The sequence below is a fragment of the Lemur catta genome, chromosome 1 (assembly GCF_020740605.2).
Source record: "Lemur catta isolate mLemCat1 chromosome 1, mLemCat1.pri, whole genome shotgun sequence".
Classification (NCBI taxonomy): Eukaryota; Metazoa; Chordata; class Mammalia; order Primates; family Lemuridae; genus Lemur; species Lemur catta.
Window position 1 is genome coordinate 115,232,819 of NC_059128.1, and position 69,533 is coordinate 115,302,351.

Genomic DNA, 69,533 nt, shown 5'->3' on the forward strand with positions numbered 1-69,533 from the left:
GTGGAAGGGCGGCTTCCCAGTGGCTGGTGAGTCTGAGAATTCCTGGGGGCCCCAGAGGAGGCTCCTTGGGGGGGGATCTCTGGGGCCCCCGGGTGATAGTTTAGGGCCCTCTGTCCAAGCTTGTGAGCAAGCTCTGAGCTGGGAGGCACGGGGGGTGCTGATGTGGTTCCAAGGGGGAACTGGACGCTGATGAGGCCAGACAGTCGCAGGGGGCGGGAAGCCTAATGGTTTGGGGCTTCTAGGTGTCCAGGTTTGACTACACCTCTCCACCTGTCACTTTCTCCCTCTCAGTCTCCACCTCTGTCCTTTTCTGTCTCTCTCCACCCTTCCACGCCTCTTTCTCATCCTCCCATCTCTGGGGGCCGCGCTCGCGTCCCCGCCCAGAGGCGGGCGGGGCCCAGGGCGAGGTGGCCGGGGGCGTGTCCGGGCGGGGCGGACCTCTGCGCTCCGCGGGGCGCGGTTAAAGGTTCGGGCCGCCGGACGGCGCTGGCAGAGTCCGGCTCTTGGCGCCGGCGGATCCCGATTGCGCGCTGGAGGCCGAGACCCGCGGTGAGTGCGCGCGGGGCGGCGGTAACCCGAGCGCGGCCGGTAACCCGAGGCTCCTTGGGCTCGGGGCCGGCGGGGCGGGCGCGCGGGCGCCGCAGCGGGCGGGGTGCAGCCGGCCTCGGGGACCCCGCAGGACCCCAAACGGGGCTGCAGGTCCGGGACACTTGGCGGGTGGGTGTGCGGGGAGGATGTGGGGGTGTCTCCGAGGGTTGCTGCACTTAATGCGCATTTTTTTCTTGTGTGCACCTTGGAGTCCTGGATGTATTCTGTCTGGGTGTCTGTCATGGGGACCCCAGGTGGGTCGAAACCCTGCCCTGTGATACCTCCTTGAAGTTGACTGGGATCCCTGGGATTTCACCACCGCACATTGTCTTGAAGGGGAGACCATGCTTTCAACCCATGGGGTTTATGTTCGTGGTCCAGCTGCCATCCAGGACCCTCCGCCTGTCCATGTCAGACGCAGAGCTTCCAAGTGATCCTCTGTGAAAAGAGGATGTTCTTCCAGCCTCCAGAGCCGGCCGTGAGGGTTATGTGAGGTCCTGCAGTTGGTCCCTGGTGTGGTTTGTCCTGTAGATGCTGGGAGGACGATGCTTTCTGGGGCCACCCCCGGGGTCTTGGGCCAGGGGGTGGCTGGCCAGCCGGGGCCGTGCAAGGTGGCTGAGGCTCACTGCTGAGGGAGTCTCGGGCTGGAGACAGGGAGGAAGGGGTCAAGAGTAAAACCAGGCTGCCCCTGGCCTCCGTGAGGACTGGCCGGAGGTGCCCGTGCTCAGGGTACCTCACCTGGTTAATCTGCCCATTCACCCGTCGTGCACGCGTTCACCGCACATCACTCCTCACCCCAGAGGTAAAGGAGATGGCTAGGGCTGGCTGGACTCCTGGAAGTCCTCCTTCTCTGTGCTCCTCCCCGCCCCCCATTTCTGGGTCCTGGAGCTGAGCCCAGCCAGAGCTGGCGGCAGCAAGCTCCTCCCGAAGTACCTTCAAGCTGCTCGCCAGGCCTGAAGAGGTGGAACTCCCCAAATCCTCTCAACCACTCGCATTTTACAGGGCAGGAAACTGAGGCCTAGAGAGGGGAAGCATGTGCTCATGGACACCCCGTGCGGGAGCTGGGATTTGAACAAACAAGCCCTATCTGACCCCAAAATCCTGGGCCACCTTTCCAATGGCCCCAGCATCACCCCAGCTTGGGTTTCTGCGAGGTAATATTAGCTCTGGGCTGCTGTGCAGTAGTGACCCAGGCTGGTATCTGCACAGGGGCTTGGATGACTTGGGAGACATTCAGTGAATGGAACCCCATCTCTCTTCCTTGACAAACCTTGGACCCGATTCTCCAAATCTTACATGGCCAGGAAATAATAATGAATATGATGGTAATGCCAACAGCAGTGAGAGGTTGAGAGGTATCTTTGATCAAGGGCTTACCGTGTGCCTGGCAGCGAGCTGAACGCTTTAAAACTGCTGCGTTGGCCGGGCGCGGTGGCTCACGCCTGTAATCCTAGCACTCTGGGAGGCCGAGGCGGGTGGATCGTTTGAGCTCAGGAGTTCGAAACCAGCCTGAGCAAGAGCGAGACCCCGTCTTTACTAAAAATTAGAAAGAAATTAGCTGGACAACTAAAAATATATAGAAAAAATAGCGGGGCATGATGGCGCATGCCTGTAGTCCCAGCTACTTGGGAGGCTGAGGCAAAAGTATTGCTTGAGCCCAGGAGTTTGAGGTCGCTGTGAGCTAGGCTGAGGCCACGGCACTCTAGCCTGGGGAACAGAGTGAGACTCCGTCTCAAAAAAAAAAAAAGCAAAAAAACTGCATTGTCATCACAACCCAATGGTGTGGGTAAACAGGATTTCTGTCTTATGGATGAAGAAATTGAGGCTCAGAGAGGTGCAGACACTTCCCCAAGGTCACACAGCTAAGAGGTGGAGCTTAATAGAATTCTTTCTGAGGTTAATGTCCAGGCATGGCTACACCAGACAGTAGGCAGACACAATTACAGCCCTGGAATGATCTAGACGACTAGTGGTTTTAATGCCGTTGGGCCAGGGAAATTACAGGTGAAAGGTTAAAATATGATCAAAGCCGCAGTGGGGTTATCTCCCACCCCATTTGCCAACTTGGCGTTGCCGTCCATAGTCATTACTGACCCTGAAGCTCTTTTTCAGATCCTCACAAATTTGGGGAGCTCAGAGTGGATACATCAGATCTAGAACCCCCCAGACCTTCTGGGGTCTGGCACTTTTGGGGAATATGACTGTCTGGAGTGAACCAGCCCTTTAGTGTTGAGCAAGTGCAGGGGACAGCCTGAGTCAGAACAGGAGGTAGGATGCCTTGACTGCAGGCTGAGAGAGGGAGCGGAAGGGAGGATTGGGGTGTGGGTGACGAGACCAGCACTGGAGTGCTCCTCCACCAGGCTCCCGGCTGGCCCCAACCCCTGCCATTCAAGAAGAGGCATGTACCTGGTGCCTGACTTGGGCCCGGGTCCATGTCCCGCATTCCTTCTCAGGAGCCCACACGCCTTGTATAACAAGTCTCCAACTGGCGACTGGCCGGGCCAACCTGACAAACCAGCACTCCCTGGGCGTGGGCCGGGCCGGGGAGCCCGTCACTGGCGCTTCCATGGCCAGATAATGTCGGCCCCAGCAGGGCGGGGCCGCCTCTGCCAGGGTGCCTTGCCCTGCGTCTGGGATGAGATTGAGGGCTGGTTCAGAGAGGGAGTGGGCACGCCAGCCAGCCACGGCATGCTGAAGGTGCCCCTCTGAATTGCTGTCGCTACTACAAAATAGTAACATAGGAATAGTCATACTGGCTAACTTTTTTTTTTTTTTTTGCTACAGAGTCTTGCTCTGTCGCCCTAGGTAGGGTGCAGCGGCGTCATCACAGCTCACTGCAACCTCAGACTCCTGGGCTCAAGAGATCCTCCTGCCTCAGCCTTGACTAGCTGGGACTACAGGCGTGCACCATCATGCCTGGCTATTTTTCTATTTTTAGTAGAGACGGGGTCTTGCTCTCACTCAGGGTGGTCTCGAACTGAGCTCAAGTGATCCTCCCTCTTCAGCCTCCCAGAGTGCTAGGATTACAGACATGAGCCACCGCCCCAGCCCAGCTTGTGTGCAGTTCTTTTAGGCCCCTTCCAGAGGCAGCCAACATGATCAATTTCTCAGGAGTTTTCAAAGTTCTTTTTGTCTCTCTCTCTCTCTCTTTTTTTTGATATTTTTTAAAATTTAGGCAAATTCACCTGATACAAAATTAACCATTTTAAAGCATACAATTCAGCGGCATTTAGTAAATTCATAATCTGTGCAACCACCACCTCTGTCTAGTTCCAGAACATTTTCATCCCCCACAGACAAAACCCCATACCCCTTAGCAGTCACTGCTCATTCCCACTGCCCCAGCCCCTGGCAGCCACACATCTGCTTTCTCTGTCTATGGATTTGCCTATTCTAGATATTTCATATACATGGGATCATACCATATGTGGCCTTTTGTGTTTGCTGTCTGCCTTCCTTCGCTTAGCATGGTGTTTTCTGGGTTCACCCACATTGTCATATATGCCCGTGCTTCGTTCCTTTCTGTGGTGGCTGAGTGATGCTCCGTTGTTTGGATATGCCGTGTTTTATTTATCCATTCATTCACTGATGGGCACTTGGGTTGCTTCCACCTTTTGGCTATTGTGATTAGTGGTGCTATGAGCTTTTGTATGATTATTTGGACACCTGTTTTCCATTCTTTTGGGTACACACCCAGAAGCAGAATTGCTGGGTCATCTGATTATTCTATGTTGAACTTTTTGAGAAACTGCCAAACTGTTTGCCACAGTGGCTGTGCCACCTCAAAACTTTTTGTGACACCTTCTTTTGGGGGTGTTGGCCAAGAGTGGTCTTGTCTGGGGAGGCAGGGGGAACCCAGCCGTGGAAAGTACAGGACTTCCCCAATATACCATTCATGGGGCTCCTTCCACCGGCATCGGATAGATTTCTTGCTATTATTACCATTTTGTAGTTGAGAAAACTGAGGCTCCCAAGGACTGTCCCATCTGGGTACCCACAACATATGCTGCTTCTGCTAGGAGCAGAGCCAGCCTGGGAAGGACTGCAGCGCATGCCTGGATTGGGGGGGAGATGAGGTGGGCACAGGGCTTCAGAACTCCCCACTGTAACCCTCCCATGCATGCACCTCTGCATGCACCCGGACACCCAGAGCAGGGACCCCTCTCTAGGGCTGGCGCATTCTCTTGTCCCAATTCCTCCCCATTTCAACCCTTCAAGAAGACATCTCCTTTTTTGGGATTTCAGCTAGGCTTTTCCTGGGTGGGGGCTCTTCCTGTGACTCCACTCTGAAGTCCTCTGACTCCTTTTGAGGGCTCCTGAGAAGATGAAACAAGCAGCTGTGAAAATCACCATGTGCGGCAGGAGCTCAGCCATTCTTTTGGGAGTGAGGAAGGGGAGGTGGCTGATTGTGCGAAAAGGAATGGACCATCAAGGTAGAGTTGGGCTCGGAGGATGAGGAGCCAGCATGGGCAGAGCTGGAGGAAAGGCATGCAGGTGGAGGGAACAGCATGTGCAAAGGCACTGAGTAAGAATGAGCTTGGTCTGTGGCCAGAGTGGGCTGGGGTGGCCAGAGTTGAGTGAGTGAGGAGGAGGGTGGTGGGAGACAGAGCTAGAGGTATCCACATGGACTGGGCCACACGGGGTGCTGTGGTCTATGACAGAGTCTAAATTTTACTTACAGTGTAGTAGGGAGCCATGGAGGATTTTGAGCAGGGGAAGTTCATGGTCTAATTTAACTTTAGGAGGATCCCTCTGGCTGCTGTGTGGAGAATGGACTTCTTGGGTGGGGGGCAAGGGAGGAACTCGAGACCGGTTGGAAGAGGCTACCACAGTGGGATGACGAGGATGGAGAATAATGGGTGGATGTGAAAGATGTTTAGGCGAGACAACTGGCAGGACCAGGCAACAGTTTGGATGTGGGGAGAAAGGGGGAGGAAGGAGGTGAGGTGAATCTGATGTCTGGGAGATGCCCCCGGGGGACGTCCAGGAGTTGGCTGGACCTGTCGTTGTTGGACATCAGGACATTAGAATCGCCTCTGAGATGGGTTCGCTGAAGTCACGGGAGGGGTGAGATCCCCAGGAGGTGTGCACAGAGGGAAGTGGGGACAAATGCAGCTCTGAGGAACCCCAACATTTACAAACTGGGTGAAGAAAGAAGGGTCCAAAGCAAACCAAAAAGGGGGATCCTTGAGCCTGAAGGGGTTTGGATGCCAGGCTGAGGGGAGTAGGTAGCCATGGAGGGTGTTAGAGCATGGGAGTGGCAGGCCCTTATAAAGGTGACTGTGGTGGCTGGGATGCGAGCCATACTGCAGCCAGGTGGCCTATGGGGGTGGAGGTGATGCATGTGGCCCCACTTGGCTGAAAACGTTGACACCTTCTCAGGCTTCTTGGGCTTGCCAAGATGGTGGCACCCCCCTCACCGCCACTGGGCCACAGGCAGGAATGGTCACATGGGGGTGGGTCCAGAGATCATCTTTTTACAGTCACCCCAGCCAGGTGCAGATGGGGAAACTGAGGCCCATGCCACATAACCAGGCAGTGAAGGAGTCAGAGATAGAACCCAGATGTTTGTGGCGTGTGTGCGCATGTGCATGGGTGTACATGCGTGCATTTAATAAGAAATCCCCCTTCGTGGAAGTTCCTCACTTCACACAAACCTCTGCCCAGATACCCCTCCTTGACCACCTTGTCTAAAAGAATTATCCTCCATTCTCTGCCCCTGTGTGGGAGCTTCCTGTGGCTGCTGTCACAGAAGACCGCAGACTCGCTGGCTTAAAAACAACACGAATTTATTATCCCCCAGTTCTGGAGTCCAGAAGTCTGAAATCCAAGTGCTGGCAGGGCTGCGACCTCTCTGCAGGCTCTCGGGCAGCAGCCGTTCCTGGCCTCTTCCAGCTTCCGGGGGCTCCTTGGCTTGTGGCCGCATCACTCTAATCTCTGTCTCTGTCGTCACATGGCCTTCTCCTGTCTTGCGTGTCCAATCTACCCCTGCTTCTTTCTTGTAAGGACACTTGTGATTACATTTAAGTCCCACCTAGATAACTCAGGCTCATCTCCCCATCTCACAATCCTCGACTTAACTGCATCTGTAAAGACTTTGGGACATAAGGTCACATTCATGGGTTCCAGGGACATTAGGAAGTAGAAGTAGAATTTTCTTTTTTCTCTCTCTCTCTTTTTTTTTTTTTTAGAGACAGGGTCTTGCTCTGTCACCCAGGCTGGAGTGCAGTGACATGATCATAGCTCACTGTAACCTCAAACTCCTGGGCTCAAACAATCCTCCCGTCTCAGCCTCTGAGTAGCTGAGACTACAGGAGAGCACCACCATGCTCTGCTAATTTTTTTAAAAAAATTTCTTTGTAGAGCTGAGGTCTTGCTATGTTGGCCAGGCTGGTCTCGAACTCCTAGCCTTTAGAGATCCTCCTGCCTCGGCCTCCCAATGTGCTGGGATTACATTGTGCCTAGCCGGAGGTAGTATCTTTTGAGGGGCTATTCTTCAGCCCACCACCTCCTGCCTTACCTCTTTCATGACACATGTACTTTATGTTGTGTTATATCAGGTCTTCTTTCTTGATAGCAGGGACTGTGTTTGTCCAGCTCACTGAGGTGTCCCTAATGCCTAGAACTGGATCAGACACATAGCTGGGACTCAAAAGTTATTTGCCAGCTGAATGCCAGAGAAATTCCCGTGGAGTGCTTAGTGACAGGCCTGGCGTGGGGAAGCACCTGGAAAAAGGTGACAATTGGCACTAGTCATCATTAGCTGGCTTGCCTGGCATTGCTAGGGAGAATCGTTACCCATCATTAAATCGGTAAGGAAGTAAATACCCATGGCTGCTTCCTATGGAGGATGTCACCTGGAGCGGCCTGTGTGAGAAGCAGCCCAGGTGCACATTAGTGTCCCCAGTTCAGAGCACCTACGTGGGACTTGGGACTTGGAGCTCCTTGTGCTTTGGTTTCATTTGGGAGGTTGCTTATTCCAGACCCTTTCCTCTACCCTGGGCTTTCCAAAGTAAATATCGCCTACATCAGGTAGTCTGATTTTTTTGTTTGTTTGTTTAAAGACAGGATCTCACTTTGTTGCCCAGGCTGGAGTGCAGTGGCATCATCACAGCTCACTGCAGCCTCCAACTCCTGGGCTCAAGCCATCCTCCTGCCTCAGCCTCCTGAGTAGCTGGGACTACAGGTGTGTGCCACTACAACTGGCTCTTTCATTTTTGAAAAAAATTTTAATGGTGGTAAAATACATATAAAATTGACCATCTTAACCATTTTGAAATGTACGGTTCAGTGGTGTGAAGCACAGTCACAGTGTGGTGCACCCATCGCCACCGTCCATCCCCAGAACTTTCTCATCGTCTCAAACTGAAACTCTGTCCCCATGAAACGCTAACTCCCAATGCCCCTCCCCAGCCCTGGCACCCACCATTCCACTTTATGTTCATGTGGATCTGGCTGCTCTAGGGGACCTCGTCTAAGTGGAATCAGAGAGCATTTGTCCTTTTGTGATTGGCTTATTGCATGTGGCATATAATATCCTCAAGGTTTGTTCCTGTTGTAGCAATGTGTTAGAATTTTATTACCGTTTGAGGCTGTATAACATTCTACTGTATAGATATATATCACATTTTGTTTATCTGTTCATGCATCCATGGACACCCGGGTTGCTTCCACTTTTTGGCTACTATGAATAACACTGCTATAAACGTGGGTGAACAAATATCTCTGAGATCTTTCCTTCACTTCTTTTGGGTATATACCCAGAAGTGGAATTGCTGGATCATGGTAATTGTATGTTTAACTTTTAAGGGAACCGCCATACTGTTTTCCACAGGGGCTGCACCATTTTACATCCCCACCAATAGTGCACAAAGATTCCCATTTCTCCACATCCTCGCCAACACTTGTTTTTTTCTAGTTTTTTTTTTTTTTTTTTTTTTTTTGAGACAGAGTCTCACTCTGTTGCCCTGGGTAAGGTGCACAGCTCACTGCAGCCTCAAACTCCTGGGCTCAAGTGATCCTCCTGCCTCAGCCTCCTGAGTAGCTGGGACTACAGGTGCACCACTGTGCCCGGCTAATTTTTCTATTTTTAGTAGAGACGGGGGTCTCACTCTTGCTCAGGCTGGTCTCGAACTCCTGAGCTGAAGTGATCCTCCCACCTCAGCCTCCCAGAGTGCTGGGCTTACAGGCATGAGTGGCCATGCCTGGCCTGGTTTTTGTTTTTGATAGTAGCCATCCTAAGGAGTGGTCATACAGTCTGTATTTTAAGTCATACCAACTCTCCTACCTAACCGGGCTCTCTAAATTTGGCGACAACCCACCTAGCTGTTTTCCCAGGATGTGGTAACCAATAGAAATTTCACTTCTCCTGCATGGATGATGCGGTTTGCCTGGTAGAAGAGCCAGTGGGTCTGAATCCTTATGGGGTGCACCACTGGCGGGCGGGTAGGGTTTGAGGGCTCGGGGAACAGCTGGAGTGCAGAGACTCCTTTACCTGTGTTGCCCCAGGAGGTGGAAGCACAGAGGGGAAGGAAGGAAGAGAGTTGGACCCAACTTAGGAGTCTTCGTGGGGTTATCTGAGATCTGGGGTCCCCCAAAGCAAGGGTGACAGAGGTTGGCCCTTGGTGCAGGCTCAGGGGACTTCTGTCACCTCCTGTCTCCCTTGCATTGAAGAAACTGAGCTGAGACTCAGCTTCCTCATTTGGAAAATGGACACAGTGGTAGGACCGACCTCTGAGGACTTGTGTGAAATTCCTTGACATGAGGCTTGCACAGCGCTGAGCGTGGCATGCGGCACACAGTATGAACACTCGGTACCTGTTCACTGTTTCATTCTTATTATTGTCCCCCACCCACTTTGTTTTGATTCCTTCAGGACCTGACCCTAAGGCGAGGATTTGAATGCAAGTAATTTATTTGGGAAGTGATTGCAGGAAATACCAGCAAGGAAGACAAAAGTGAGCCCCAAAGAATTGAAAACAGGTACCCAAACAACTAAAGGTACACGCATGTTCAGATTAGCACATTTCATGGAAACCAAAAGATGGAAACAGCCCAAATCGGCAGATGAATGGGTTAAGAGAATAGGATAAATGTATGCAATGAAATATTACTCAGCAGTAGAAGGAATGAAGCATTGATACATGATACAACGTGGGTGAACCCCAAAAACATCATGTTTAGGCTGGGTGCAGTGCCTTGTGCCTTTAATCCCAGCACTTTGGGAGGCTGAGGTGGGAAGATTGCTTGAGGCCAGGAGTTTGAGACCAGACTGGGCAACATAGCAAGACCCTGTCTCTAAAAAAAAAAAATACAAAAATTAACCAGGTGTGGTGGTGTGTGCCTGTAGTTCCAGCTACTCGGGAGGCTGAGGCAGGAGGGTCACTTGAGCCCAGGAGTTCGAGGTTGCTGTGAGCTAGGCCGATGCCACTGCACTCTAGCCCAGGTGACAGAGTGAGACTATCTGTGCCCCCCGCCCCCCAAAAAAAGAAGCATAGGGAAGGGAGACAGCCCATAGAGAAAGTTTCTACTGTGGGCAGTTGGAGTTTAAGCCCACTGGGAAACCTGGAGGGAGTGTGGAACCCATACCTTAGGGTCACCCAGCCTGAGGGGAGAGGGAGCTGGGGCATTTATCCACCAGTGCACATCAGTCGTTGGTTGAGACCTGTTCCTTTATGTGAGGGTCTTAGTTTTCCAGGACTCTGACCAGCTGTGCATGGGCAGCGAGGGTGCCCTGCAAAAGTCAAGGCTGAGGGCACACGGGTGGGGACCCAGGTGTATCTGTCTGGCCGGCTGGCTGGAGGTCATGGCCAGGGGAGGAAGAGGTATTCTTGGTGTCTGGGCTGCACCGTGCTCGACCCTAGGGGTCATTGTGTATGTGCCACACATGTGGCTGGAGAGCGGTCCCCACCAGCACTAACCCCACCCTGCATGTGCCCAGGATGCTACCCATCACAGACCACCTGCTGCACCTCCTGAGGCTGGAGAAGACGACATTCCGCCTGTACGCAGTGTCTGCCCTCCTCCTCCTCCTGCTCTTCTTTGTGTTCCGCCTGCTGCTGCAGTTCCTGCGGCTCTGCTGGAGCTTCTCCGTCACCTGCCGCCGGTTGCGCTGCTTCCCCCAGCCACCCCGGCGCAACTGGCTGCTGGGCCACCTGGGCATGGTGAGTGTGGCCAGGCAGGGCTGGGCTGGCGCAGTTGCAAGGCATTCAGTAAGGACGGTGGGACTGGGGGCTTCCAACGTCCTCCGTCCTCCCAAGAGCCTTGTTGGGGCTGTGAGCAGATTTATTTTATGGTGCTCAGAGAGGGCAAGCAGTTTACCCAATGTCACATGGCCAGGATGAGGCAGAACTGATTTGAAAGATGAGTTCTCTCTACAATTTTGTAGCTATCACTATAGCAACAAGTACCTTCACCTGTGAAGTTTGGAACCCTGGGCCGGGGATGGGGGTGAGGAGGGTCGCTCCTGTAAAAAGACTATAATAATTCTTAGTAACTTGATGGGATTATGTTTTGGATTTCTTGGAGTTATGTTTGCGATGTGCTTGGCACTAGGCCTGGGACACAGCAGGCGCCACGTGGCAGATGCGTGTGCTCAACTGCTGGGTCCTGCTGAGGCTGGCAGTATCAAGTGATTCTAGAAATATTTTAGGTACTGCTTGAACTGAGAGTCTCAGAAGAAGGAACTAGGAGACACATTTCCACTTAATATCTCAAAGAACATTTTATTTTGTTTTTGGAATTATCTCAGCGTGAATGGTGTAGAAGGAAGGAAGCTTCCTAGACCTTCCTGCCTCTTCCCCAACTCCTGCTCAGGCCTTATCCTCCCCTGCTGGACCATGGGTCAGCTGCCTCCCTGGGCTTCTGCCTCACCCCTCCAGTCTACGCTCCTTAAGGGCCCCAGAGGGATTCTTGAATCCAACCATGTCCCTCCCCTGTTCACACACCCTCCACGGCTCCCTATTGCCATTCAGGGAAAGGCTGGTGTTCAAGGCCCTTTAGATACTGAGCCCTGCCCTTCTCCCTGTTCTACCATCGCCCTCTAGTCCCAAGGAATGACTTTGTGCTCCCATAACATGGCTCTGACTTCCCACCTGCATGGCTTCTGCCATAACTGTGCCTTCTGTCCGGCATGCCATTCTCTGTTAGATGAGCTTCTACTCATTTTCCACGCCCCATCTCCAATGCCTGTACTCCAGGGAGCTCCTTTTGGACACAACAGTTGCCCCAGAGGCAGCTGGTGAGGCCCGGCTTTGACCATGTGGGTCCAGTCCACCTTCTAGGCCATTGGGGCCTGGGTGAGGCCACAGTTTCCCTTGGATGTGGACCGGCTCAAGGCTGAACCTGACACAGAGGGAGACCCAGGACCCAGCAAGGAGTCATTTGCTCGTTCATTCCTTTGACAATTGCTGGGCCCTACTGCTGGCCAAACGCTGGGTTAGGCTCCTTCCTACCTGAGCTCTCGCCTAATTCTCACAACCTGTGAAATTGGGATGGATCTGTCCTATTCCTTGGATTTGCTCTTGCATGGATTTGAGCTCGGAGAGGTTATAAGTGACTTGCCCAAGGTCACACAGCGGCTGAAGGTGGGTTTGAACTCAGCTCCATCTGACATTGAGTCTGAAGTGTTTCTGCCTCATAGAGCAGGTTAATGAAGAGCAGTTTCCTACATGGGTGGCCTGTGATCGGATCCTGGCTTTGCCACTGTGGTCAGTGATGTCAGCACCTACCCGTATTCTCTAAGCCCATTTCTGGATGCAATGGTCCCACTTCCCGCTGCTGGTATCTGCATCCTAGGGCTCACTCCGGTGGCTGGAGTCCACTCTGCCTATGTGCACTGCGAGCTTGGGAATTAATCCCCCCTCAGGTGCAGCTCTCGATTATTAATGGATATTGGTGGATAAACACCCCAGCTCCCTTGCCCTCAGGTACAATGTCCTATGCTGTCCTCTGAAACCTCCAAATGCTAGATGAACAACTTCCTATCCAAACATGCTTGACTCTGACTTCCAGGTGAATGGACATTCCCCCAAAGTTCCTGGGACTCTTAGTCATTGTCACATCTTTGTCCACGCTATTCGCATAATTTGTATTGCTATGCCTGTGAACTCCTATTCATCCTTCAAAGCCTTACTCAAATGACCCTTCCCCTGGATAGCCTACCCGCCTAGAATCCCAGGTGGACTCTGTGAGTTAAGGAATACCCCATTGCTGGTGAGGGACTGAGCCCAATTTGCCCATGGTGGTAACTTCCGTAACAACCCCCGCTTTATAGGCTGCCTTCCCTCTCGTCTCACTTCCCCATGACCTTGCCGTGTTTTTTTTTTTTTTATTACTTCCCAAAGAAATTACTTACCCTAGAACTCTTGATTTAGGACCTGCTTCTGGGAAAGCCCAAACCAGAACAGTCACTTACTCGCTTGTAACTTCAGGCAAGCCATTTGACCTTTCTGAGCAAAGTAAAATGGGAAAAATAGTAGCAACGCCCTCATAGGGGTCTTGTGCAGGTTGAATGTGCCAATATGTGAAAAGTTCCCACAACAGCGCCTGACATAGTGCAGGCACATGTATGTGTTAAAGATAACAATAGTAGTAATATTTTATTACTTACATAGCAAGCACTTGATAAATACCAACCATTATCATTACTGTGTTTGCCATTACTATTTTTCTTTCTTTCCTTCCTTCTTTTCTTTCTTTCTTTTTCTTTTTTTTTTAGAGACAGAGTCTTGCTCTCTCATCCTGGCTGGAGTGCAGTCGTGTGATCACAGCTCACTGCAGCCTTGAACTCCTGGGCTCAAGTGATTCTCTCACCCCAGCGTCCTGAGTGGCTGGGACTACAGGCATGCGTTGACATGCCTGGCTAAGTTTTTTATTTTATTTTTATTTTTTGGTAAAGATGGGGTCTTGCTATGTTGCCCAGGCTGATCTTGAACTCTTGGCCTCAAGTGATCCTCCTGCTTTGCCCTCCCAAAGTGCTGGGATTACAGCTGTGAGCCACTACACAATGCCCCTATTTTTATCACATAAACACCAGCCATGTGTTAGGTCCATGCTGGGGCTCTTGCTCTGTAATTTCATGAATACTCTCAACTGCCCTCAGAGGGAGAGATGGTGGGAAAGCTGGGGCTGGGCACCTCCTCACTGTCTCTCCCTTACTCTTGCAGTACCTTCCAAATGAGACGGGCCTTCAAGATGAGAAGAAGGTGCTGGACAACATGCACCATGTGGTTTTGGTGTGGATGGGACCTATCTTGCCACTGGTGGTTCTGGTGCACCCTGATTACATTAAGCCCCTGGTAGGCGCCTCAGGTAGGTGGGCTAGGCCTCTGAATAGTGGGTGAATCCTCAACTCCCAGAGCCCACCTGGGATTCTAGGCAGGTGGGCTATCCAAAAGAAGAGTCATTTGAATAGGGCTTTGAAGGATGAATAGGAGTTCACAGGAATGGCAGTCCAGATTGTGGGAATAGCATGGACAAAGATGTGACAATGACTAAGAGTCCTAGGAACTCTGAGAGGATGTCTACCTATCTGGAAGTCAGATCCAAGCATGTTCAGATAGGCAGTTGCTCACCTAGGGTTTTTTTTTTTTTGAGACAGAGTCTCGCTCTGTTGCCCAGGCTAGAGTGAGTGCCGTGGTGTCCTCCTAGCTCATAGCAACCTCAAACTCCTGGGCTCAAGTAATCCTTCTGCCTCAGCCTCCCGAGTAGCTGGGACTACAGGCATGTGCCACCATGCCCGGCTAATTTTTTCTATATATTTTTAGCTCATATATTTTAGTCCAGATAATTTCTTTCTATTTTTAGTAGAGACGGGGTCTTGCTCTTGCTCAGGCTGGTCTCGAACTCCTGAGCTGAAAGGATCCACCCACCTCGGCCTCCCAAGTGCTAGGATTACAGGCGTGAGCCACCGTGCCCGGCTTCACCTAGGGTTTTGCTAAATTGGTGTTGCTTCATCCCAGGCCATGGCACTCCCATCGTTTGGGTTCTGATACTCCTAGGTTGTCCAGGGCTCTTGGTGGCCTAGCTTGCAGCCTGCTGTCATCATCTGGGCTGGCCCCGACTGTCAGGGAGGGAGAAGTGGGAGGATTACTTTTTCTTTGTGCAGTCCACACCCATCCCTAAGTGTGGGCCTCCCAAGTGTGCTTGGCAAGCTCTTGCTCAGCCCTCAACACCCACTTCCATGGCCTCCTCCTCCAGGAGTCCTTCCCTGACCCCCTAGACAGACTGTAGCTCCCTCTGGTTGTTCCTGTTCTGAGTCCTGACCCTTCAGGGCTGGGTATGTCTGTGTCCGGCGACACCTTCCTTGTAAGTGAGGCTCCGCCGGGGGCATTTGAGGAAGAAAGGATGGGAAAGAAAAAGCTCCAGGAATTTTAGGATCTTTGGCCCCATCTTAGGCCTCCTACAAAAACACACATCTGGAGACCTCCAGCATGGGCTGGCACTTAGTAGATGCTTGGGTCTCTCCTCCCCTGCCCCCCTCCTGCAGGACAGGCAAGGGATCCTCTGCCTCCCCGCTGGAGAAGCCGGGTAGGGAGCTGCAGAGGGTGGGACCGTGAGTCAGCCTGGAGTCAGGCCTCCGGGCCCTTGGGAGCTCCCGACCGGCCTTGCATGCCCAGCCCCAAGTCACAGACTCTGTCCCCTGTTGGGGCCACACCTGGGGGGACTTGCCGCTCTGGGCTTGGACCTGCACAGCCCCTGCTGGAGCCTCTGTTTCCTTGTCATCGCATGGGCCTGTGGAACAGGGAACATTAATGAGAGGAAGTAGGAAAACATGCTTTATAGAGGACGGACCACGATATATAGGCATATAATTATAGCTTGCTTTTATGTAGTCTTTTTCAAATTGCAGTGAAATTTCCATAACATACAATTAGCTGTTTAAGGTGAGCAGTCAGTGGTATCTGGTGTATTTCCAATGTTGTGCAACCACCAGCTCTTCCAGTTTCAAAATTTTTAATCACCCCATAAAAAACCTTTTACCCATTAAGTAATCACTTCTCATTTCTCCCTCCCTCCTACCTTCCAGTAACCTCTAATTCCTGTGCTCTCTTTCTCTTTGATTTGCCTATTCTGGGTATAGCATATAAAAAGGATCATATAAAATGTGGCATTTTGTATCTGGCTTCTTTCAGTCAGCATCATGTTTTTGAGGTTCATTCACTTCATAGCAAGTGTCAGTGCTTCATTTTTTTTTTTTTTTGAGACAAGGTCTCGCTCTGTCACCCAGGCTGGAGTGCAGTGGTGTCATCGTAGCTCACTGCAACCTCAGACTCCTGGGCTCAAGTGATCCTCCCGCCTCAGCCTCCCAAGTAGCTGGGACTACAGGTGTGTGCCACCATGCCTGGCTAGTGTTTCTATTTTTAGTAGAGATGGGGTCTCACTCTTGCTCAGGCTGGTCTCAAACTCCTGGCCTCAAGCCATCCTCCTGCCTCAGCCTCCCAGAGTGCTGGGATTACATGTGTGAGCCAGGGCACCCAGCCTCTATGTTTAACTTTCTAAAGAATCACTGTGTTGTCTTCCACAGTGGCTGTGGATTCATTTTTTACCAATAGGGCACAAAAGCATTCCTCTCACAAGTTCCTGAGGCAGTAAGAGATCATTGTAATTACAGTAATAAAAATAGCCAACAGTTGGTCAGTTATTCATTTATGTCACACATAGTGAGCACCTTGTGTGCCCGGAGCACATCAGCTTGTTGAGTCGTGCAGGGACGCTATGAGGGAGTATTACTTGATTTCCTCCTTTGACAGTAGTAACATGTCCAGACTTACATGTCTGGTTGGGGGCAGGGCTGGATTTGAACCTAGACCTAGCTGACCAGAATCTAAGCTGTCAACCATAGTAATGCACACCTTCCTGGTCAAGAGCTGTTCCGCACTGGGAACCAACCATGTGAAGCTTTTCTTATACAATCTCTCCGAGGTCAGCATTACTGTCTCCTTTTTACTGCAGGGGGAAACGGATGAGAGCGCCAACCTGGACACAGACTATCCTGGCATCACATGGTCAGGGTTGGAGTAGAGGGATGTGAGGATGGGAAAGCAAGGATTCAGGAAGGAAGGGCACTTGGAGGAGGCTTCCTGGAGGAGGTTTCCATGAAGCTGGGCTTTGAAGGATGCATAGGAGTTTGCCAGGTGAAGAGTCCCAGATGGAGAGTGAGAAGGGGGCAGGTGTGTGAAAGTTCCAGGGGAATTCAGGTGACCTGGGGTGACTGGAGTGGAGGTGATGTGTCAGGGGAAGTAGGAAATGAGACCTCACTGGATTGCAAAGAGAATGAGCTTGCACTTCATCCTGGGGGTGACAGGGCACCATGGAAGATGTTTGAGTAGGGCAGCCAGTGACCACACCTGAGTGTCAGAAGGGTCCCTGCAGGGCCCGCCTTCCTTTCCAGGAAGCCCACCCTGACTTCCAACAGCCCTTTCTCCATGCCTTCCTTAGCACCTGGCACATGATCTACCTTCCTGATGATTGCATGGTGTCCCTCCGCTTCCCTTCCCACCCTACCCCGGGCACTCCTCCTTCAGGCAGGGCGTGGAGCTGAGCCATCTCTGGGTCCCCAGCTTCACCTAGCGTAGGTTGGGCACAGGAAGGAGCAGAAGAGGTGTGATGAGTGGGAGAACGAGTAGAGAGATGACTGGGCTAGCAGCTGGCCAATTCCTGGGGAGTGTGTGCGTGTGAGTGTCTGAGTCACACTAAGGGAAAAGTGACATTACTTGAGTTTCAGGTACTTCCTTCATGGGCACCTGCCCATTCAGTCCTAAATTTGTTGAGTTTATAGAAGAAGGATCCATCCATCCATCCATCCATCAATCCAGCTGTTTATTCTATCATTCATCCATTCTTTGATTCATTCACTCATTCACTAAACACTTCTTTAGCACCAATATGGATCGGTGATCAGTAGGGCCCCTCGCCTTGAGCAGGGGCTTGTCACTGGGTGGATAGAACCCAACCCAGAGTGACTGTTGGAGAGAGGTGCATCCAAGTCGGGACTGGAGGATGAGGGAGGAGCGTTTGGGAGCAAGAGGGCAGCTGGTGCAAAGGCTGAGACCAGAGAAAGCACATGGCCTTTTGGGGGAGCTGAGAAAAGTTCTGTGATGTCGATTGGCGGGGGGTGGAGGACAGAGGTGTTCTGAGAGGTCTGGACAAGGGCAGATCATTCAGGGCTTTAGAAATGGGCTGAGCAGCTAGGGCGTGAGGGTGATGGATGTGTGAGCAGGAAGGGGCATCACAGATCCGGCAGTCGGATGAGATCCCTGTGGGGCCAGCATGAGAGACAGAGTGGACAGGGTGAGGCTGGAGGCTGGGAGCACAGGAGGTGTGATTCAGATTGCCTGAGCTAGCAGAAGAGAGGGGGGTGGGAGAGACTCAAGTGAAGAAGGCCATTCTGGATAGAGTACCCAGCCTGGCCAAAGGTTTGGAGGGGAGTGACGGCATGCCATGGGAAAGGGGTTATCTGGTGTATGTTGAAGGATGGAATAGGCAAGGCATACAAGGGCCAGATGGGGCAGGGCCTTCAATGCTAGGCTGAACTTGAACTTTTTTACAAGGGCATTGGGGAGCCATGGGAGGTGTTTGAGCAAGGGAGGCTCATGTTCAGATCAGCGTGTTATAAGGATCTTTCTGGGGTAGGTGTGGAGGATGGATTGGAGGGGTGAGGTGGGAGGTCAGAGCCCTCAGAAAGGAGGGCCCAGGAAGTCAAAAGCAAAGGTCAATGCTCAGAACTCTGTGTTGAGTCATTGTTGCCACCTCCCTCTCCACAGCTGCCATTGCCCCCAAGGATGAGCTTTTCTATGGCTTCCTGAAACCTTGGCTAGGTAAGTGCCAGGTGGGCAGACTGGGGCTTCAGGGAAGAGAGATCTGGGCATGGGGCCTCCTTGGAGGGTTTCAGAGTAACAGGTGAGGCCCCCTAACCTGAGTCTTTGGGGCTCAGGGGATGGGCTCCTGCTTAGCAAAGGTGACAAGTGGAGCCGGCACCGCCGCCTGCTGACGCCTGCATTCCACTTCGACATCCTGAAGCCGTACATGAAGATCTTCAACCAGTGCACCAACGTCATGCACGTGAGTCCCGGCAGTGAGACAGGGGTAGGCTCCAACTCACGGGCAGGTCAAGTGATGTCAGGAGGCCTCGTTTCTTTCTTTATCTATAAAGTGGGTTTGTAGCGAGGACGCAGCCAGATCCTTGTCTGGCTCCCCCCCGTCTGTGGGCTCCCCACCCATTCGCCCTGTGTCTTTCCTCCAGGCTAAATGGCGGCGCCTGGCAGAGGGCTCGGTGATCTCCCTTGACATGTTCGAGCATGTCAGCCTCATGACCCTGGACAGTCTCCAGAAATGTGTCTTCAGCTACAACAGCAACTGCCAAGAGTGAGTGTGACCTTCCTTGGGAAGATGGAGCCGGCTGCTCCACAGGCAAGGTGGTGGCAGGAGAAAGGGAACTCCCAGGTGTCAGGCAACCTGGGCTGCAGGAGCTCCGCCCCGACAGGCTATGTGGCTCTAGGAAACCGACATCACCTCTCTGAGACTCGGTTTCCTTAGTCAAAAAATAGACATCGTAACAGACCCTTTCCCATCGTCATCATGGGAGAATTAAATGAGATCATGTGAGTCAATGGTTCGACACATAGTAGGGGCTCAGTACATGTTAGGTTTTTTTTCATTCTTTCATGAAGAGTGTGTGGTCTTTGGACAGTGTCTGTCCTACCCCCACTTTCTGAGCCTCAGTTTCCTTGTTTGTCAAACAAAGATGACAACTCATGACTCCTCGAGAGATGCTTTAAGGGTAAATAAATGTGGCACTGACCTGGCACATAGTGGATGCTCAGAGAATATTTGTTGAGTGATTAAATAAAATAAAAGCACTGCCCTGGTTCATTCATTCATGCATCAAATATTCATTGTGTACCTACTGTGTGCCTGGCACCAGACTAACTGCTGAGGATGTGGTTGTGAGCCACAGACAGTCACAGTTCTATGGAGCTTATTGTCTACGTGGGGAGATAAGGAACAAGGTAGACCATGAACGTAAAGTTTGTAACACACAGTAGGTCCTCAGCAACAAGCTGATGACTTTGTTTCTTCAGGCCATGTAGGGGCATGTTTCAGTTGGATAAGGCAGAGATGACCTTAGTAATTAATTAATTAATTAATCCAAGAAATATTTGCAGAATGCCTACTATGTGCCCCTCCTGAACTAGGTACTGGGAACACAGTAGCCAACAAGACAGAAAAGCCTTTGCTCTTCTGGAACTTCCATTTTGGTGGGAAGACAGGCAGTTAACCATGAACAAATAAATAAATGAGAAAACAACAGACTACAATAAATGCATGAAAACAAGCCCACTTCAGGACTAACGACAGCTCCTTGCAACCCTGCTTCATTTTATTTTAGTTGAGTTTATTTAATTTTTGATATTATTTAGTTTTTTAGAGACAGGGTCTCACTCAGTTGCCTAGGCTGGAGTACAGGAACGCACCACCATATCTGGCTAAGGTTTTTAACTTCTTGGAGAGACAGGGTCTCTCTCTCTCTCTATGTTACCCAGGCTGATTAGTGTTTTTTTTTTTTAATAATAGATTTACCCCGTTATCACTACTGCATTTGACTAGTCTAATAAATAAATAGATAAAAGATTCATTTCATTAAGATACAATTCACATACTACGTTACTCACATACTATGCTATTCTTTTTTTTTTTTTTTTTTTGAGACAGAGTCTCACTTTGTTGCCTGGGCTAGAGTGAGTGCCGTGGCGTCAGCCTAGCTCACAGCAACCTCAGACTCCTGGGCTTAAGCGATCCTGCAGCCTCAGCCTCCCGAGTAGCTGGGACTACAGGCATGCGCCACCATGCCTGGCTAATTTTTTCTATATATACTTTTAGTTGTCCAGACAATTTATTTCTATTTTTAGTAGAGACGGGGTCTTGCTCAGGCTGGTCTCGAACTTCTGACCTCTAGCGATCCACTCACCTCGGCCTCCCAGAGTGCTAGGATTACAGGCGTGAGCCACCGCGCCCGGCCTACTATGCTATTCTTCAAGGTCTGGGCAATCACTAATCTACCTTCTGCCTATCATAGACATTTCATATAGATGGAATCATATGAATTCTGTGTCTGCCTTGATTCACTCAGCATAACATTTTTGAGGTTCATCCAGGTTGTAGCACACATCTATGATTTATTTCTTTTCATTGCTGAGTAATATTCCATTTATCACATAATACCACACTTAGTTTTTCCATTCACCAATTGATGGGCATTGTTTCTACTCTGTAACTATTAGGAATGATGCTGCTATAAACATTTATGTACAAGGTTTTGTGTGAACGTATATTTTTAATTCTCTTCGATAGATTCCCAGGAGTGGAATTGCTGGGTCATAAGGTGACCCCATGTTTAACCTTTTGAGGAACTGCTAGGCTTTTCTTTTTCCACCAGAGTGGTTGCGCCATTTTGTTTTTCCAACCAGTAGTGTATGAAGGTTCCAGTTGCTTATTTTCTCTTCATAATCCTAAGTCTTTGGCAGAGGGTTCCAATTTCTCCATATCGTCACCGACACTTGTCTTTATTTTTCTTTTTGATTCTAGCCATCCTAGTCGGGTAAAGAGGCACCTCATTGTGGTTTTGATTTGCATTTTCCTGATGGCTAACAGTGTCAGGCATCTTTTCACACTTGTCATTTGTCTATCTGCTTTGGAGAAATGTCTCTTGGATCTTTTGCCCGTTTTTAAATTGGGTTGTCTTTTTATTATTAAGTTGTAAGAGTTCTTTATCTATTTTTGGTACCGGTACCTTATCAGATATTTGATTTGCAAATATTTTCTCCACCTCTGAGGATTGCAGCCATTTCGTTGTAGTGATGTTACAATTGGTACATCTGTCTTGGAAGTCCCCATCACTCTTTGGGCCTGGGAGTTTGGTTTTATTCATGTCTGCTGAGGCCAGCAGATCAGGAAATGATTGATGTTGAAAAAGTAGTTTGTTTTTTACAGCTTCCAAGAACAGGGGGCACATTCCATCACGCAGGGCCACACAGGGAAGTACTAGGATCCATCAGGAAAAAATGTGGGCAAAAGCCTTTTTTGCAGTTTCTGTGGGAAAGAACAGGTGAGGCAGGGTAAACAGGCTTAGGGTTGGCTAATTTGAATAATTCCTTTGGGCTCTGGGGTGTGTAGGAGCTGCCTGTAGCTGTCTGGTACCTAGCCCCCGGGGGGGGGGTAAGAGAGGGGGATAGTGTGTGGGCCTGATCAAAGTTAGAGTATGTGTTCTCCATTAGTTACTTTGTGTATGAAAGGCATGTTCTTGGATGAGCTCTTTACTTTCTTTAAGAATTTGCTAGTCTTTCAAGGGGCATCTCTCCCCAGTTAGCAAGGGCCTACATGTCAGAGCATCAACAATACAAAAAAAAAAAAAAAAAAAGGATAGTGGGCATGGTGGCACCTGTAGTCCCAGCTACTCGGGAGGCTGAGGCAGGAGAATCGCTTGAGCCCAGGAGCTTGAGGTTGCTGTGAGCTACAATGACGCCACTGCACTCTAGCCTTGGTGACAGAGCAAGACCCTGTCTTAGAAAAATAAACAAACAAACCCCACAACCCCCCATGCCCCAAAATAGAGTTAATACAGGGCTTCTGTTTGTTATTTACCCAATGGGGATAGGAGGCTTGTCTTAGCCAAGCTGGGGTTCTGTCTGGGCTGGGCTAGGGGATGGGCCAGGCTCATGGCCTTTCTTCTCCGTGGCAGGAACATGAGCGACTATATCTCCGCCATCATCGAGCTGAGTGCACTGGCTGTCAAGCGCCAGTACCGCCTGCACCAGTACCTGGACTTCATCTACTACCGCACGGCGGATGGGCGGCGTTTCAGGCAGGCCTGTGACACCGTGCACCGCTTCACCAATGAAGTCATCCAGGAGCGGCGGCGGGCGCTGCGTCAGCAGGGGGCCGAGGCCTGGCTCAAGGCGAAGCAGGGCAAGACCTTGGACTTCATCGATGTGCTGCTCCTGGCCAAGGTGAGGCTGGGCCCTTGGCGGGTAGAGCCCTGCCCTGGACGGCCTCCCCAGGAATGGCACCAGCTTCGTGAAATGATACATGTTAAAACTCACATAGGGCCTGGCTTGGTGGCTCATGCCTGTAATCCCAGCATTTTAAAGAGGCTGAGGCAGAAGGATTGCTTGAGGTCTTGAAGAGTTCAAGACCAGCTGGGCAACATAGTGAGACCCCATCTCTACTAAAAAATTAAAAAATTAGCTGGCATGGTGGCACGTGCCTGTAGTCCCAGCTATTCAAGAGGCTGAGGCAAGAGGATTGATTGAGGCCAGGAGTTTGAGGTTGCTGTGAGCTGTGATCGTGCTGTGCATTCCAGCCTGGGCCACAGAGTGAGACCCTATCTCTAAAAAAATAGATAAAATAAGAAGACTTACTGTGTGAGTTTGCTCAAGCTGCCATACAACATATCGCAGACTGGATGGCCTTAAGTAAGAGACATTTATTCTCTCATAGTTCTGGGGGCTGGAAGTCCAAGATCAAGGCATCTGCAGGGTTGGTTTCTTTTAAGGGTCATGGAGCAAGAATCTCTTCTAGGCCTTTCTCCTTGGTTTATAGATGACTGTCTTCTTCCTGTGTCTGTACTTCCTCTCTCCTTTGTGTGTAATCTTTGTCTTTGTCCTAATCTCTTCTTATAAGGACACCAGTCATATTGGATTAGGGCCCACCTTATAAGCTCATTTTTAATCTGATTGCCTCTGCAAAGACCCTGTCTCCAAACGTGGTCACATCCTGGGGTTCTGGAGGTTAGGACTTATGAATTCTAGGGGATGGGGTGCCCTTCAGCCCATAACAGCTACAAAGATGAAATATGTGACCATGAAGAGCTGTGACACTTGCACAGGTGTACAATCACTCATTGGTGGTATTTCCGTGGAATTTTTCAGCAGTATATGGGTTCTCGATTCGGAGTCCTAGATTCCAGTCCTGCTTCTGCCACTTAGTGCATTCTTTTTTATTTTTTTTTTAAATCTTTTAGAGACACGGTCTTGCTCTGTCACCCAGGCTGGAATGCAGTGGCATGATCATAGCTCACTGTAACCTCAAACTCCTGGGTTCAAATGATCTTCCCACCTCAGCCTCCCAAAGTGCTGGGATTATGGGCATGAGCCACCACACCCACCCCACTTCGTAAATGTTTGACCTTGGTTATATTACTCTTCTCCCTGAGCCTCAGTTTCCCCATTTATACCATGGTGATCGGAAGACTTGATCACAAGGTTGTTGCTGTGCAAACAGCAGGGTTCTTGGTGTTAGAAGCTGCTCAGGAAGTAGGAGCTCACCTTTAACTTTCCTTTTCTTTTGCCATCTTTCTTAGACAAGTTGCATGCTTCCATCTGCCTGGAATACTTTCCCCCGCAGCTTGGCTTAAGAGAGAGAGGGGAGATCTGACTTTTGAGGGCTCCCCGGGATGCAGAGGGTGGGATGAAGTGGGCTGAGCATCCTCTCCTGCCCATTTCAGGATGAAGATGGAAAGGAACTGTCAGACGAGGACATCCGAGCTGAGGCGGACACCTTCATGTTCGAGGGTGAGGACATAGGGCGAGGATGAGGGAGGGCAGGGAGGGCACCACTGTCTGTAGATGGCATCTCCGCTGTCCTCAGGCAGCCTCCATTTAGGGGACCTCATCTGCCTGCAGGTCATGACACGACATCCAGTGGGCTCTCCTGGGTGCTGTTCAATTTGGCGAAGTATCCGGAATACCAGGAGAAGTGCCGGGAAGAGATCCAGGAAGTCATAAAAGGCCGGGAGCTGGAGGAGCTGGAGTGGTCAGTTGGAGGGGGCAAGTTGAGGCCAGAGCCTTGGGCATGAAGCTTTGCTCTCCCACTGACTCAATGTGTGACCTTAGACAAGTCATTGACGCTTCCTGAATTCCAGTGTCTTCCACTGGAAAACAGTGCTGATAATCATGTCTCATAATGCAGGAGTTCGCAGAGTGTCCAAGTCAGCAAAAATGCTACATAACAAACAGCCCCAAAACTCAGTGGTTTGCAGCAAGCATTTATTTCTTGCTTTTGGACGCACATGACTTTTGTTGCTGCTGGGCTTGGCTGAGTGAACTAGAGTTGCTTCCAAACTAAGAGTTGAGTTCAAGTCTGTTCTTGGACCCATAGCTACCCATGGGTCATGTTCTTCTCAATGCAGTTTCCGGAAGCACCAAAAGCCACGCAATTTAAAAGCTCTGCTTGCTTTTAACCATAACATCATGTTGGCTAAAGCAAGTCACATGGCCAAGCCCAGTATGAATGGGGCAGGACGTATACACCATTCACCTGAGCAAAAGGCACCGTCGCATCAAACAGCAAAGAACACAGGTGCACGATTCTAAGACAGGGAGGAAGTGGAAAGTCACGAACAGTAACCCAGGCTCTTTTAGATGTGTGCCGTGTAGAGCTGACTTTGGGTGATGCAAAGAAAACATAGCATTTACTAGCATCAACTTGCACAGTGAGAAAGTTCCTCTGTTCTCTCTCAACCTTTTGCATTATGACCTCAGAGAAGCATCTCAGTTTGGAGCTACTGTGTTCTGAACACTTTGCTCATCTGCCTTTTTTTTTTTGAGACAGAGTCTCGCTTTGTTGCCTGGGCTAGAGTGAGTGCCATGGCTCAGCCTAGCTCACAGCAACCTCAAACTCCGCAGCTTAAGCAATCCTACTGCCTCCGCCTCCCGAGTAGCTGGGACTACAGGCATGCGCCACCATGCCCAGCTAATTTTTTCTATATATATTTTTAGTTGGCCAGATAATTTCTTTCTATTTTTAGTAGAGATGGGGTCTCGCTCTTGCTCAAGCTAGTCTCGAACTCCTGACCTTGAGCAATCCACCCGCCTTGGCCTCCCAGAGTGCTAGGATTTCATCTGCCTTTTTATTTCCTTTTGTGAGATGGGGTCTTGCGTGTTGCCTGATCCTCTAAGTAGCTGGGACTACAGGCGTGCTACCACACCTGGCTATTTCTTTTAAAAATTTTCTTTAGAGATGGGGGATCTCGCTATGTTGCCCAGGCTGGTCTCAATTTCCTGGCCTCAAGTGATCCTCCTACTTCAGCCTCCCAAGTAGCTGGGATTGCAGATGGGAGCCACCTTGCCTAGTGAATCTGCCTTTTTAACAAAAGGGGAAGATGCCTCAGGTTCAAAGAGCTGGGCAGGAGAGGTTGTCTAGCCATAATTAAATGACACTCATCTGTTTTTGCAGTGGTGTTTGTATGTATTGATACCATTATGCCAGGGATGATGTCTGCCCTTTGTGGTAGCAACATAAAGTTTCTTACTTATTTACTTATCTTATTTTATTTTATTTTTTGAGACAGAGTCTCACTCTGTTGCCCTAGCTAGAGTGCAGTGGCGTCATCATAGCTCACTGCAGCCTCAAACTCCTGGGCTCAAGCAATCCTCCTGCCTCAGCCTTCCAAGTAACTGGGAGTACAGGTACGCACTACCATGCCTGGCAAATTTTTTTTTTTTTTTAATATTTTTGGCAGAGACGGGATCTCACTCTTGCTCAGGCTGGTCTCAAACTCCTGATCTCAAGCCTTCTTCCCGCCTTGGCCTCCCAGAGTGCTAGGATTACAGGTGTGAGCCACCGCACCTGGCCATAAAATTTCTTTGAAAGAGAACCTGGCCAGGCACACTGGCTCACACCTGTAATCCTGGCACTCTGGGAGGGTGAAGCAGGAGGATCACTTGAGCCCAAGAGTTTGAGACCAGGCTGAGCAAGAGCAAATCCTGTCTTTACAAGAAATAGAAAAATTAGCTGGGCATGGTGGCGCATGCCTGTAGTCCCAGCTACTCAGGAGGCTGAGGCAGGAGGATGGCTTGAGCCCAGGAGTTCGAGGCTGCAGTGAGCTATGATGACGCCACTGCACTCTAGCCTGGGCAACAGAGCAAGACCCTGTCTCAAAAAAAAAAAAAAAAAAAGAGAGAGAGAGAGAGAGAACCTGTTGGTTTAAAGAAAATGATCTAGAACATGAACCCCAAGAGTTATCATTAACCCCATTTTGGGCCCTAAAATCCAAAGGAAAAAAAAATAAGTAAATAATAGTAATAATAGCATAAAGAGAGGACGCACTGGTTTTTAAATACTGAAATGGATCCATACAAGCTAGAAAGTCCTGCTGCCCTGAACCCCCCTGGCTGTCCTGGCTCCTCCACTGGATGCCCCCTGACCTCCACATAACTCATTTTTTTTTTTTTTTGAGACAGAGTCTTGCTCTGTTGCCCAGGCTAGAGTGCCATGGCATCAGCCTAGCTCACAGCAACCTCAGACTCCTGGGCTCAAGCAATCCTCCTGCCTCAGCCTTCCGAGTAGCTGGGACTATAGGCATGCATCACCATGCCCGGCTAATTTTTTCTATATATTTTTAGTTGTCCAGATCATTTCTTTCTATTTTTTTAGTAGAGATGGGTCTCGCTCTTGCTCAGGCTGGTCTCGAACTCCTGAGCTCAAACGATCCTCCTGCCTCGGCCTCCCAGAATGCTAGGATTACAGATGTGAGCCACTGCTCCCAGCCCACATAACTCATTAATGAGAGGGTTAACGCTGGCCCTGCGGAGGCCCAGTGCTAGTGCAGTTCTGACCGGTCGGTGCTCAGATGTTTTGCAGCCTAAGTGTTAGCAGTAAGTGCATGAGAAGCTGCAAATGATGGAAACTGAGGCAAATCTGAAAAACTGCCCAGGTTTCCTGCCCAGCTGCCCTTGAGTGTATGTGTGTTTGCGGGCAGTGGGGGGTGGGTCATGTCACCGTGGCCTGGCCTCAAGTTACAGTTCTGTTCTCCCCAGGGATGACCTGACTCAGCTGCCCTTCACAACGATGTGCATCAAGGAAAGCCTGCGCCAGTTCCCACCCGTGACTCTTGTCTCCCGCCGCTGCACGGAGGACATCAAGCTCCCAGATGGGCGTGTCATCCCCAAAGGTGCTCGCTGTGTGCCACATGCTCCTGGTACACTGTCCCTGATGATGTGGCTGCTCTATAGTCCATGGGGGTCTGGCCATGCCCGCCCCAGGTGCTCTATCCTTGAGGATGGGGCAGTTCTCTATGTGCCTGTTGTTTTTGGGGTGTTATGGGAAACCCAGTTGTGTGTGTGTGGGGGGGAGATTGAGGTGGGGGAGTCCCGGTGGAAAGGAAGGAAGGCAGGATGGCAGGTTGGCCAAGTGAGCGTGCAGGTAGCAGAGGATCAGTTTCATTCACTTGCTAAATATCCCCTGGAGACCAAGCGCTGTCGTGGGTGATGCTGGGGATCGAGGGGTCTGGGGGAGATACAGCAGCATGTTGCAGACAGTCCCAGGAATGACAGGGAGAGACAAGGACTGAAGCAGGCCAAATATGGAGGGATAGCTCTATCTGGAGAGGAAAGCAGGGAGGGTTGCCTGGAGAAGGAAATGTGGGCAGTGAGCCTTAGAGGTTGGAAGTGAAAGAGAGAGCATGTTTATGGAACAGAGCCTCAGGGTGCAGATTGTGAAAGACCTTGACTGCCAGGTGGTAGCACTTGAACTTGATCCTGAGGGCACTAGGGAGCCAAGGGAGGTGTTTGAGTTGAGGAGTAATGTCAGATCTGCGGGTGAGAAAGATCTCTGTGTGGCCAGCGTGGCAGCCAGAAAGAAGATGATGGTGTCCTCTTAGGGAAATGTAGGGGGAGTGGATCGGGGAGCAGAATTTTTCAGGGAAGGATGGACAGGCAGTGGTGGCAGATGGCGCATGGGAATGCCGCAGCTTCAGGGAGACCCAGGGAAAGAGAGGTTTCTGGAGGAAGCTCTGGCTTCCCTTGGCCCCACTGACCCTAGCTGTCCTCACAGGAATCATCTGTTTGGTCAGCATCTACGGAACCCACCACAACCCCACAGTGTGGCCTGACTCCAAGGTGAGCTGCTGCCCCAACAACCCTCCCTGCCCCCTCAGCTCCTTCCTCCCCAGAAGGGGCAGCCCTGGAGCAGCAGGGCCTCCCCTGCCCCCCCAACCCAGGGAGCCAGACAGCAGGGCTGGTTGCAGAGACTGAGCATCCCCCACATGTATTCACCCACTCACGAATTCTCTAGGTCAACAGATATTTACTGAACACCTACTGTGTGCCAGCCCCTGTACTGGGCAGTGAGGACAGGGAGCTCCCACAGAGCTCACAGTGAAGTTCAGGGGAAGCCAATAGCAAATAAATACGATCATTTTGCGCACTGATAAATGCAAAAAAGAAAGAAAAATCGATAGGGCGGGCACTAGTGCAGGTGGTTGGGAGAGGCTTTGCGGAGGAAGAGATGTTTCAGCTGAGACCCAAAGGGTGGAAAGAGCAGGGAGAAGCATGTTCCAGGCAGAGGAAACAGCAAGTGCAAAGGTCCTGGGGTGGGAATGAGCTGGGTGTGCCTGACCAATAGAAGGAGGCAGGTGCGACCACATTGCTGTGAGTGAGTGTGGGGTGGAATGGAAGAGGTGGTCCTGGGCTGCTCTCCATCCAGCGGTGCTGGTCCCCAGAGGCAGAGGGAGGGAGCCAGGCTGGGAAGGCTGGGCCAGCACCCACACTCACCCCCAGACTGTTCCTGCCCAGGTGTACAACCCCTACCGCTTTGACCCAGACAACCCACAGCAGCGCTCCCCACTGGCCTTTGTGCCCTTCTCTGCAGGACCCAGGTAACCCCTCTATTTCCCCCAGTCCAAACTAGGTGTGGGAGGAACAGAGCCAGTGGAAGGTCAGCGATGTGCCAGTCAGGCACAGAGACCACATCCCACCCCCCAGCCCAATACCATCTTTGCGCCCCCACCAATACACCGGCCCCACACCATCAGACTTTGCAATAGCATCCCTGGATATTGGGCACCTACTGTGTGCCAGGCCCTGAGTTCTGGGCTCGAATGCTCCCAACGTCTCTACAATGTCATTGTCCCTGTTTTCACAGATGAGGGAAATAAGGCTCAGGTGGGGAGGTCATTAACCCAGGACACACAGCTAGTAAGGGGCTGTGCCAGGATTCAAACACACTCCTCCCCAGTGTCACATTGATTTAGTGATTCTTGGGGTCTCACTTTAACCTTCATCCAGCCCAGGATGCTTGCCTCGTTTTAGAAACGAAGAGGCAGGTGAGGCCCAGGGACCTCCCCCTCCTTCCCCTCCCCTTTGGCCCCGTCCGCCCTGCGGCTGGGCCTGAGCCCTGTCCCCTCCTGCAGGAACTGCATCGGACAGAGCTTCGCCATGGCCGAGATGCGCGTGGCGGTGGCGCTCACGCTGCTGCGCTTCCGCTTGAGCGTGGACCGAACGCGCAAGGTGCGGCGGAAGCCAGAGCTCATCCTGCGCACGGAGAACGGCATCTGGCTCAACGTGGAGCCGCTGCCTCCGCGGGCCTGAGCGAGGGGCGCCCCTGTGGATCCCAGGGATCCAGGCCCCGCCCAGAGAGGCCCAGGCCCCGCCCCCAACATTCTGAGGGCAGAGACCGCTGCCTTCCAAGTCCAGCTTCTACTCCTGTAGGACCGGGCGCCGCTGTCGCTGTCGAGCGGCCGGATGGTGCTGGCCATGCCCCTCAAGGCGAGGCTCCGCCCCTGAGGGTCTGATCCCGCCCCTTGAGGTTTAGGTCCCGCCCCCTGAGTGTGTGCACCTGTTCTGCTTGAGGGGCCCCGCCCCCAAGATCCTGTGGCTTGTCCTCTGGCTTCACCCCTGCGGAGCCAGGTCCCCAGGCCATGCCCATCAAATCTTCTGAGGACCTGAGACGTACCCCCTCCTGGCTGAACTCCCAGGCTGGCTTCTCAGTTGAGGACTTGGAGGCTGGAGGGTGAGAGCCCTGAACCTGTGACATCACCCTCGCAAGGCCCTCAGCTCATACGGGGCGAACTGCTCAGGCGGCATCCCAGGACTGGGGCTGTTTGCTTCTGTTGTTGTTTTGTGAACCCAGACCCCTTCCTTCCTCCCTTGTGCAAAGGCCCTTTGCTGAGTGTTCTGATTTTTGTAGAATAAAAGCAAGGGATGCAAGTACCCCACCCACCCCTCCATCTCCTAGCTCAGCCAGCCCCTTGTACCTGTAGCCCTACACTCCAGAAATGAGGGGCTCCAGGCAGTTGTGAAGCAACTGAGGGAAGCGGTGGTCTAAGAGGCTGGGAAGCCGTTTGTCCTAGGACATAAACTCAGATTTTTTTGGGACAGTTTGTGCATTTGATTATTTCGTCAACAGATCACATGTTTATTAATTGTCTGCTGGCACTGGGCCCAATTCCTGCCTTTGCAGAGGGTTGGAGACAGATGTTGAACAAATAATTCCACATGTGAATATTTATTTGCAACCCATGACAAGTGCTCCAGAGAAGAGGCACCTGGTGCTGGGTGAACATAACAGGGCTCTTTTGGTGCTGAAGCAGGAGAAGTTGAGTGGATGACAAGGGGAGGGAAGAGCATTTCAGGCAGAAGGAACAGCATCTGCAAATGCTCTGAGTTGAGGGAGAGCACAGTGTGCTCAAGGAATTCGCAAGGGGCTGGAGCAGTTGGATCTGGGGAGTTTGGGCAGAATGGAGGAAGGGTAGTGGACATGGACCAAATTCACAGGCTTTTTACTGAGGGCAATGGAGCCATGGGGAGTGTGTGAGCAGGGTCAGGGCAGGACATGGTCAGATTTAGGGCTGGCATGGAGGTGGTTTTTTAAGGGGGCAGACTGGAGGTTGGGACCCTGGGCAGGAGGGAAGCTGAGGTCTAGCCAAGACAGGAAGTGCCTGGATTGAAGTGACTATCTGGCTGTGGAGGCTGAGGGGAGGAAGGCAGTAAGCGTGACACCCAGGTCTTTGGTTGGGGAAATTTGATGGTGGAGTAGTCCCTGATTGGGGCTATAAAAGGTGGGGCATGGAGTTTGACGTCACAGTGAGCTATGACCACCCTGCTGCACTCTAGCCTGGGGACAGAGCCAGGCACGGTTCAAGCCCTTGCATAGTTGAAATCTTCAGGAGAAGACAGATGATAAATGATAAATAAGTAAAAAAATAAGTTAGTTCGCAAAGGGCCTTGGATTTTCACTTTTGTTGTGAGAGAAAAGGGGAGCCCTGGAGGGTTCTGAGCAGAGGAGGGAGAAGATTTGTTATATGGACTTTGGCAGCTATGTTGAGCGGAGACTGAGGCAATGCTGGTGGATCCATTTCGCTAATGGATCGAATATGAGTTTCAGGAGAAGGGAGGATTTCAGGTTTGGGCTTCAGGGCTTGGAAATATGGAACTGCCAACAATGGACATGGGTCGTGCCAAGTGGAGTAAGTTAGTTTTTTGGGGGAGGGGAGTGAGATCAGGGTGTCAATTTCAGCCAGGAGGAGTTGGAGATGTCAAGCGGGAAGTTGAATAAGATGGTTCTCGAATTCAGGAGAGAATTCCAGATTGGGGATGTACACTGGGGAGGCTTAGTATTTAGATGATGTATAATCCCCCATGTGTGTGTGCACATGTGTGTGTATATGCGTGCATATGCCCTTGTGTGTGTATATGGAGGAAGGGCTTGAGGACCAAGCCCTAGGGGTCTCCAAAGTTAATATAACAATAATGAGATTTAAAATTGATGGAGTACTTCCTGTGTGCTCTTCCCATGTATTATGTTCTCATTTAATCCTCACACTAACTTTATCTTAGTATTATTTTTTTTAGAGACAGGATCTGGCTCTGTTGCCCAGACTGGACTACAGTGGCACAATCATAGCTCACTATAACCTCAAACTTCTGGGCTCAAGCGATCCTCCTGCCTCAGCCTCCTGAGTAGCTGGGACTACAGGAACGCGCCACCATGCCTGGCTAATTTTTTGTAGAGACAGGGTCTTTTTATGTTGCCCAGGCTGGTCTCAAACTCCCGGCCTCAAGCAATCCTCTGGATTCAGCCTCCCAAAGTGCTGGTTTTACACGCGGGAGCCAGTGCACACAGCCTATTATTTTACTTTACAGAGGTGGAAACTGAAACCCCAGAGTGAAATGATTCACCCAAGGTCCTACAAGGATATCCTTATGGTGGGGCCTCAGCAGGAGTCCTTAGTCCTTTTCTGTCCCATCCCTGAGGCTCCTGGTCCTGGTCTGGGTCCTTAGTGTCTCTTTGCATAGCAGGGGGTGTGAAGAGGGCCTGGGATGGGGTGGACCATCAATGCTGGAGGTGTCAATGTCCTGTGTCCTGTGCGTCCCCAGGTGGCACCTGCTGGAATCATCCCTGTCCCAGGTCCTCCTGGGCTGAATGGGAAACATACAGGAGCCAAGTGGCTGCCCCTGCCACACCTGTCCTGATTGAGGGTCTCCAAGAGCCCATCATTTGCCAAACACCTCCTGCTCCCTCCTGGTGCAACCCCGCCATCTGCCAGCAAAAAACCCCACATATATGGGTTCAACTTTGGCTCTGTCCCTTCCTACCAGCGGCCTGGGCACATGACTGCCTTTCTCTGCACCTGACTTTTCCCTTGTGGTGTAGATTTTCCAAGATCACCATGCTTGTAATGCACATTGAGTTTCCACGAAGGGCCATGAGAGTGGATGAATGAGAGCAAGAAGAGGAAGTGTGTGGTCTCTGGGTTGCCTGGACTCTGCTGCACCCGCAAGTGTAAATCTCAAAACACACCCAGGCTCAGTCCTGTCACCAGGCTGCTGCGGGGACCTCCTCGCTCTCCTGAGTGTGAAGAAGGCTCCCTCTGCTGGATGGATTGGCAACAACAGGTTCTGAGGAGTCCGTTTTTGACTAGTGTATGCGTCCGCGTGTTTGAGTGTGACTGCGTGTGTATGGGTGACCGCATGTGCATTTGGGTGGTTGTGTGTGCTCGTGTTGGAGTGCGTGCATGCATGTGTTATGTAAATGTGTGTGGGTGTGACTTGCGTGCATGCATGTGTGTGCACGTGAATGTGTGTATGTGTGTGCGCACGTGTGTGTGTGTGTGTATGTGTTGGTGTCACTAGTGACTGTAACAGTCCACACTGTCCCATCCCCAGGTCTGACCCTGGCAGCGCCGGCAGGACATTCTGGAGAAATAACGCCCTTGGAAGCAGCCCTGAGTAATGGCGGGTGGGTATCGGTGGATCGATGCCCCTGTTCCCTCGCTCTGGGATGACTCCGAGGTGCATGTCCTGTGCTGTCTCCCAGAGGCACCAGGCAGGGCCGAGCCCCTGCTGCCCACAGTGGAAATTCCTCTAACGAGTTCCCCCAACTGCTGTGTTTTCCTTCCCGTCTCACTTCCCTACTGCCTTACTGGTGTTTCCTGGGATTGCCTCCCAGTTGAATTCTTGTCTTAGGGTCACCTCCAAATTGGTATTTGCACTTCCATATGCATAAATAAATAAAGTATTTGCGCTTGAATCCTTGCATCAGGGTCTACTTCCAGGGAACCCAAGCCAAAGCATACATCATCTCTCTCCTCCAACCCCCATGGGCATATCATTGTGCCCTTTTTACTGAGGAGGAACACGAGGCTCAGAGAGGGCAAGTCACCTGCCCAAGTGCACACAGCTGAACAGTGGGAGAGTCCAGCTTTGACCATGGGCTGTCTGACCCCGGGGCATGTGTTCGCTCCTCTTCTGAGAGCCTCCTCCCTGGTGAGGGACATGGAATGAACAGGGAACAAGTTGTAGGTGTGGAAATTTAAAAGGGAAATCCACTTTCTGCTTCTGCTCCCCATCCTGAACCCAGCAGTTTGGTGTGATTTCTTTCAGTTTTTAAAAATTGCATATACAAGCTTTTTCAATGTATATACATTTATATACATGTAACCATTTTTTTGAGGACTCCAAACTTGTGGGCGTCAGCCTGGGCATCTCATGTGAGGCTGGAAGGGCCACTTTCAAGATGGCTCACGCTCATGGCTGGCTATCGGCTGAGGTTCTCAGTTTCTTTCACATAGGGCCTCTCCATGGGGATGCTTGGGATTCCTCTAAATATGGGAGCTGTGTCCAAGAGCATGCATTCTGGCCAGGCATGGTGGATCCACACCAGTAATCCCAGCACTCTGGGGGGCTGAAGCAGGGGGATCATTTGAGGCCAAGAGTTCAAACCAGCCTGGGAAACATAGTGAGACCCCATCTCTATAAAAATTAAAAAAAAAAAAAAAAGCCAGGCATAGTGGCATGCACCTGTAGTCCCAAATACTCAAGAGTCTGAGGTGGGAGGATTGTTTGAGCCCAGGACTTTGAAGCTGTAGCAAGGTATGATTGTGCTGCTGCACTTCAACCTGGATGACAAAGTGAGACTCTGCCTCTAAAAAAAAATAAAATAAAAAGAAGAAAAGAAAAGAAAAGAAAAAAGAGCATATATTCCAATATTCCAACAAGCCTGGAAAGAAGCTGTACGGCTTCTTATAACCTAGACTCTGAATGCCCAGAAGTCACCAAGACAGCCCAGATTGAAGGAGAGGGAAATTAGACTTCAGTTCTGTATCAGAGTTCTTCAGAGAAACAGAACCAATAAAATCAATCAATCTATCTTTATATATCACAAGATATATAACAGGTATATATTTAAAGACAAGGTCTTGCTCTGTTGCCCAAGCTGGAGTGCAGTGGTGTGATCATAGCTCACTGTAACCTCAAATTCCTGGGCTCAAGCAATCCTCCCACCTCAGCTTCCCCAGTAGCTGGGACTACAGGTGTGTGCCACCACTCCTGTCTAATTTTTTGGAGAGACAGGGTCTTGCTCTGTCGTCCAGGCTGGTCTCAACTCCTGGCCTTAAGCAATCCTCCTGTCTCAGTCTCCCAAAGTGCAGGGACTACAGGCAGAACCACTTCTCCAGGCCATATTATAGATTTATCTTAATATTTATATCTTAAGAGATTTATTTTAAGGAACTGGCTCATACAATTACGGGGCTGTGAAGTCTGTAAACTGCAGGGCAACAGGCTGCCAGACTGAAAACTCAGGCAAGAGTTAACACGCAGTCTCAAGACAGAATTGCTTCTTCTCTGAGAAACTCAGGTTTTGCTCTTATGGCCTCTCAACTGATAGTAGGATGAGACCCATTCACATCACTGAGGGTAATCTCTTCTACTTAAAGTCAACTGACTGTAGACGTTGACTATTATTAGATCTACAAAACACCTTCACAGCAACACCTAGATTAGTGTTCAACTAAATTACTGAGTTCGATAGCCTAGCCAAGTTGACACAAAAAACTAGCCATGACAACCTCTTAACAGGAGAGGCAGCAAAGAGTTGGCCACCATCTTTAATGTACCACATGGGAAGGCAGGGGGAAAAACGACCTGTTTTTATGATTCTGCTCTTCCCAATGGTCCGCTCCCCAAGTTTCCCTTCTGTGGCTTGGGGTGGTTGATGGTGGTCAGGGTGGGTTTTGTAAACAATTGTCACCCAACAAACAGAGAGAGAGAGAGGAGAAGAAAGAAGGAGAAGGAGGAAGATGAGGAGGAAAAGGAGGAGGAAATGATGAAGAAGATGAAGGAGAAGAAAGAGGAGAAGAGAGACTTCTGGGTAGGTACCCGAAGGAGATGAAATCACCACCCTGTGAAGATACGTGCACTGCCATGTTCATTGCAGCCTTATGCACAATAGCTAAGATATGGGCAAAGTCTACATACCTATCAATGGATGAACGGATAAAGAAAGTGTGGTATATTTAGACAATGAAGTATTAAGAAGAAGGTGATTTTGCCATTTGCCACACCATGGATAGACCCAAAGCACATTATGCTCAGTGAAATAAAGCCAGACAGAGAAAGAAAAATATTGCATGATCTTACTAATATGTGGAATATGATATATATATATGAATATGAGATATATATATGTTGTACCTGGACAAGATGTGCCTCCTTTAAGGCCCACAGGTTGGGGTAAGGGAGAAGAAATGGGGAAATGAAGATCAAAGGATACGAAATAATAGACCTGTAGAACAAGCAGAGAGATCTAATGTACAACATGAAGACTAAGGTTAACAAAATTGTATCAGAATAGAGATTTTTGTTAAATAAGTAGATTTTAGTTGCTTTTGTCACAAAAAGTAACTGTGATGATAGTTATAGATGATTGCATGTTAATCTACCTCACTATTGTAACCATTTTACTATCTATATGTATCCCATAACATCATGCTATAAACCTGAAATATGCACTTAACAATTTTATTTAAAAAAATGCTTGCTAGGGCCGGGCACGGTGGCTCATGTCTGTAATCCTAGCACTCTGGGAGGCGAAAGGATTGCTCGAGGCAAGGCGTTTGAGACCAGCCTGAGCAAGAGTGAGACCTCCTCTCTACCAAAAATAGAAAAATTAGCTGGGCATGGTGGTGTGAGCCTCTAGTCCCAGTTACTCAGGAGGCTGAAGCAGGAGGATTGCTTGAGCCCAGGAGTTTGAGGCTGCAGTGAGCTATGATGATGCCACGGCACTCTAGCCTGGGCAACAGAGAGAGACACTGTCTCAAAAAACAAACAAACAAACAAACAAAAAAAAAACCATTCTAAAATAGAATGTATTTATAAAGAAACAAGAGAGAAAATCAATCAGTAACATAGAGTGGCACTCCCTAGTGGTGGTTCCTAGCTGTTGTGTGTCCTCTGAATGTCTCCAGAGTTTTCCTCTGACTTTTCTGCCTTCCAATCCAGTTCGTGTGATTTTCTGTCCCCCAGGCTAGGAATTTGGTAGCTCCACCAGCTGGTCTTGCCCTCAAGGTGGCCTAAAGGGGCCTGTTGGGTTTCGCGTTCTTGATCACGTTGAATGAAACCTCAACACCTGCTTCTGGTGTGAGTTTTTATCAGTTACTGTGTGGGTCTCCGGTGTGGCTAGTTCCTGCTTCTCCTGCACTTCCTGATCAAGGTGCCCTCTAGTCTTGATTAACTCAGAACAGTGGAGGGTGGAAGCAAGAATGAGTATGTGTGTCCCGCCTGATGCTGGGTCTTTATGCTCTCGGTGCAGCTTCAGGAGGGGGTCCTTACACACAGCACACTCCTCCGTGTCATTCAGGTCTGTGCTCAATGGCCATCTCATGGGGAGCCCCTCACTGACCACCGAGCCCAGGACAGCCCCCTCAGCTACCTTCTAGCATGTCTCCCTCTGTTAATTTCCCGTAACAGAGGTGACATGTTACCACCTCCACCATGCATGACTGATTAAGCAGTCCCAGACCAGTCTAGATTCAAGGCGGAGGGAAATCAACCCCTCCTCTTGTCGAGGATAACGAGAAAGACTTCGAAGCCATCACCTTTGAGGGTCTGGGTTAGAGTCCAAGATCCTGTATTTCCGAGATGCTGCTCTGGTCCGAGGACCACATTTTGAGTATCCAGTTCTTAGAGCTCATGGCTGCAAAAGTCCCTTTCTTCCCTAAATATTTGATGAGCACCTACTATGTGCCAAGATTCAGTTTCATCTGTGCTAATGTTTAATTACTTCACTGTGTGGCTGGTGCAAGTTACTGTGGTACTCTGTTTCCTCTTCTTCCCTCCTGCTTCTACCCAGACATACCAGGGCAGCCCTGCTGCCTCTCACTTACTGCACTGGTTTGGGGAAGCCTGGCCTTACCCCAGCTTTTCTCTGGATGGATGAACCAGCCAGCAGCTGGTTCTATCCCCACAGAGAAAGAGGAGAATCTGTGTACCTCAATTTTTTGGGGGGGTGGGCTCCAGGACCCTCCAAGACCCTCTAGGATGTGAAGCTGAACCAGATAGGGTTTCAAGGCATGTGCATGGAAGGGGAAGGAAAGTTGGGGCATCTCCCCAACATTCAATTAATTGCAGGAGAAATGTCCACCCTAATTCTCTTACTCAGCAGCTCCATCCTTCAAACTCACCCTTGTCTTGGAGCCTGACCTCAGAGGGGCTAAGACGGCCCCACAGGGGAACTTGAGACTGCATCTGGACAAGATGTGCCTCCTTTAAGGCCAACATCCCATTTCCCACATGGGAAGACTGAGCCCAGGCTGGCTGGCCCTGCCCACAGTCAGAGCAAGGACGGGGAAGCAGGCTGACTCCACTCAGGGTCCCCTGGCTCTGCCTTGCCCTGCCTGGACCCCATGTGCTCACGGCCCCTCTCAGCCTCACCCACAATGCCTCCCCTCTGTCCTTGGACGCTGAGCCCAGCCTCCAAGTTTGTCCTTCCAGGTGGGCTCTTCATAGCCAGAATCTGACCCAGCAGGCAAGACTTGAACTCCTGCCACACTATGTGGCCGGGGCCAGAGGCTTTAATCTGTAATCTTCCTAGTTCTGCTCTGAGCAATGGTTCACGACGTCCTCCCAACCCACGCTTGGAGAGGGGCTTGGGAGATGGTTTGATACAAAGCTTGTCCTGGTCCTGCTTAGGCAGCACCTGGACTCTCAAGTTCATGCTTTTACCTGGCCCTGGAAGGGTGGGGACGGCTGTAAACATGGGGGCCCAGAGTCACCTTCACCCATGGTTTGAACAAGAGGTGCTGAGCTGCAAACATCTGGTTCCCACACTGTGTGTTACCGTTAGCTGGTTCCTCTTTGTACCCAACTGGTCCTGCCCTTGTGTCTTCATGTCTTGGTCCACTGCCCTGGCGGGGAGGAGGTAGCTGGGCCCGCAGGGATTGGCTGGCCCAGCCTAGCCTGACCTCCTGCAGGCAAAGGTCTCTGACCTCCAGAGACAAAGAAGTTCCAGAAGGAGGGGAGAAGAAGTTGTGTGGACAAGCTGCTCCTGGGAGAAGGTGCCCGGCTCGGGGGGCTGGGCTGGAGGGTCCTGGCCCGGGGTGAGGAGGGGCTGCCCAAGGCTGGGACAGCTCCAGGCTGCCAGCCCAGGGGACTGGTGGTTTCCTGGTAACTGAGCCCCTGGCAACCTCCCAGTGATTCAGCGGGGCCTTTCTAAACTGTAATCAGCTTTCTCTCTCCTCCTCCTCCCCCTCCTCTTCCTCCTCCCCCTCCCCCTCCTTCTCCTTCCCCTCCTCCTCCTTGTCCTCTTCATTTTCTTCTCCCTCTCACTCTGCCTCTTGCCCTGGGGTCCCTGGGTCTCCCTCCCTGCTCTCGACCCCTGCGTCCCCATCTGTGACCCCTCCTGCCCCTGCCCCACTGCACTGGCCCTGGAGCCCCCTTCCCTCCCCTGGGCCTCAGGAACCCCCCCTGCACCCGTCTGCCCTGCAGGATGCCGCAGCTGGGCCTGTCCTGGCTGGGCCTGGGGCCGGTGGCCGCCTCCCCGTGGCTGCTGCTGCTGCTGGTCGGGGCCTCCTGGCTCCTGGCCCGCGTCCTGGCCTGGACCTACGCCTTCTATGGCACCTGCAGCCGCCTCCGCTGTTTCCCGCAGCCCCCGACGCGGAGCTGGTTCTGGGGTCACCTGGGCCTGGTGAGTGTGGCAGCAGGACGGGACTGCGGTGTCAGGGCGGGTGGACGTCCCCAGGGCCGGGAAGGGGCTCAGGGAGCCGGGGCGGAGGTGGGCTGGGGTCTGGGACGGCAGAGAAGCGAGGGCGGCGGCTCACTCACGCCTCTGCTCACTGCCTCGCTGCTCTGCTGCGCCGTCCCAGGCCTCTGTCCCCCCCTTGTGCTCCCAGCCCAGCCTGCTCAGCATCCTTTTCCTGCCTGTCTTCCCACACTGGTGCACCGTGAGGGCTCCCAGGGAGGGCTGCACAGAGCGGGGACCCCCGGTGTCCCCAATTCTCCGCTGCGGGACTTGAGGCCTCCTGAGAGGCACCGTCCGGGGTCTGCCCCCTGCCTGGCCCGTGTCCTGTGTCTGCCCCTCTCTGGGCTGTGACTGCCCCACCCCCCAAACACACAGGGGCACCGCTGGCCCAGAAGACAGGTGGGGACAGTGTGCCACCCCTGCCCTTCCTGGGCAGCGTCCTCTTACCTGCTCTTCCCCACTGAGATGTCGCCATGGGCCCTGCTGTGCAGCCTGCATGGAAGTTGGCCTCTCCCTTCCCCTCTCAGGAGCCTTCCCTAACCACCCCCTCCCACACCTTGGCCTCTGACTTGGACCTGCTCTGTCCTTTGGGGGACGTGGCCCCCGTCTGTTCATTTGTAATGGCAGGGACCATGGGCGTGTCCTTAGGGAGGGTGCACGGGACACACTATGCTCAGAGCCTGTCCTGCCCCAGGTGCTCACAGGTGGGAGCTGCCTTCCTGAGGGACAGTTAGAGCTCCCCTCTGTGCTTCTGGTCTCTGCCGAGGCTGGAATGTCCCTGGTATGCAGCCTCTTCTCCTCGAAAGGAACTGACACTTGTGCGGACCAGCCAGGACGTGAAAGAATGTGGAAACCAGCCCTAGGGACACATTCTGAGGCCACACTGCTGCCTACAAGCTTCCCATATGGCTGCCCCTGGGGTGGAATCACTCCCAGGACAAGAGAATGCTTCCTCTTGAGCCAAAGTGGGCCCCTCTGTGAGCAGATGATGTGTCTTCTCCCTCTGCCCTGAAATGCACCCTGGGGACTTTGGGATAGCCCTGAGAAAAGGAGCGGGAGGAAGCAGAGATTCCCTCTACCTGTGCAGAATCTGGACACGCCGGTCACTGCAGAGGCCACCCCACCTCTGGAGGCTGCAGGGTGCCCTGCAGTGGCTCCTCCTGGGAAATGCATTCGTCAGTGTTCTCCACAGAAATAGAATCAATAGGATCGATCTATCTATCCACCCACCAACCTGTCATCTATCTACCTATCTATTAGAGAAGAGGAAATTCATGATGAGAACTGGCTCATGCATTTATGGGGGCCTAGGAGTCCCATGGCATCGCGTCTGCAAGCTGGAGACCCAGGGCGCTGAGCTGTCACTCAGTCCGAGTCCAGAGGCCTGAGCAGCTGCAGTTCTGATGTCCAAGGGCAGAGAAGGTGGATGTCCCAGCTCCGGAAGACAGAGCCAAGTCCCCTCCTCCACCTTTTTGCTCTCTCTGGGCCCCCTATGGGTTGGATGGTGCCTCCCACACTGGGGAGGGCGGATCTTCCTTCCTCAGTTTACCAGTCCAAATGCTAATCTCTTCTGGAAACTCTCAGAGACACACCCAGAAATAACATTTACCAGCTATCTGGGCAACCCTTAGCCCAGTCATGTTGGCACCTGAAATTAACCACCACAGGAGGTGACGGCTCTCCCTTGCTTACAGGTCCCCCCCACAGAGGAAGGTTTGAGGGAAGTGACTCAGCTGGTGGCCACTCACCCCCGGCTCTTTAAGCGGTGGCTGGGCCCCGTCTTTCCCCTCATCACTTTGTGCCACCCTGACTTCGTCCGGTCCGTCCTCAGTGCCTCAGGTACCATGAAGAGCTTGTGGTGGTGGCGCCGTGGCACGTCTCAGGGCTTCCAGCCCCTCCTGCCCCAAGCTGCTGTGTGGCCCCTGCAGTACCCAGGTCCCTCCCTCCTTCTGCTCCCTCAGCCACCTTCCTCTTCTCTGCATGTACTCACCAGCCCCCACCTCAGTGTCTCCTCCCTGCTCTGCCATCTGCCACCTCCACCCTGGTGTTTTGGGCACCACCAGGGCCCCAACAGGCCTAAACTCAGGAGCCCTGTCTTGGAGGAACCCCCAAGCTAGAGGAGATGGATCTGGACAGAGGAATCTCTAGCTTTGAGTGGTCAGGAATGGGCTGAGGGAGATGTCAGTGACAGCTCAATGGAGAAACAAGGTCTCTGCTGGGGCAGGCTGGAAGGCTTCCTGGAGGAGGAGTTGCCAGAGCTGGGTCTCACATGAAGAGTAGGAATTGTTTAAAGCAGGAGGCAGGGTGATGCAGTGGGGCTGGTTAGCATTCATGGCCTCCTGCCAGGGCTGGCATCAACCTTGTCAGTCTCCAGGCCCAGAGCAATGAGGAGGACATGTGGCTGGTGGAGGGTATGTTCTTGGCATGACTGAGGAACAGTCTGGGTCACACCTGGCCCATGTCTGGGACATTAAAGGGACCATATTTAAATTCTATCTGGGGCCCATGTGTGGAGCACACTGAGGTCATGTCAGACCATCTCAGGTCTATGTTAGAGAATCTAGTGTCATGCTAGGGGTAGTCATGTATTTAGTAGTCATGTCAGGACATGTTAACACGTGTGAGGGCCATGTCACATATCCCAGATCCATGCAGAAGTCAGAGGGTTCTGGGGCAGATAGAATGTCCTAGGTCCCTCTAAAGGCATTTTGTAGAGCTTTGAGCTATGCTCATGTATTGCAGAACATGGTGGACCATGTGGGAGCCATGTCAAGGCATCATGGGGCATGTTGTGTCATGTTAGGGCATGTCATCACTCTACTGTGCTTCTGTGGCCTGGTCTGGCCTCCTCCTCTCCCCTGTCCTTCCTGCTTCGTCTGCCCTTGGCCCCCTTCCTGCTATGCTGGGCTTGGAGGGGAAAGTGCAAACCCCTGGCTGGGGACTTCCCCCCCAGTCCTCCCTGCCCCCGCTCCATGTCCCCTGACGGTCCTCATTCATGTCAGCTGCTGTTGCACCGAAGGACGTGATCTTCTACAGTTTCCTGAAGCCCTGGCTGGGTGAGTAACTGCAGGTGAATGGGGGTGGGGACAAGCTTGTGGGGACAGGAGAAGGCACTTCCCTTGCCCACTGCCCTTGGCTGCCCTACTAGGGGATGGGATCCTGCTGAGCACCGGTGACAAGTGGAGCCGCCACCATCACATGCTGACACCCGCCTTCCATTTCAACATCCTGAAGCCCTATGTGAAGATTTTCAACAAGAGTGTGAACATCATGCATGTGAGTTCCTTGACCCCAGGGTCCCGGCAGAAGCCTCTGGAAAGGTGGAGCGGCCTCAGACAGATCTGATTTGGAGTTTTGGCTCTGCTGAGTGGCTTTGGGGTCATTGCTCTTCCTCTCTAAGTCGTGGTTTCCTCATCTGTAAAATGGGATAATAATCTCTACTTAAAAGGAGGTCAAGGTGATGTAATGGAGTCCTGTCTCTGGCACATAGTAGGTCCTCAGACAATATCAGTTTCTATGTTTCTGTCACACAAGCCTTGTGAGCTCAAGAGAGCAATGACAAAGATTGCATACTAGCTATTGCTGCACACAAACCACTTCCAAACTCATTAGTTTAAAGCAACACAGGTTCATGGTTGCTAACATGTCCCTGGGATAGTGGGCTGGTTCTTGTGGATGTGGAAGGGGTCACTCGGGGTGTGTGATCAGCTGCGGGTCAGGTGGAAGCTTTGCTGACCCTGGCTCAGTCTGTCACCTGTGTGGGGCTCGGCCGGCATCAGGCTGATCTAGGATGGCCTCAGCTGGGACAGCTGGACTTTCCTCATGCGAGTCTCTCCCTCCAGAAGGGATCCCAGGGCTGTTCACATGGCAGGGACAGGGCTCCAAGGAGTGAGAGGAGGCTGCAATGCCTGTTGGGGCTTAGGTTTATTAATTACTATCTCATCATTTTTAGGCCAGTGTCCTGGCTGACAAAAACCTCTAGTCCATCGCAGAATCAAAGTGGGGTAAATAGGCTCCATGTCTTAAAGGAATTGTTGATAAATCACATAGCAAAGTGTGCAGGCACAGGAAGAAGTGAAGAACTGGGGTTTAGGCATTTGCGAAGTGCCTACGATTTTTTTTTTTTTTTTTTTTTTTTACTGGTAAGTGGAGAAGTCAGCTTGTTGGGTTATGCGGATTCTCCTCCATGACACCATACTCCAGGGTCAGCTACAGCAAGCAGCATGTGACTCTTGTTCATTTGCATTTGTCCCTAAGCCACTCAAATCCCATCGGGTTAACAGGCGGGCTTTACAGATGCCTGCTCATGTGGTATATTACATTACAGAGGAGGAGCATTAGCTTCAGGGAACCTGCTTTTATAGCAAGCGGAAACAAACCTGATGTGGATTTAGAACAACCTTACCCCTCAAGGTTGTTCTCTGCAAACACAAGTCTGAGAAATGGCCCAGGTTGAGAACATTGGGGCTTTGCATTCTTGGCATGCCCCGCAAGGATGCTCAGGGCCCATGGAGGAAGTACCTGTCCCAACGTAGGGATATTTTTGTAATCAATAAAAACAAGGAAAACCAACATTCATTGAGCACTCACCATGTGCCAGAAACAAGGCTGTGTGCTGATTCCAAATGGTACATGTTGTCTGATTTAATTTTCACAACCCTATGAGGTAGAGATGACTGTGACGGCCACATGATGGATGATGAAACTGAGGGTCAGAGAGGTCAGGGAGCTTGCCCAAGTTCAACCAGCTAGTAAGTGAGCTAGGAGTGGTGGAGCAGGGGTCCCAGTCTGGTTTATCTGGCAACAAAGCAGATCAACTTAACTGTTTCTAAAGATTTGACAGGTGGAACCTAGAGGAGGGAAATGGGCACTCACAGCATAGGAGGCAGAGCTGGAACTTGAGTTCAGGTCCTGACTCCCAGCCTTGGGGTCTTCATCTCCTAATAGTAACAGCTTCCTCTCCCACCCAACTCTGGTCCTCCCTAGGGGTGGGTGCCTGGGGCAGAGGACCAGGAGGCTGGTTCTGGGGGAGTCTATCCTGATGGTTGGGGTTGGGGAGGGGCTCAAGGAATCCAGGGCTTAACCCCAGCTCTGTGCCCTTCTCTGGCCAGGCCAAGTGGCAGCACCTGGCCTCCGAGGGCAGTGCCCATCTGGACATGTTTGAGCACATCAGCCTCATGACCTTGGACAGTCTGCAGAAATGTGTCTTCAGCTTCGACAGCCATTGTCAGGAGTGAGTTCTTGCCCAGGGCCTGGGAACTTGGGCACGGACCCAAGTGGGTAGGTGGAGGAGGAAGTCCTCACCAGGGCAATTAGAAAGCCTTTCTGGAGTAGGTGGATCATAGCTGGGCATTGAAGGACAGGGAGGGGAAGAGAGAAAGAGCAGTTCTTCCAGGTAGGCGGAACTGTGTCTCAAGGCAGGGAGGCGAGGACAAGCAGAGCATGTGCTATTGCCTTTAAAGAGACACCTTGGCAGTGAGGGCGGAGGGTCGGCCCTGGCTAGGTCTTAAGGACATTGACAGCCAGGCAGAGGGGTAGGAATTTTGTCCTGAGGTTCCCAGGGAGCCACGGAAGGTGTTTGAGCAGATGAGTGTCTTGGTCAGAGCTGAGCTTGGACATCTGGCTCTATAGAGGATTGACTGTCATGTAGACATGAGGATTAGGACCGTGGAGAGGAGGAGGTCTGAGCTCGGTGGAGAAGATGGGGAAGTTTTGGGAGAAACTGAGGAAGAATGGGCGGGACTGGATGTTGCATAAGAAAGAGAGAAAGTGAGCATGATGCCCAAGCTCTGCCCTGGGGACCTGGACATGAGGCAGCTCACAGAGAGTGGGAGGTGGAGAGAGAAGTGGGCGTGAGGCACCGTCTTCTGGATGGAACGTGGTCCTGGGGTTATGGCTGGGAGATGCTCCCAGGGATTCGTGTGTGTCACGGAGCTGCTGCTTCTCTTTTCCCCGGTCCCGCAGGAATCCCAGTGAATATATCGCAGCCATCTCGGAGCTCAGTGCTCTCATAGTGAAAAGAAATCGGCAACTCTTCCTGCACGTGGACTTCCTGTACTACCTCACTCCCGATGGGTGGCGCTTCCGCAGGGCCTGTGACCTGGTGCATGACTTCACAGACGCCATCATCCAGGAGCGGCGCCGCACCCTTGAGAGCCAGGGTGTTGATGACTTCCTCAAAGCCAAGGCCAAGTCCAAGACTTTGGACTTCATTAATGTGCTCCTACTGGCCAAGGTGGGCCTCTCTGGGATCCCAGAGGTAGAATGGACCTTGATTTCAAATGTCAGATTGAGGAACTTGGGCTTAATTCAGAAGGCGCTGGGGAGCTATGGATGGTGCTTGAGGAATGGAGGGCCAAATCAGATACATTTTTGAGGCAACTCTATAGAAGTTTGCTTAGGGGGAGGAAAACAGGAGGTGGGAGAACAGGGAGGAAGCCTGTGGGGCAGATCTGGAGATGACAAGGGCAGCATCCTGCTTGGATGATGGGTCTTCAGGGAGTGTTTTAGGATAGACTCAGGTGCCCTCAGAGCTGACGTGATTCGGGGGTTTTGGCTTCTGTCTCCAGGATGAAGATGGGAAGGAGTTGTCAGATGAGGACATACGAGCAGAGGCTGATACCTTCATGTTTGGGGGTGAGGGTCCCAGTGTGGAACTACAGTGGGGACAGGGGTCTCTCCATCCCAGGGATGCGGTGGGTGGACCCTGGATCACTCCATTCTGCCCATCCTCCCCCACCCCTCATCCTCCCTGAGAGCCTCAATGTAGGGCGCTGTCCACACCCTGGTGCTGGAGCAGCCCAGAGACTCAAGCCTGCCTGGCTGCCCCTCAGGCCATGACACCACGGCCAGTGGTCTCTCCTGGGTCCTGTACAACCTTGCGAGGCACCCGGAACACCAGGAGCGCTGCCGGCAGGAGGTGCGGGAGCTGCTGAGGGACTGTGAGCCTATGGAGATTGAATGGTGAGTGCAGGTCCTCATGGCCTGTTCCTGAGCCTGTTATCATTGGCTCTGCTGCCAGGTGGGGAAGCGGGAAGATGGTTTTTGCTGACTCTGCCATTATTGCCTAGTGGCAATAGGTGCAGAGCCCAGAAGCAGGGCCTGGTACCCCGCCTGGCTAGCAAGAGAAAGCTTGCAGGCTTATGGGAAGAAAGTTCTGGGAGTCCATAGTTATTGCCCCAATGACTTGCTACGTGACATTAGTACAATCAAGTCTTTTTTCTAAACTCATTTCTTCTTTGTAAATGGGACACATTTCTACCCAACAGGGCTTCTTGGAGATTTAGTGACAATGTGTATAAAACATATGCCGCCCAGCATGTATGCAGTAAATAAACTGCTCCTCCCACCCCCTGGCTTTTCTGTCTACAGTTGCATTTTTCCCCCAAGACTTCACTCTTTTTGGTTTTTGCGCTTGCCTCTAATTCCCACATTATAGTCTGTTCCACGGATTCACAGAGATCTTAGTGGGTAAAGGGCACCCGTCTCTTCATTCAGTAAGCACATCCACATTGCCTGCCCTTTCCTGATGTAGTGTCCAGTCCCGTCTTAATTCTACATGGGCTAGGCTGGGGCAGGAGGCAAAGCAGGAGAGGCTGGGGAGGGAAGCAGTGAGTACAAACCCACCACGCTGGGCGTGGGGACAGGGCAGCGCTTCCACTCAAGGGGACAGCCATGCAAAGGCCAGGGTGGAAGCATCCCCGAGGGAGCCTGGTGTGTTTGGGGAAGTAAAAGTGTCTAAATCCTTGTGAAATGCACAGTGTGAGGCACAGGGAGGGACTCCGGGTGAGGCTGGAGCTGGCAATGGAAGCCCCTCTTGGAATGCTGTGGAAACCATGTAAAGAGATTGGGATTTAGGCCGGGTGCAGTGGCTCACACCTATAATCCTAGCACTTTGGGAGGCCGAGGTGGGAGGATCACTTCAGGTCAGAAGTTCGAGACCAGCCTGAGCAAGAGTGAGACCCCATCTCTACTAAAAATAGAAAAAAATAGCCAGGTGTGATGGTGTGCACCTGTGGTCCCAGCTACTCAGGAGGCTGAGGCAGGAGGATCACTTGAGCCCAGGAGTTTGAGGTTGTGGTGAGCTATGATCATGTCACTGTACTCTCGCTGGGGTGACAGAGAGAGACTCGGTCTCAAAAAAAAAAAGAAAGAAAGAAAGAAAGAAAGGGAGATTGGACTTCAACCTGAGGTGTGCCAGTTCCAGTCTGTTGTGAAGTTGATATGAGATCAAAGGTAAATGTGAGCAGAGAAGATGCTGTTAGGGAGGTCAGACATGATCAGGCACTAGCAAATGTTCATGCTCAGTCATTGGCTGGGGCCTGTCCAGGACACTGTGGCCTTGGTTGAATGGTGCAGCAGAACTTGAAGACCCTGTAGCTGGGGGCTGGCAGCTCATTGCACTTCTTGCAGCTGGACAGCATTTTTTTTTTCTTGAAGAGAGTTCCATGACTAACATAGGAGGCCAATGGGGAGCCACGGGAGATGTTTGAGCAGGGGAGGTCCAGGTCAGATCGCAGTATCAGAAATATCTTTCTGTGTCTACAAGGGGGAAAAGTGGAGGGGATGAGTTGGGAGCTGTGAGTCCAGGGGGTACATTCTGGTCCAAGGGCTGAGGGACGGAGAGGAGACATTGGACCAGACAAACACTTTGGAGGTATTACCATGAACCTCAAGGCTTTGCTAAGCACAGCTGTCCTGTTTTTGTGCTGCCCTCACCTTCAAAAAATTATGCACTTGGTAAATATTGAAACAGTACAAAAGGGTTATGATGAATATAAGCTTCCCTCTTGTGCCAGCACCCCAACCCCATTCCTGCCTTCATGGCGTCCTGTGTCCTTCCAGTGTTCCGTCTCTACCCACGTTCGTCTGCTCAGTCTGTCTTCCCTCGTGCATCCGTTCACTCTCTCTGTTTCTGCACAACTAGGAGTATACACAGAGCGCTCAGGTATGTTCACTGACAATATAGCTTTAGGATGTTTTCAGTTTTCCAGCATGAAGTTTGAAAAATTAGTTTTGAATTGAAAAGACAATCAGAGGAACAAGTTTTATTTTCCATTTTCACAAAAGAAAACATTACAGGAAAGATTAAGTTCACCATTGTTATCCTCTCCTTCAAGCCTAATCTTATCTGTTTCATTTGTTGTAAGCCCTTCCAGACCTTTCCCTTGGCAATATAGTCTACATATATATATGTATATATTGTCATTTGTTCTTTTCTCTCAATGAGTGTCTGGGAGCTCCTCCTTTCTGCGTGCTACGTACCAGTCCTCAGTTTACCCAGCTCACCCCTCTGTTGAGGACGTTTATGTAAACATTTTCAATTATAATAGATATTGCCAAATTGCCTGTTAGTATCTCTCTACTGATTTAGCCCCCAGTTTGTGATAGGACTAGTGATCTCTGGTTCCTCCTTTCTGCTAGTTGTATAAGATACCATCATACTGGTGCAGCATAATTTATGAAAACATCTCTCCATTGATGGACATTTGGATAGTTCTGAGCCTTTTGCTGTAAGAAATACGATGCAGTGAACATCTGCGTATGCTGATCATGGCTTAGACGTGTGAGTACCATTGAAGAACAAATTCCTAGAAGTACAGTTGCTGAATCAAAGATCACTTGAGTTTTATAGTTCAATAGCTCTTGGAAAATCCACTCCTACACACAGATTTTCAGAATACCCATTTCCTCATATCCTTCCCAACAATTTTCTGTATGAAACTTTAAAACATCTGCCAATCTAATGGGTGCAATATAAGACTTTGCTGTTTTAATGAATGTCACTTTAAATATGAGTAAAGTTGAGTATTGTGTTCACCATGCAGTTTTCTTTTTCTGTGAAGTGTCAGTTTGCATAATTTTCCCTTCTTACTTTGGGGTTTTCTAGTTTTTTTCCTTACCAATTTATAAAATCTCTCTACATATTAAGAAAATTATTTATTTTCTCCATTATGCAAAATTCTTCCTTGGATTGTCTTTGTATGTTTGGTTTTGGCTTATTTATTTTGGTTTGGTTCACTTATTTATAGTCAAATTTATCAATTCTGTCATTTACAGCTTCTGGTTTTGTTTTTCCTAAAAAACCATGCTTAGAAAAGCTTTCATATTCTAATAATAAAGTGTAAAACTGTTGTGTGCTTTCCTGTAATGTGTTTATGTATTTAAAAAATATTTTATTTAATATTTTATTAATTGATTATATTTAATACCTTTCCCCTATGAAATCTATGTTGGAATAAGTACTGAGGTAGGAATCTATTTTTTTTCTCAAAATGGCTAATGCATTATCTCAAAAGAATGTAATGTCTATTTTGTACTTGTCCTATGATTTTAAATAATAGCAGATTCACAATAAGCTAAATTTATGTATAAATTCGAGTTTGCTCCTGGATTCTAGTCCGTTCCATTTATCTATTAGTCATACATAAGCACCAAGAATCTTTGTTATCACACTTTTAAAAACATTTTCGTATTTGATCAAAGTGGTCCTGTCTCATTAGTTTGCTTTTACAGTATTTTCTGAGTTCTTACTTTTCCATTTGAACTGTATAATCAGGTTGACCACTTCGAAAATACTCTTGAAACTTTTGATTAATTCGTCTTTTGACCTCAGCTGTCAAGAGGAGAGTTTACTGCACTCCTCTGTTCATGGTCTGTTCTACTCATTTTTCCATGCAATTCTTATTTCTTCCAATTTAATCCCAATACCCCACTTCCAGCACTGCAACAATATGTTTTAATGAGATAGAGCCCTTTATTTGTAAAATTTATTGTTGGGGGGCATGTATTTTAAAATTCCAAATATGTTGCTACATCACAGATCTTGTGTTGGTTCTTAAAATTTTCAGAAATGGAGCACTGTGAGTTTTTCAGCCATTCATGGTTCTAAGTACAACTAGTTTATTGCTTAAACCATCCTATGATTCTTTCCTCCCCCACCCCTTAGCGCTGGATCCCTTGGATGCTTCCGTCTCTCCAGTGCAATGAACATCTTTGTACATGTCTCTTTGTCTCCGTGTCTGAGGATCTCTCCGGGATCCATACGTGGAAGCCAGCTTGCTGGACCATAAACACAACGTGGTCTGTCCTTGACCGTGCACTGGCAGTTGCCCTGCAGAATGGCAGCTCCTGTCCACACCACCGTCAGTGCATGAGTTTCCTCTACCCCTATCCTCAGCTAACCCTTAGCATTACCTTCCTTGCTAACTCTTGCTGGAATAGATGCAATGTGACGTGTCATTGTTAGACAATTTTCATTTCCCTGATAACAAGCAACTTTGAGCACTTCCTAATATATCTCCTATTTGGGCTTCCCTAAGTTCTTGGGTCATATTCTTTGCCGACTTTTCTGTTGGTTCACCTGTCCTTTTTCTTGTTGATTTGCAGGAATATCTTACCTATTCAAGACATTGTTCTAGAGCTATATATTTATGGTAAATATCTCCTTTGAATCTCTCATCAGAATGTAATTTGCTCTATGGTTTCTTTTATTGCACAGAAATTCTTAATTTTCATGTATATTTTTTGTTTGATATTTCTGCTTGTGCTTTTGGGGTATTAAGAATTGCTACTCCTAGGTCACAAAAATATCTCTTATGTTATCTTATTTTAACTTTGTAGTTTTACCTTTCTCATCTAGGAAGAGACTCCACCCTGTATACAGAGTAGACAAGCATCTGGTCTTTTTGTGGCCACATTGCCAACTGTCTGAACACCTTCCACCAAGTATCCATTGCCCAGGGACCCTCCTTTACGAGATGTTAAGTTTTCACCTATCACATGCCTGACGGAAAGCTCTCTACTCTGTTCCATGGACCTGTTCTTCTGTTCTTGTAGCAGTACCACAGACTTCAAAACATTGTTTTTTTTGTCAATTTTAGTATAACGCTATGCCTTTGTTATAGGTCTTAATATGTGGTGGATTGTGTTTCCTTTCTTGGATCTTTTATTTTTAAATTGATCTAACTCTAGCCAAGGCTTGTTTTTTCCAATCAGAATAAGGATGTCAAATTCTAAAGAAAAATGCAGCCTGATATTGATTGGATTGTGTTGAATATATTGATTATTTTAGAAAGAATTGACACTTTTATAATATTAGGTTCATTTCACCCTAGAGTGGGAAGTGGACTTTACTTATTCAAATAAACTTATAAGCCCTCTTGGAGAGTCCCGCCCACCCTGGCTTTTGTTAGTTTATTTTGTAATTTTTAAAACGTTTTCATGCAGATGCATTAACACTTTTAAGGATGCTCTTTACTTGTGTTTTGCTTTTGCTTGTATTTTGCTAAAATTACCAGGCCAAGTTTTCTTCTAGTGCTTTTGTGAGTTTCATTTTCTGACGCTTACATCCCTGATTCTTCCGGAGTTAATTTTGTTGTATGACTCAGGGTCAGAGGGAGGTGAGAGGGTCTCACGGGGCAGGGGTAGGGCTGTGTTCGCTCCCTGGATAATCGTTGGGGTGCTCCTTAGGGAGGACCTGGCCCAGCTGCCCTTCTTGACCATGTGCGTCAAAGAGAGTCTGCGGCTGCACCCCCCAGTCACTGCCATCTCCCGCCGCTGCACCAAGGACATTGTGCTCCCAGATGGCCGGGTCATCCCCAAAGGTACCCACAGTGGCAGGGGGAGGAGGCTCCTGGGCAGGGTGGTGGTCCCATCAGGCAGCTTGGACCTTGTCCTGACTGTCCCCTCCTGCCAACAGGGAACGTCTGTACCATCAGCATCTTTGGGATTCATCACAACCCGTCAGTCTGGTCGGACCCTGAGGTGCTGCCCCTCCCCCCTTCTCCATCCTGGGAGCTGGTGAGGGGGAGGGGTCCTGACTGGTGAAATCAGACACCCCCTGTACTGTGCCCACATCTGTCTTTTCTGGGGGTGGCTGTGATTCCTGAGAGACCCCTCTCAGCAGCTCTATCTTGCCCCGTCCCCAGGTCTATGACCCCTTCCGCTTCGACCCAGAAAACCCCCAGAACAGCTCACCTCTGGCGTTTATTCCCTTCTCGGCAGGGCCCAGGTGAGGCCAGCGGGGGTCTGAGGTGGGAGGAGATGAGGGTGGTAAACCTGGTGGCAACCTGGTCAGAGACTTGACTGTGGGGCGGTGTGTTTCCGGGGTTCAGGGATTTAAATAAGATCCCGGGAACAAGGGTGTGCTCAGAGTCCACTCCCCTGCCTGCTGGTCTGAGTTAGGGGCTGGGGACTGGGCCAGGATCCTGGGACATGCAAGGCCACGTGGGGGTCCCACGGAAGCTTACGGCCCTGTCTTGTTCTCAAATTGATCCAGGTGGGGTGGGGGTCCCGGGGCAGGTTCCAGGCGTGATGGGGCCCGGATGGGGGTCCTGGGTGCCATCACTGTCCCCACCTCCACCCCCAGGAACTGCATTGGGCAGACCTTCGCCATGACCGAGATGAAGGTGGTCCTGGCGCTCACGCTGCTGCGCTTCCGCGTCCTGCCCCACGACACGGAGCCGCGCAGGAAGCCGGAGCTGATCCTCCGAGCTGAGGGCGGCCTCTGGCTGCGGGTGGAGCCGCTCAGCGGAGACCTGCAGTGACCCACCGTGGCCAGGTCTGGGAGCCTGCCGAGCCCACCCACCTGCCTTTGCAGATTCCCAGGAATGCACCTGCTGTCACTTGTGCCTGAGCCTCACCCAGAGCCAGCAGGGGGCGCGCGGGGACTGCAGGCACCTGCAGGTGGGACTGGCTGGTGGAGGCGGGGTGGCGTCCCTGAGCCCAGGAGCCTGAGTCACTCTCTGGCTGAACACAGGGCTCCCACACTGATGGTGGGTTCTCCCAGAGTCCAAGGGTAGACTTTTTTCTGTGGGCCAGAGGGAGACATGGGAGGTGTTTGAGCAGGAGAAAGACCAGGATTAAAGAGGGATATAAGAGGCAGGTTTGAGGCTCTTGAGTCGCAGAAGCAAACCCACAGAGGCATTACACTTCTACTACCCTGACCTTGTGTCTGATCTAAAACACCCAGTCTTTTCTCTCCTAAGTTTTCTTCACTGTGTTTCTATGGTTACTAAAGTACTATGTTTATTAAACATAATCAGCCTGGCTACTTTATAGTGTGTGTCTGATCATTGCAGTATCTGTGTCTATTATATTGCCTGTTGTTTCTGCTGGTTTTCACTCATGGGGTCAGTGATTTTTGTCTGTCTGGTTATCTTTGCCTTGGTATTGGCTGTCATATTTGAAATTATATTTTTACAATTTGAATTATGTTAAAAGAAGTTAAAGGCTTGTGGGGTGCAAGGTCACTAAGCCAGTTTAAATTTAAGCTGAAATCACACATTCAGTCTCCTCCACTTCAGTTTACTCTCACCCTGGGAGATGGAGCCCTTTGAGGGTTCCTCTTAAGTGACTAAGGTCTTATTTCAAATTCCCCTGCTTGTATCACCCCTGGGCTTTGATATTTTTCCCCTCTCATCATGAAGCTGTTAAAACAGAGTTTCACATTTTCTTAGTTGAGACATGCTCCTTGTGTGAAAGTATAATTTGTGTATATTTTAGGTTTCTGTTTTCCTTTTTTATCATGTCTTTGTCATTTTAAATTTTCTTTTCATGTTATTTATTTATTTATTATTTATTTTTGAGACAGAGTCTTGCTCTTTTGCCCTGGCTAGAGTGCCGTGGCATCAGCCTAGCTCACAGCAAACTCAAACTCCTGGGCTCAAAGCAATCCTTCTGCCTCAGCCTCCCGAGTAGCTGGGACTACAGGCATGTGCCATCATCCCTGGTTAATTTTTTTTTTCTATATATATTTTTAGCTGCCCAAATCATGTCTTTCTATTTTTAACAGAGACTGGGTCTCGCTCTTGCTCAGGCTGGTCTCGAACTCCTGACCTCGAGTGATCCTCCCTCCTCGGCCTCCCAGAGTGCTAGGGTTACAGGTGTGAGCCACTGTGCCTGGCCTCATGTCATTTATTCATGTAAGGAATTAGAAAAGCATCCAGCCTTCAGAGATCCCCCCCACTCTTGGCGTTTAGTGCAGCCTTGAGCGACTGAGCTCCAGATACCACACCAATCTTGCAAGCAGCAGGAAGCAGGAGGGGGATACTTGGGAGAGACAGTGTCCCAGTTTTCTGTTAAGGAAGGTTACCAGAATCGCTACCTAATCTTTGACTTTTCCACGTGGACAGTGTAACAGAGGGAATGGCCTTCAAAAGGGTAAAGATGTTTTATGAGCTGTCTCTTTAAAACTTCCCCCACTCTTTTTGGGATTTAAAACCTGCATCCCTGCCTCAGGCTGGTGGTCAGGAGGGGCAGGGGAGTGTCCTTTGTTCTTTGTACCACAGGAGGTGGCTCAGTGGAACTGTCCCGGTGGAGGTCTGGGCGGAGGTCACGAGATTGTCTTCACCTGAAATGGGTTCGATCAGAACCATCCACTATAGTTAAACAGCAATAGCCCAAAGCTGAAAACCTTTCCTTTAAAAGCTTTGTATTTCTGCTTGTATTTAGGAAAATCGGTGCTTTAAGATGGGAGTCTGCCATTTTCCTCATTGGCCAGCAAATTAATAAACCTCCCTTTCCTTCACCTCAAACCACTGTCCATGGTCCTCTTGGACCCTAAGGACAAGGACAGCTCTTTAGGGAAGATGTGGCAGCTAGGTAGATTCAGTCAGTGTCAGAGGATCCTGAATCCATACTATGATCTGAATGTGTCCCCCCCAAGTTCATACCTTTTAATCTGACCTCCAATGTGGTGGTATTGAGATGAGAGTCCCTTGGGAGGTGACTAGGTCACGAGGGCTTTGCCTTCATAAATGGGACTAATGTCTTTAAAAAAGAGACGTGAGGGAGTTTGTTTGTCCCTTCCACCATGGCTGGACACAAAGAAGACACCATCTACAAGGAACGTGCTCTCACTAGACACTGAATTTGCTGGAATCATCATATTGGACTTCCCAGACTCCTGAACTGTGAGCAATACCTTCCTGGTGTTTATAAATTACCCAGTTTACAGTGTCTTGTTATAGCAGCCTGAGTGGACTAAGACAATCCACGTCACCATGGAATTGTACTACCGAGGTCAGAATCCCAGTCTGTATTTACTAGCTGTTTGGCTTGGGGAAAATGTCTTATCTCTCTAAGCTTCAGTTCTTTTACTATCTAATAGTGTCCACCTTACTGGGCTGTTGTGAGGACTGAACATGCCAGTATGTATAACATAGGAGCCAAATATGTTAAGAATTAATAGGTCACGAGGGTTAATTTCCTCTCTCTCCCTCCTTTTTGCATTGCAATTTAAATTTTGAAATGGTTTTAAATCATAAAAGGTAACTTTAAGTTTTGGGAAATGTGGTAACCTCCTGTTGAAAAACATTCATTAGAATATTCAGTAAGTTCAAAAGTATCCATAGTTAGGGTGCGGAGGCACACACCTGTAATCTCAGCACTTTGGGAGGCCCAGGTGGAAGGATCACTTGAGGCCAGGAGTTCCAGACCAGTCTGGGGAACATAGGGAGATCCCACCTCTACAAACAGTTTAAAGAAAACCAAAACCAAAACAAAATATCCATATTTAGAACTGAGAAATTGCAAGGTTCTGTGGTGCGGAGCTGGCTCAAAGCTTAGAACTAAAAATAATTTTTTACTTTTTTGTCATAGAGACAAGACCCAGACTTTATTTTCATCTAGATGTTCCAGGAAGTGGAGGTCGCGTGGGTTTTCAACAGTGACAGGAGGGCAGAGGGGTGGGAATGTGGCCATTCCTTTCAGCACCAGGGACAGCGGCCCACAGGGACTCCCCACTGTGTTGCTGTAGGGGCTTCCTTGGATCAGAGTCCAAGGACTGAGTGACTTTCATTCAGGGGCCCACAGATGGGGTTTGAACCAAGCCATCTGCACCCTGTGTTCCGGTTCTTAACCTACGATGCTCTCCATCGTCCCACAAGTCACACAGGTGGAGTCAGGCATGGCACTAAGCACTTTCTTTAAAAATGTAATTTATAATTATATAGATTAGTAGTTATAATTAAAAATAGCAAACAGCTTTCACATAAGAAAAGGAAACAATTGGTAAGTGTAAACATTTTTGAAAAAAATTCTACTTTCCTCTCCTCCTTCCATTCCGACAGTTGGGAGTGGTTTTTTGTACGTTCCTATACAAACATCAACACCCACATAACCAATTTTCTGGGGAGTCCCATCCCCTGGGGGAGTGTAGCATTTGGATCCTGGCAGAGACCTCAAATGGGCTAAAGGAGGGGGCTTAAGAAGGGGCCACTTCCAAGGGTGTGGGCAGCATCCAGGGAAACCATGAGGGAGGGAACAGCAGCCTGGGGGTAGCACCATCTGAGAGCTGTCACGATGCCCAGGGTGGGGGTCCAGGGAGTAGATGTTCCTGGAACCCAGAGAGGGTGTCTGTAGCTGTATGAGGAAGGCAGAGGACAGACCTCAGTCCCCTGTCCCCTCTGATCTCCTCTGGCTGTGCCCACTGACCAAAGCACCACCTCCTGATCTGACTGGAAAGGCTGCAGCAGGTGCCCACACACTGCTGTGGCAGCTCATTGCCCACAGCGGGTCAGCGCCAGCTCTGCATGCCCCTGCAGAGGGGGATTCACTCAGTGCCTCTGCCCCCAGTGGTCCCCTTGCCTGCTGGTCGTGCAGACACCCAAATGAGGAGCAAAATTCTGTCCCCCAACCCCTGACCTCCTACCCCACAGGCTCCTCTGTTCCTTTTTTAAAAAACTGAGACAGGATCTTCCTGTATTGCCCCCACTGGACTCAAATTCCTGGGCTCAAGTGATCCTCCCACCTCAGTCTCTTGAGCTGCTGGCACTGTAGGGGTGTGCCACCATGCCTGGCCTCTGCACCTTTTCAGTGATGTTCTTGGTGTCTCCATCCTGGTTTTGGATGAGAAACACCCTTTCCCCCTCCATGGGGTTGTTCTCTACGGGCCCCACCCTGAGTCTGCCCCTTCTCGAGCTGGGGCTGTTGGGGCTGGTGGGACCAACTGCTCAGAGCTGGCACCACCCAATAGGTCCCACCCATGGGAGGTTTATATCTAGTATTATGGGTATTCCGGACCTTTCTGAAGCTTTCCTTAGACACTTTCCCTCAAAAAATGAGCTCCTCTGATTTCCTGGGACCTCTGCCAAGATGCTGGCAAACCCAGACAGCTGATCTGGCCCTAAATGTGCCTTCGAGAGCTGGTTACATTTCATGACCTCTGTTGTGGTGAACCGAATGCAGCAACTGCTTCTGGCTTGAATGTTGGAGCAGATCTCTCCATCACTGTGGGTCCTCAGTGTGGCTGGTTCCTGCTTCCCCCATGAACCCTGAGTGAGATGGCTCCAGGTCTCTGTTCATCTCGTGACTAGGAAGGTAGGAAGAATGAACATGCTTTTAATGTCATTTGACTGCCTCACCAGGTGCTGGGTCTTTATGCTCTGGGTGCAGCTTTGGGGGTGGTCCTTATACATGACTCACTCGTTCATGTCACTCAGGTTTCTGTTCAAAGGTCACCTCTTGGGGAGTCCCTCCTTGTCACAGTGTCCAGAACAACCTCCTCGATCATCACTTACTAGCTCATCTCACTCTGGTCATTTCTTTCATGACTGTCACCATCTGACTTGGTCTTATTACCTGAGGGTTTCCCCCATCAGACATGAGCACCATGATGCCAGGAACCCTGGCTGTTTTGTCATTTTGTGTCCTTGGCCCTAGCACCATGTCTGGTACAGATAGGCGCTCAGGTAAAGTTTGTTGTTGAGGAATCAACTATTTGGGAGGTATAACTCTACCTCTCCATTTTTGCCAAGGATGCTAGGCTCAGAGAGGGCAAGCAACTTACCCAGGGCCACAAAGCCTGGATTCAACTAAGTTCTGCTAAATCCAGAACTTGTTCCTTCCCAACGTTTGACAAAAGGATAGTGAAACTCTGGCCAGTGGGCAGTTTGCACGCTTGTCTAGAGAACTCAGGTGGGTCCTGAGAGGTGTGTTTTCATGGTGACTTAAAACAATAACTGCTCAACAGTGTTGTGTACCAGCAGTGTGTGCCCCTGTCCCAACTCCTTATTTCTTTTTAAAGTTTTTTTTTTTTTTTTTGAGACAGGGTCTCCCTCTGTTGCCTAGGCTGGAGTGCAGTGGTGTCATCATTGCTCACTGTAACCTCAAACTCCTGAGCTCAATGAATCCTCCTGTCTCAGCCTCCCAAGTAGCTGGGACTACAGGTGCATACCACCATGTCCAGCTAAATTTAATTTTTTTGTAGAAACAGGGTTTTGCTATGTTGCCCAGGCTGGTCTCAAACTCCTGGCATCATGTGTTCCTCCTACCTCAGCCTCCCAAAGTGTTGGGATTACAGATGTGAACCACAGTGCCGGGCCCTAAAGTTTTGTTTTGTTTTGAGACAGAGTCTCACTCTGTTGCTCAGGCTAGAGTGCCATGGCATCAGCCTAGTTCACAGCAACCTCAAACTCCTGGGCTCAAGTGATCCTTCTGCCTCAGCCTCCCGAGTAGCTGGGACTACAGGCATGCGCCACCATGCCTGGCTAATTTTTTCTGAATATTTTTAGTTGTCCATATAATTTCTTTCTGTTTTTAGTAGAGGCAGGGTCTCACTCTTGCTCAGGCTGGTCTCGAACTCCTGAGCTCAAACGATCCACCCGCCTCAGGCTCCCAGAGTGCTAGGATTATAGGCATGAGCCACCACGCCCGGCCTAAAGTTTTATTTTAATGATTAAATTTATAGCAACTCAGTGTGAAAAACAAAGCAATAGAGATGTGTAGAAAGTTAAAAGGGTCTTTGCTCCAAGTCTATTTCCCTCAATTCCACCGTGTGATATTATGAGATAAATACTATACCAGTTTTCATCCACAGTTCCTGGCTTATACCTCCAATAGTCTTTGTTGTAGTTTTTTGTTATAATTTGGGGGCATTTTCAACCACAGAAGCAGGCCTCAGGAAACAGAATTTCTCTCTCTGTCTAATCTTCTCCTGCCTTTCTGAATGTGGGTGATAAAACCCATTCCGGAGAGGGTCCTGCCCCACACCCTGGAGGAAGGAATGCTGCACAGAGAGGCCAAGAGGAATCTGAACAGACAGGACTTACAGTATTTAGATCCTGTCCTTTCTGTCCAACCACGTTTCAACACAATTGTGCATGTTTCAGTCATGCCTTGCCGATGAAGTCTCCATAACAGGTACAAAAAAACAGGTTTTGAGGAGTTTCCAGGTAGCTGAACATGTGGAGGCAAAGAACTCATCCATGTGCTGGGAGGGTGGCACACCCCAGCTCTGTGGAGACGGAAGCTCCTGCACTCCAGACCCTTCCAGACCCCACCCTATATATCTCTTCATTTGGATATTTATTTTGATTCTTTCAAATATCCTACATAATAAACCGATAGACATAAGTAAGCATTTTCCTGAGTTCTGTGAGCTACTCTAGCAAACTAATCAAATCCAAAGGAGGGGTTATAAAAACCCCAACTTGAATGCTGGTGGGTCAGAAGCTCTGGAAGCCTAGACTGGTGTCTGCAAGCGGGTGGCGATCTTGGGGACTGAGCGCTCACTCTGTGGGATCTGCCACTGTCTCCAGATAGATACTGCCAGAATCAGAGGACACCCAGCTGGTGTCTGCAGAATTGATCTCTTGCTTATTGGTGGGGAGACATCCACATACACCGGGGTACAGAAGTCTTGCATGCATTTGTTGTGGTGTGGGAGTAGAGGAAAACACAGTTGAGCTTTTTCACACAGTGTCATGTGTGGATTCTTCCGCATTTTTTTCAATGAGTATGTAAATGTGTACACACAGACACACACACACATACATCCATAAGTTTTACATATAGATGAGACTATACTCACATATCATTTGAAACTTACTCTTCCCTACTTTCTCTGCCTGTGTCTGATAGAATGCTTGCAACCCTCTGTGAACTTTTATTTTTTTTTTCATTTTTTAAAATTCTTATTTCAGCATATTGTGGGGGTACAAAAGTTTAGGTTATGTATATTTCCCTTGCCCCCCCCACCACCCCTAGTCAGAGCTTCAACCGTGTCCATCCCCTAGACACTGCCCATCACACTCATTCGGTATGTATACACCCATCCCCTCCCCTACCCACATCTGCCCGACACCCGATCAATGTTATTCCTAAATGGGCTCTTAGGTGATGATCAGTGAAACCAATTTGATGGTGAGTCCACGTGGTGCTTATTTTTCCATTCTTGGGATACTTCACTAAGTAGAATGGGTTCCAGCTCTATCCAGGAAAATATAAGAGATGCTATATCACCACTGTTTCTTATAGCTGAGTAGTACTCCATGGTATACATATACCACATTTTATTAATCCACTCATGTATTGATGGGCACTTGGGTTGCTTCCACATCTTCGCAATTGTGAATTGTGCTGCTATAAACATTCGGGTGCAGATGTCTTTGTTATAGAATGCCTTTTGTTCTTTTGGGTAGATGCCCAATAATGGGATTGCTGGATCAAATGGTAGGTCTACTTGTATCTCTTTGAGGTATCTCCATGTTACTTTCCACAAGGGCTGCACTAGTTTGCAGTCCCACTAGCAGTGTTTGAGTGTTCCTGTGTCTCCGCATCCACGCCAACATTTGCTGTTATGAGACTTTTTGATAAAGGCCATTCTCACTGGAGTTAAGTGATATATCATTGTGGTTTTGATTTGCATTTCCCTGATGATTAGTGATGTTGAGCATTTTTTCATATGTTTATTGGCCATTCTTCTGTCTTTTGAAAAATTTCTTTTCATGTCCTTGTGAAGTTTTATAAGACCCATTTTTCAATGATGACTGAGGCTTAGAGGCTGATGGCAAGCACCCGAGGCTGGTCATTCTGTGGTCCCGTGCACTTGCCCACCGAGGGTGGAAGGGCACCCAGAGAGAACCACCAGCTTCCATCTTCCTGTGGGTGGCTCCTCTCCCTCCAGCACTTGCTGGGGGACATTCCATAAGCCAGGTTTGTATGGTTCGACCCCTGAGACATTCCTGGATTGATAAGAAACCTTTGGGGAGGCTCCAGCCTCCCCAGGCAAAAAATTCCCAGAGCAGGGAGCTTTCCCTTAGGGATGCCTTCCTTCCACTAGATCCAAGATTTAGGAGTCCCGCTGGTAAGTCCTGCCTTACCCATGTCTGCAGAGTCCTGCAGGGGTATGAATTCTTAACATGGCTAATGAAAGCTCAATATGGTCCACATTTTGCTTCTCATCTCAGCCTTCCCAAGGACAGATTGTGTGGTCCCACATATTGGTGATCTTAGCATGGATTTCAAAGCAACAAGATCTCATTTGCCTTTTTGCACAGCCTGGGGACCCCATCCCATAGCTGCCATGGAGGTTCTCCCTCTTCACTCATGTCTCTGCTAAAAGGTCACCTCCTCCTGGAAGCCCTCTCTGGTTGTCTGGTTTATTTGATGGCATGATTTTTTTTATCATCGTCTGTCTCTCCATGAGATGTGATCCTTTTGACGCAAGAGTGCCCACCTTTGCATCCCAGTGCCTAAAACAGTGCCTGACAACATAGTAGATGCTCGATAAACATACAGTTGCATGAATGGCCATGAGAGGTATAGATTTTCCTCCTTACTTTATAACTAAAAAAAGCCGTAAGCATCAGACAGATTAAGAGGGTCCCCTGCCAGCACCCTTGCAAAGCCTCAAGCTAGTAATCTTAAAGCAAGTCTTAAACTTGAAGGCGTATACACCAATCCCCTGTGGATCTATTAAGATGTAATTCTGAGCCAGTATTTTTGTGCAGGGACATGAGATTTTGAATTTCCTGCAAGCTTTTACGACACTGATGATGCAGGTCTGTGGACCACATTGTAAGTAGCTTAGCCTTAGAGCTCATGGCTGTAAACCTCTCTTTCCTCTCTAGATATTTGATAAGCACCTGCTATGTGCCAGGTTTTGCTGTCACCTGTGCTGTCACACTTACCGAATTGGCTGTGGGACTGGAGCAAGTTGCTTCCCGGCTCTGAATCTGAACCTCTGATTCCTCTTCTACAAAAATGGGCACTTGAGGGTGACAGCGCAGGGCTGTTGCATGATAATCAACAACAGTGGTCACAGCAACAGCAATGAGTAGCATTGATCGAGCCCTCCCTCTGCCTTGTGCATTTTACATGCACTGTCTCTTTTAATTGTTGCACAATCTTGTGAGGTGGGTGCTACTGAAATGCCCATTTGCAGACATGAAGGAGCTCAGCAGGTGGTGAGGGGCACGTGATGTGAGGCTGGGTGGTGGGGGCACAGCTGGCTCCCCCAGCTGTGTGACTGTGGGCAGTCACTTAAGTATTTTTCAGAATGGATTCCTCATTTGTAAAATGAAAAAAAATGATTAATATACTTAAAGGACTTAGGTTCAGTGATTTATGTTGGCAAAGGGTGGTGGCCTCCATTCCTGCTCTAGGCTGCCTGCCCACCCCAGGCACATAGTAGGTTTGCAGTGAGCTGAGCCCCGCTGGCCACTGGGGACTCTTTCTTGTGTGTCTCTAGCACCCTGCCTGGTTTATCAAACTCTGGATTTGCCCCCTGACCTTGGTGTGGATGGAACTTCCAGCAGGTAGGGTCTATCTCTGTGGTGGGGAGGAGATTACGGGGGTGCACCCCACCCTATTGAGTGCTCTGGGGCCAGCTTCCTGAATCCTCTGGCCAGGCAGTCAAGCTGGATATGGCAAAGGAGGTGGTGGAGAGGGAGGTTTGGGTCTGTCATTGCACCCAGGTCAGGAGAACTGTCTCCCTACCCACACCTGAGACCACCCCACAGGGCAATTCTGGACAGGATCTGCGGAGGCCCCGGAGGGGAGCACTAGATTCTTGGGTGGAGCATCCTGGTGTGGGAGGAGGAGGCAGATGGTGATACAAGGGCCTCAGGATATTTCCCCTCTGGGGCCCCACATTGCCTGAGATTCCACCATTATAAATGTCTCTGGAACAATCTGGATTTGTCCGCAAGGAATGGTGATGCAACAGCATGGCTGAGGGAAAGGGTTTGGACTCAATGGTCTGATAGATCTGAGCTCCTCTGAGCTCTGCAGCTTGGGCTAGAGGCTTGTCCTCTCTGAGCCTCAGTCTGCTCTTCTGTTAAATGGGCATCTTCCCTCCTCTGGGTGCTGTCACTTAGGTCTCTCTACCTGATCTGCAGGGTTCTGGCTCAGAGAGCTGAGGGGAGGGTGGTAGGAAGACTTGGGCAGTGTGATGCAGGTGAGCATCTGACACAAAGCAGGTGAACTTTACAGAGAGCACTTGGCACACAGTAGGCACAGTTTATGGGGAGCACCAGACACATGGTTGGCAAACTTTATGTAGAGTATTTACCACAGTAGGTACATGTTATGTAGCATGTCTAGCACACATATATGCATTTTATTTGGCATATCTGACACTTAATAGGCATGCTTTATGTCAGGGACTTTGCACAGAGTGGGTTTACTTTATGTAGAGCACCCAACACACAGAAGGAGATTTTATGCAGAGCACCCAGCGCCCAGTAGGTTTGCTTGACATAGAGCACTGGGCACACAGTAGGCATGCTTTATGCGCCCAGTACACAGAGCAGGTATGCTTTATGTAGAATACCAGGCACTCTGTATACAGCATTTATATAGAGTACCTGACACGCAGTAGGCACACTTCATGGACAGCACTTGGCACACAGTAGATGCACTTTATATACAGTGAGCCTCGCACACAGTAGGCCCACTTTATGGATCGTATTGGCACACAGTGGAAGTACACAGTAATACAGTCTTGCACAGAGCAGAGCACTGGCCCACAGAAGCTCAAGGGCTAGTTGCCAGGTCCTTCCCTTCACCCCCTCTTTTTGGGGCTCCCTCCTCTCTGGAGCCCTCCTCTGTCCCCTACTAAGGACCTCATCTGGTATCCCATTTTGCAGATAGGAAGACTGAGCCCAGGCTGGCCGGTCCTGCCCACAGTCAGAGCAAGGTCAGGGCAGCACGCAGACTCCACTCAGGGTCCCCTGGCTCTGCCCTCACTGCCTGGACCCCGTGTGCTCATGGCCCCTCTCAGCCTCACCCCCCAGTGGCTCCCCTCTGTCCTCCTACACTGAGCCCGGTCTCTGAGTTTGCACTTGCAGCTGCGCTCTTCATTGCCGGAATCTCACCAGGGTAACCCCCAGCGAGGCTGGATTCTTTGTTCCTGCTTCTAGCAGTTAAGTCTGTGACCAGTCGCAGGGCTGCCTGGTGGCAGGACTTAAACTCCCACCAGGTGGTGCAGCAGTGATAAGAGGCTTTGGTCTCTGAATCTCCCCATTCTGCACCGAGATGGTGCAGGAGGATCCCCCAGCCCACACTGGGACAGGAGCTCAGGAGATGAACAGGGACAAGGCTTGGCCTAGCCCTGCTCACCTGGCACCTGAACTCTCAAGTTCATGCTTTTACCTGCTGCACCCCGGGAAGGGCAGGGTTTCTGTAAGCTTTGGGGTTCAGAGTCACCTTTACCTGCCCCAACTTATTTCTACCCCATGTGGGAGGTGCTGAGTCCAGGAGATCCACTGCCTGTGCTGGGTCCCCTGGGCTGGTTCGTCTGTACCCAACTTTCCCTGCACCCCGTGTTTTGGCCGCCTGCCCAGGCATGGAGGAGGCAACCAGGTTCAGCCCACTGTGGCCTCCCGCTGCGTTTCCTAGATCAGGAGCCAGGGGCAAAGACTTCCTAACATGGGAGCGAGCAGATTGTGTGGACAAGCTGCTCCTGGGAGAAGGTGCCCGGCTCCGGGGGCGGGGCTGGAGGGTCCTGGCCCGGGGTGAGGAGGGGCTGCCCAAGGCTGGGGCGGCTCCAGGCTGCCAGCCCACGGGACTGGTGATTTCCTGGTAACTGAGCCCCTGGCAACCTCCCAGTGATTCAGCGGGGCCTTTCTAAACTGTAATCAGCTTTCTCTCTCCTCCTCCTCCCCCTCCTCTTCCTCCTCCCCCTCCCCCTCCTTCTCCTTCCCCTCCTCCTCCTTGTCCTCTTCATTTTCTTCTCCCTCTCACTCTGCCTCTTGCCCTGGGGTCCCTGGGTCTCCCTCCCTGCTCTCGACCCCTGCGTCCCCATCTGTGACCCCTCCTGCCCCTGCCCCACTGCACTGGCCCTGGAGCCCCCTTCCCTCCCCTGGGCCTCAGGAACCCCCCCTGCACCCGTCTGCCCTGCAGGATGCCGCAGCTGGGCCTGTCCTGGCTGGGCCTGGGGCCGGTGGCCGCCTCCCCGTGGCTGCTGCTGCTGCTGGTCGGGGCCTCCTGGCTCCTGGCCCGCGTCCTGGCCTGGACCTACGCCTTCTATGGCACCTGCAGCCGCCTCCGCTGTTTCCCGCAGCCCCCGACGCGGAGCTGGTTCTGGGGTCACCTGGGCCTGGTGAGTGTGGCAGCAGGACGGGACTGCGGTGTCAGGGCGGGTGGACGTCCCCAGGGCCGGGAAGGGGCTCAGGGAGCCGGGGCGGAGGTGGGCTGGGGTCTGGGACGGCAGAGAAGCGAGGGCGGCGGCTCACTCACGCCTCTGCTCACCGCCTCGCTGCTCTGCTGCGCCGTCCCAGGCCTCTGTCCCCCCCTTGTGCTCCCAGCCCAGCCTGCTCAGCATCCTTTTCCTGCCTGTCTTCCCACACTGGTGCACCGTGAGGGCTCCCGGGGACGGCTGCACAGAGCGGGGACCCCCGGTGTCCCCAGTTCTCCGCTGCGGGACTGGAGGCCTCCTGAGAGGCACCGTCCGGGGTCTGCCCCCTGCCTGGCCCGTGTCCTGTGTCTGCCCCTCTCTGGGCTGTGACTGCCCCACCCCCCAAACACACAGGGGCACCGCTGGCCCAGAAGACAGGTGGGGACAGTGTGCCACCCCTGCCCTTCCTGGGCAGCGTCCTCTTACCTGCTCTTCCCCACTGAGATGTCGCCATGGGCCCTGCTGTGCAGCCTGCATGGAAGTTGGCCTCTCCCTTCCCCTCTCAGGAGCCTTCCCTAACCACCCCCTCCCACACCTTGGCCTCTGACTTGGACCTGCTCTGTCCTTTGGGGGACGTGGCCCCCGTCTGTTCATTTGTAATGGCAGGGACCATGGGCGTGTCCTTAGGGAGGGTGCACGGGACACACTATGCTCAGAGCCTGTCCTGCCCCAGGTGCTCACAGGTGGGAGCTGCCTTCCTGAGGGACAGTTAGAGCTCCCCTCTGTGCTTCTGGTCTCTGCCGAGGCTGGAATGTCCCTGGTATGCAGCCTCTTCTCCTCGAAAGGAACTGACACTTGTGCGGACCAGCCAGGACGTGAAAGAATGTGGAAACCAGCCCTAGGGACACATTCTGAGGCCACACTGCTGCCTACAAGCTTCCCATATGGCTGCCCCTGGGGTGGAATCACTCCCAGGACAAGAGAATGCTTCCTCTTGAGCCAAAGTGGGCCCCTCTGTGAGCAGATGATGTGTCTTCTCCCTCTGCCCTGAAATGCACCCTGGGGACTTTGGGATAGCCCTGAGAAAAGGAGCGGGAGGAAGCAGAGATTCCCTCTACCTGTGCAGAATCTGGACACGCCGGTCACTGCAGAGGCCACCCCACCTCCAGAGGCTGCAGGGTGCCCTGCAGTGGCTCCTCCTGGGAAATGCATTCATCAGTGTTCTCCACAGAAATAGAATCAATAGGATCGATCTATCTATCCACCCACCAACCTGTCATCTATCTACCTATCTATTAGAGAAGAGGAAATTCATGATGAGAACTGGCTCATGCATTTATGGGGGCCTAGGAGTCCCATGGCATCGCGTCTGCAAGCTGGAGACCCAGGGCGCTGAGCTGTCACTCAGTCCGAGTCCAGAGGCCTGAGCAGCTGCAGTTCTGATGTCCAAGGGCAGAGAAGGTGGATGTCCCAGCTCCGGAAGACGGAGCCAAGTCCCCTCCTCCACCTTTTTGCTCTCTCTGGGCCCCCTATGGGTTGGATGGTGTCTCCCACACTGGGGAGGGCGGATCTTCCTTCCTCAGTTTACCAGTCCAAATGCTAATCTCTTCTGGAAACTCTCAGAGACACACCCAGAAATAACATTTACCAGCTATCTGGGCAACCCTTAGCCCAGTCATGTTGGCACCTGAAATTAACCACCACAGGAGGTGACGGCTCTCCCTTGCTTACAGGTCCCCCCCACAGAGGAAGGTTTGAGGGAAGTGACTCAGCTGGTGGCCACTCACCCCCGGCTCTTTAAGCGGTGGCTGGGCCCCGTCTTTCCCCTCATCACTTTGTGCCACCCTGACTTCGTCCGGTCCGTCCTCAGTGCCTCAGGTACCATGAAGAGCTTGTGGTGGTGGCGCCGTGGCACGTCTCAGGGCTTCCAGCCCCTCCTGCCCCAAGCTGCTGTGTGGCCCCTGCAGTACCCAGGTCCCTCCCTCCTTCTGCTCCCTCAGCCACCTTCCTCTTCTCTGCATGTACTCACCAGCCCCCACCTCAGTGTCTCCTCCCTGCTCTGCCATCTGCCACCTCCACCCTGGTGTTTTGGGCACCACCAGGGCCCCAACAGGCCTAAACTCAGGAGCCCTGTCTTGGAGGAACCCCCAAGCTAGAGGAGATGGATCTGGACAGAGGAATCTCTAGCTTTGAGTGGTCAGGAATGGGCTGAGGGAGATGTCAGTGACAGCTCAATGGAGAAACAAGGTCTCTGCTGGGGCAGGCTGGAAGGCTTCCTGGAGGAGGAGTTGCCAGAGCTGGGTCTCACATGAAGAGTAGGAATTGTTTAAAGCAGGAGGCAGGGTGATGCAGTGGGGCTGGTTAGCATTCATGGCCTCCTGCCAGGGCTGGCATCAACCTTGTCAGTCTCCAGGCCCAGAGCAATGAGGAGGACATGTGGCTGGTGGAGGGTATGTTCTTGGCATGACTGAGGAACAGTCTGGGTCACACCTGGCCCATGTCTGGGACATTAAAGGGACCATATTTAAATTCTATCTGGGGCCCATGTGTGGAGCACACTGAGGTCATGTCAGACCATCTCAGGTCTATGTTAGAGAATCTAGTGTCATGCTAGGGGTAGTCATGTATTTAGTAGTCATGTCAGGACATGTTAACACGTGTGAGGGCCATGTCACATATCCCAGATCCATGCAGAAGTCAGAGGGTTCTGGGGCAGATAGAATGTCCTAGGTCCCTCTAAAGGCATTTTGTAGAGCTTTGAGCTATGCTCATGTATTGCAGAACATGGTGGACCATGTGGGAGCCATGTCAAGGCATCATGGGGCATGTTGTGTCATGTTAGGGCGTGTCATCACTCTACTGTGCTTCTGTGGCCTGGTCTGGCCCCCTCCCCTCCCCTGTCCTTCCTGCTTCGTCTGCCGTTGGCCCCCTTCCTGCTATGCTGGGCTTGGAGGGGAAAGTGCAAACCCCTGGCTGGGGACTTCCCCCCCAGTCCTCCCTGCCCCCGCTCCATGTCCCCTGACGGTCCTCATTCATGTCAGCTGCTGTTGCACCGAAGGACGTGATCTTCTACAGTTTCCTGAAGCCCTGGCTGGGTGAGTAACTGCAGGTGAATGGGGGTGGGGACAAGCTTGTGGGGACAGGAGAAGGCACTTCCCTTGCCCACTGCCCTTGGCTGCCCTACTAGGGGATGGGATCCTGCTGAGCACCGGTGACAAGTGGAGCCGCCACCGTCACATGCTGACACCCGCCTTCCATTTCAACATCCTGAAGCCCTATGTGAAGATTTTCAACAAGAGTGTGAACATCA

At 50.9% G+C, this 69,533-nt stretch overlaps 3 protein-coding genes across 3 annotated transcripts in view; all 3 read left to right on the plus strand.

Annotated features, from left to right (window-relative positions):
• Positions 1 to 502: 502 nt before the first annotated feature.
• On the plus strand, positions 503 to 30,584 carry LOC123636949 (ultra-long-chain fatty acid omega-hydroxylase). The gene is made up of 14 exons (XM_045549689.1): positions 503 to 549; positions 9,464 to 9,570; positions 10,529 to 10,751; positions 13,755 to 13,899; positions 18,354 to 18,407; positions 18,524 to 18,651; positions 18,833 to 18,954; positions 22,328 to 22,595; positions 24,092 to 24,158; positions 24,270 to 24,399; positions 27,405 to 27,538; positions 28,420 to 28,484; positions 29,160 to 29,242; positions 29,777 to 30,584. The coding sequence occupies exons 3-14, from the start codon at positions 10,530 to 10,532 to the stop codon at positions 29,952 to 29,954; spliced, it is 1,596 nt and encodes a 531-aa protein (XP_045405645.1). The 5' UTR covers positions 503 to 549; positions 9,464 to 9,570; position 10,529; the 3' UTR covers positions 29,955 to 30,584.
• An 8,969-nt stretch (positions 30,585 to 39,553) lies between these two features.
• Positions 39,554 to 53,923, plus strand: LOC123636956 (cytochrome P450 4F2-like). The gene is made up of 13 exons (XM_045549700.1): positions 39,554 to 39,828; positions 41,577 to 41,721; positions 42,885 to 42,938; positions 43,031 to 43,158; positions 44,994 to 45,115; positions 45,847 to 46,117; positions 46,452 to 46,518; positions 46,716 to 46,845; positions 49,525 to 49,530; positions 52,339 to 52,487; positions 52,583 to 52,647; positions 52,812 to 52,894; positions 53,252 to 53,923. The coding sequence occupies exons 1-13, from the start codon at positions 39,631 to 39,633 to the stop codon at positions 53,427 to 53,429; spliced, it is 1,596 nt and encodes a 531-aa protein (XP_045405656.1). The 5' UTR covers positions 39,554 to 39,630; the 3' UTR covers positions 53,430 to 53,923.
• A 12,010-nt stretch (positions 53,924 to 65,933) lies between these two features.
• The window catches only part of LOC123636960 (cytochrome P450 4F2-like), a 14,654-nt gene continuing 11,054 nt past the window's right edge, over positions 65,934 to 69,533 (plus strand). Inside the window, exons 1-4 of the mRNA XM_045549711.1 lie at positions 65,934 to 66,208; positions 67,957 to 68,101; positions 69,265 to 69,318; positions 69,411 to 69,533. The exon at positions 69,411 to 69,533 is cut by the window's right edge and continues 5 nt beyond it. Coding sequence (XP_045405667.1) covers positions 66,011 to 66,208; positions 67,957 to 68,101; positions 69,265 to 69,318; positions 69,411 to 69,533 — 520 coding nt within the window. The 5' untranslated portion in view covers positions 65,934 to 66,010. The remainder of the gene's footprint in view (positions 66,209 to 67,956; positions 68,102 to 69,264; positions 69,319 to 69,410) is intronic.

Excerpts from the sequence above, each read along its gene's own strand:
- LOC123636949 (XM_045549689.1), top strand. The coding sequence starts at position 10,530 with ATGCTACCCATCACAGACCACCTGCTGCACCTCCTGAGGCTGGAGAAG. Across the intron at positions 22,596-24,091 it reads ATGTGCTGCTCCTGGCCAAG|GATGAAGATGGAAAGGAACT; the intron begins GTGAGGCTGGGC and ends TGCCCATTTCAG. Across the intron at positions 29,243-29,776 it reads CCCTTCTCTGCAGGACCCAG|GAACTGCATCGGACAGAGCT; the intron begins GTAACCCCTCTA and ends CCCCTCCTGCAG.
- LOC123636956 (XM_045549700.1), top strand. The coding sequence starts at position 39,631 with ATGCCGCAGCTGGGCCTGTCCTGGCTGGGCCTGGGGCCGGTGGCCGCC. Across the intron at positions 45,116-45,846 it reads TTCGACAGCCATTGTCAGGA|GAATCCCAGTGAATATATCG; the intron begins GTGAGTTCTTGC and ends CCGGTCCCGCAG. Across the intron at positions 52,895-53,251 it reads CCCTTCTCGGCAGGGCCCAG|GAACTGCATTGGGCAGACCT; the intron begins GTGAGGCCAGCG and ends CTCCACCCCCAG.